Source organism: Elaeis guineensis, chromosome 2 (genome assembly GCF_000442705.2).
Source record: "Elaeis guineensis isolate ETL-2024a chromosome 2, EG11, whole genome shotgun sequence".
NCBI classification, from domain to species: domain Eukaryota; kingdom Viridiplantae; phylum Streptophyta; class Magnoliopsida; order Arecales; family Arecaceae; genus Elaeis; species Elaeis guineensis.
Genome location: NC_025994.2, coordinates 98,412,828 through 98,471,659, shown reverse-complemented (window position 1 = coordinate 98,471,659; position 58,832 = coordinate 98,412,828). Strand labels below are relative to the sequence as shown.

The 58,832-nt window shown below is 40.5% G+C and overlaps 4 protein-coding genes across 9 annotated transcripts; 2 read left to right on the top strand and 2 right to left on the bottom strand.

Moving 5' to 3' along the window:
• Positions 1-3,714: 3,714 nt before the first annotated feature.
• LOC105050244 (dolichol-phosphate mannose synthase subunit 2) lies at positions 3,715-4,537 on the top strand. Of its 3 annotated transcripts, none has more exons than XM_010930197.3 (3): positions 3,715-3,869; positions 4,013-4,136; positions 4,254-4,537. In XM_010930197.3, the coding sequence occupies exons 2-3, from the start codon at positions 4,047-4,049 to the stop codon at positions 4,404-4,406; spliced, it is 243 nt and encodes an 80-aa protein (XP_010928499.1). In that variant the 5' UTR covers positions 3,715-3,869; positions 4,013-4,046; the 3' UTR covers positions 4,407-4,537. The 3 variants fall into 3 exon arrangements, with proteins under 3 accessions (XP_010928499.1, XP_010928505.1, XP_019705943.1); XM_010930203.4 differs by having other exon boundaries at positions 3,731-3,869; positions 4,020-4,136; XM_019850384.2 differs by lacking the exon at positions 3,715-3,869 and having other exon boundaries at positions 3,876-4,136.
• Positions 4,538-12,535: 7,998 nt separating this feature from the next.
• On the bottom strand, positions 12,536-18,773 carry LOC105050238 (pentatricopeptide repeat-containing protein At4g18975, chloroplastic). 2 transcript variants are annotated; one of them, XM_019848271.3, is made up of 6 exons: positions 18,211-18,773; positions 17,988-18,031; positions 17,424-17,517; positions 16,324-16,467; positions 13,654-13,866; positions 12,536-13,345 (listed from the first exon to the last, which is right to left on the bottom strand). In XM_019848271.3, the coding sequence occupies exons 1-6, from the start codon at positions 18,385-18,387 to the stop codon at positions 13,151-13,153; spliced, it is 867 nt and encodes a 288-aa protein (XP_019703830.1). In that variant the 5' UTR covers positions 18,388-18,773; the 3' UTR covers positions 12,536-13,150. The 2 variants fall into 2 exon arrangements, with proteins under 2 accessions (XP_019703830.1, XP_010928486.1); XM_010930184.4 differs by having other exon boundaries at positions 18,283-18,749.
• Positions 18,774-27,317: 8,544 nt separating this feature from the next.
• Positions 27,318-29,503, top strand: LOC105050231 (uncharacterized). The gene has a single exon (XM_010930172.4). The coding sequence runs from the start codon at positions 28,141-28,143 to the stop codon at positions 29,152-29,154; it is 1,014 nt and encodes a 337-aa protein (XP_010928474.1). The 5' UTR covers positions 27,318-28,140; the 3' UTR covers positions 29,155-29,503.
• A 9,680-nt stretch (positions 29,504-39,183) lies between these two features.
• On the bottom strand, positions 39,184-44,092 carry LOC105050223 (chitin-inducible gibberellin-responsive protein 1). Of its 3 annotated transcripts, none has more exons than XM_073252339.1 (3): positions 43,943-44,028; positions 43,651-43,705; positions 39,184-41,136 (listed from the first exon to the last, which is right to left on the bottom strand). In XM_073252339.1, the coding sequence occupies exon 3, from the start codon at positions 41,097-41,099 to the stop codon at positions 39,387-39,389; it is 1,713 nt and encodes a 570-aa protein (XP_073108440.1). In that variant the 5' UTR covers positions 41,100-41,136; positions 43,651-43,705; positions 43,943-44,028; the 3' UTR covers positions 39,184-39,386. The 3 variants fall into 3 exon arrangements, with proteins under 3 accessions (XP_073108440.1, XP_073108439.1, XP_010928462.1); XM_073252338.1 differs by having other exon boundaries at positions 43,651-43,724; positions 43,943-44,022; XM_010930160.4 differs by lacking the exon at positions 43,651-43,705 and having other exon boundaries at positions 39,184-41,134; positions 43,943-44,092.
• Positions 44,093-58,832: the final 14,740 nt, after the last annotated feature.

Sequence of the window (58,832 nt, the reverse complement as noted above, 5' to 3'; positions counted from 1 at the left end):
AGAAGCCGAGGTTGAGGAGTGTCTGGCATAGGAACGACATGCTCATCCGATCATAGGCATGCTCCATATCTAACTTGATCACCATCAAGCTCCGATAGGTTGATGCACACTGTAAATCATACATGAACTCTTGAGCGAGCAAGATGTTGTCGATAATGCAACGCCCTCCAATAAAAGCACCATGCTCCGAATTGATCAGACGAGGAATCACTGGCTTTAGACGTCCGACGAGGACCTTTGCACATATTTTGTAGAGTATTATACACAAGCTGATCGGCCTAAAATGACTCGGAGTAAACACATCAGGTCTCTTCGAAATGAGAGTAATCATCATCTTCTTCCAGTCCTTAGAGATGTCTCTAAAATCAAACACCATCTACACAGCCTCTGAGAGATCAGAGGGCCCTTTGCACTTCCTCAATAGACACTAGACGAGCCAAGGCCTCATTCTCTTGATTGGAGATCTGCTCCATTGGCTGAGACCCCAGGGGGATCCTCACTGCCCAGGAAAGCAGTCCAGTGAGAGCTGAAGAACTGAAATATCCATTTCCTGATCTCCTTACTCTCCTCCACAACTCTGCCATCTTCCTCCCTCAACTATCTGATGTGGTTGGCCGCCCTCCGGATCATCATCGACTGATAGAAAAATCTAATATTCTGATCACCCTCCTTGATCCACTGAATCTTGGACCTCTACCTACACATTGTCTCCTATTGCCTCAATAAAGAGTGGTGGGTAGACAGTTTGTGCTGGAGCAACCTCAAATCATGCTTTTGGAGATCCTTCGCCTGGTCCTCTCTCATCTACAGCTCCGAGATGTCCACCTCCATCTCCTTAATCCACTTGAATATATCACCAACCTCCAAATGACTCCTTCGGATGAGCCTGCACCGTGCCAACTATAATCTCCTAGTCACCCTTACTTAATAAGGTCCTTGAGTAGTTGTAGATCAAACTTTTCAAACCTAACAGTTATTAGACTTATTTAATGGCAACCTTTAGAAATGGAAATGAGTTAAGCTACTTGTGAGCTACTCGAGCTTGATTCGACTCATTTATTATCGACCTCGAGTAGCATGATACTTGACTCGAAAGCTCACGAACCTATTCGAGTTTATATATATTTTGCATAATATTATTTTTATTTTTAATATATATGTTAATATATTTTATTAGTAGGCTAAAGCTTGATTTCAAGTTCAAACTCGATCTTGAAAATGGCTTGGTTGATATTCGAGTTAAATTTAGTCAATCTCGAGTTTTGTCTATTTTTTATCAAGCTGAACTCAAGTTTAGGATATTAAGGCTCAATCAATCTCGAGCTGAGTTTCGAATCTGAATATTTCAAATCAAGTTCAAACTTCCAACTATTCGATTCGGCTCTGCTATATATCCCTAGCTATCCCAACATCTTGGAGTATTGAAAGTTAATTTTGATGGTTCTATGTGAGATAATGTGATAGGTGCAAGCTTCATTATCACCAATTATTATGATCATTTTCTTGTTGCGAGTGGCAAGCAATTGCTCCCTTGCCCTATCTTTTTTGTGAGTGCATCGTAAGGCATGCAAGCAACAATACATGTATTGGATGCTCAGCGGATTTGGCGATAAGGATATTCTACTATTATTATTCAGTGGATTTATGATACTTCTACATCCAAATACAAGTTCATTCCATGGTGAAAGAGATTTACTAGCACATTTAGAGCAACACACATGCTATGTGTATAATTAAAAGCGATTTTTCTATTTCTGTTGCCGACCACCTACAACCTAATCTAGGAGAAATCCTTGATGTGGATTAGGCCAACTTATCCGGTGGGCTGGGCCGTGTTCAGTCCAAAGGACAACAGGGTTTTTTCAATCCCAAGCCCTACCCAGTCCGGCTTTTGGGCCTCCTTCTCACGCCCGAGCCCGCTCTATTCCAGGCTCCAGGCTTTTCAAACTGTGCCTTAGGCTTCCCTAGAATGGAAGAATGTGGGAAGGTGGCAAGAAGATGGCCATGACTCAGGAGGTAGGGATGACACAAGGAGGAAATGTGGAGGCCAGAATTTGAGGACTAAGGAGGAGACAAGAAGGCCAGTATGACATGAGGAGGAGATGGGGCAGCTGGAACAACACTAGAAGGATAAAACGATGCAAGGAGGAGATAGGGTGTCGGGAAGAAGACGAGCATATCTAGTAGATGATGCCGGGACAGAGGTGAGCATGCCGATCATGCTGAAGACTTGATGAGGAAATTAGAGATCCAGAATTCTGGATTAGGAGTTGAGATGCGGGTTTGGGCTGTCTGGATCAGGTCGATGTGAACTTGCACGCGGCCCATTTTAAAACTCAGGCTTTGGTTTTAAGGCCCATCCGACCTGTTACCTGAAAATTATGGTCAAAGCCCATTTTAAATTGAGTTAGCCTTGGGTAGGCCGGATGGGCCCGGGCCACCATCGATAGGTATGTCCGGACGCCCTCAATATGAGCAGGTTTACTGTGGATGCTAATGAAGATTTGTGTACGCAGGCGTAGGCAGGCTAGGCTCAACTTTCTTTCTCGGTGCATGGCTGTATGCCGAGTTTCTATTCCTTTCTTGTATTAATAAAAATAAAAATAAAAATATATAAAATTTTCTTTACTCGTTGAATAATGAGCAGAAGACTTAAAGTATTTGAGAAATTCTTTGTGCACTGCCCGTAGTGTAGAAAATTTGACGTGAAGCGCATCGTTTCGTCTTATTGGACTATATAGCCATCGTTTTTCAACATGTATTTAATATTTATAATTTTATTTTTTTATTTAAAATTTTAAATAATAAAAATATATTTTTTTCAAAAAATTATGATATTTCATATTAATATTATGGCATCCTGCATTGAAATTATAATTTTTTGTATTTGATGTCATAATTTTTTCATAGAATGTAATAAAAAAGGAGGGGCATTTTCATAATAAAAAAATATCATGCACAAGAAGTCATAATATCAACATAGAATACCATAATTTTTTTGAAAGAAAAGGACATTTTCGTTATTCAAATTTTCAAACGAAAAAGTAAAACTATGGGCATTTAATGGATATTAAATGTGCATTGAAAAGTAATAGTTACGTGGTCTAATAAAATAAAATGGTGCGCAAGGGTGGCAATCAGATCAGATCAGATCATAAACGGATTGAATCAATACGGATCGGATCAGAAAATCATCAATCCAAATTCGATCTGTTTATTAAATAGATCGAAAATTCAAATCTGAATCAGACCTATTTATTAAACAAGTAATCCAATCTGACTCATTTAATTTATTTATTAAATAAATTAAATTAAATTAAATAGATTAAACAGGTTAAATAGATTAAATAGATTAAATAAGTCGGATTAAATGGATCAGAAACATATTAAATGAGTTCTAAATAGATTAAATAGATTTAAATAAATTTAACAGATAAAATTAAATGGATCTGAAATAGATTAAATATATTAAATAAATTATCTGTCTGGATTTGATTTGAATATTAAATAGATTAAATAGATTAAATATTTAAAATTTAAATTTAATTTAATTATTAAATAAATTAAATAGATAAATTTATTTATAATTTAAATTTATTTAATATAAATTTAAAATTATTTATAATAAATTAAATATAAATTATATTAATAGCTCAGATCATATTTTACCGATCGCAGATGCGATCCACATCAGATTTTCTGCACCACGGATAGTGTACAGAGAATTTCGCAAAGTATTTTAAAAGCTGAGGCCGGCCCAGCCCTACGGGTCGTGTTCAACCGACGTCCGGTCCCTTTTTCCCCTGCACCCTTCAAAGCAAAGTTTTCTTGCGCCCCTTCTCCTTGGGAGAGATCGCGAGCCTGACCTGGTTCTTTTCTCCCTCTCCTTGGCTCTCTTCCTCCTCCTTCATAACATAAACCTTCCGGATAAATGATTTTATATCTTCTCATCTAGATATTTTCTTTCCTTTATCTTTTCTTTCTTTGTTGGCCGCGATTTTTTTTTTTGAAGTCGTTAGGGGTCAAATCCGACACGGATAAAGGCGATGGAGTTGGCGGACAAGGCGGTAGGGTTCTTGCTATCGGCCATCAGCCTGTCGATATTCACCTATTATACGTTGTGGATCATCATTCTGGTTCGTATTATTCGTTGCCTTTTTCTTTGTGTTTCGATTCGTTTTGGGGGTCTCTTGATCTCTCGGAAGACCCAGTCGTTTGATTTGGGGGTTTGGGCGTGCGGTTTTTTCTTGCAGCCATTTGTGGAGAGCGATCACTTTATACACAGATACTTCTTGCCCCAAGAATATGCCATCCTGATACCCGTCTTTGCCGGGGTTGCGCTTCTCAGCTTCTTGAGCATGTTTGTTGGGTATGTCATGCTCAAATCGAAGAAGAAATCTGCTTGATGTATGCTTCTTGTTTTCTGCTTTCATCGTTTCATGGAGTTGAATGCTAATCTTAGTCGGAAGTTCGGTTGGTGAGGTTAAGGATCTTGTTTTTTTTATAAATTTTTTAATATGATGTTACTTTTTGAAAATTGCATCGTTCTATTGCACAACTCTTATTTACTTGATGTTGAATTGACATCATAGGCATGATTTAACTCATCTTCTCGTAATTTCTTAGGACCAAACAGCAACTCGTAATTAAGATTGAAGCATGTTCTTGTTTTTTTGTTAGTTTAATAGACGGAGGAGACCATAGGTATTTCTTTACCGTCTGAATGAGAAAGGACGATATTGTGGAATGAGTTAGAAGTGTCGTACACTGAAAAATAAGGAAAAAGAAAAAAAGAAAAAAAAAAAAAAGGTATATTTGTGTGTTTATGTGTTGGAACTCTGGGTTGGGGGGACGGGTTGGTTTATACCCTGATTATTTGCCAAATCTAAGTCACATCCAAATGTGTTTGTTTTCTGATTAACACCTTATAGGCCACCTTTCTGATCTTCTCAACCTGATTAACTTGTATCCCATATGTTTCTTTCCCTTTCTTTTTTTTTTTAATGATAAGGGAGGCAAACAGCCTCCCGGCAGGGAAATGTTACAAATATTACAGCAGGGAAATGGCTGTTCCATACATCAGGACAGAGATACAAGAGTGAGGAAATGGTTGTATCCAACATGTTTCGAACTAATCTATTTGTGTATCATGTTATAACACTTTTTCTCTTCTAAATTTCTGTTCTTTTGCTATCTGTGTTATCATAGCCTTTACCACTGAATGGATGTGAAGTCTTATTCTTACAACAACATGAAGAAAACATATGATAAACTAATAAACTGTGCTGAGAGGTAATTTGATGGCTCCAAGAAATTAAGAATGAAAGGCGTAGATGAGCAATTTGTTGAAGTTGTAGATGAGAATAAAGGATACATTGAAAATTGTCATGGACACTTGTGCTGGACAAATGGTAAATATCAGGATTATTTGCTGCGGAGCAGTTGAATTTCCCATCATGTTGGACCTAATTCAAGGTTTGGCAGTATACTCAAATTTGTTTACACTAGGCAATAAATTAATTGCAGTCAATATTCCAAGAAGTTTACCATACTTTGTGCTATTTGCACATGATTTAATGTTAAATATGAAGTAAGGTTAACTGCTTAATCAAAACTCTGCAAAAGCCTTAAAAGGATGAAGACCTAAAAACCTAGAATGAAAACCTAATACTAGCTGCAAATTAGGGGAGATGGAGAAGAAGACGAGGCTCAATCATTAATGGACAAGAGGTACAATAGTTTTGTCACTTTTATCTTCGAGGATCTAGGTGTGTAAATATAAGTGCGATTATTCATGATGTGAATCAAACTTAACAGATGAAGTAGAAGAGTGCTCATGGTGTTATGAGAAACTTACAAAATGATGATCAAACTCAGAATGTTGTGAGAACGTTCAGATGATGTCTCCTAAAATTAGCAATCAAGGCAATAAAAAAATTGGGTCAGGTGGGAGAGATGAAACATGTTGAATGTAGCAGAAATAAGAATGTTAAGTTGGTTATGTGTTATAGCTAGAAAGGATAAAATAAGAAATAAATATATCAGAGGTGTTATATGGGTTTCCCAAGTGAATGATAAAGTGTTGGAAAATCAATTAAGATGGTATGGACATACATAATGAAGATTGTGAGGAGGCTCCAATAAGGAGAGGTATTTTGGTTTGTATTGAAAGTGGTAAGAAAAAGAGGAAAACCTAAAGTAACATAGATAGAGGTTATGAGGAAGGATATGGAAAAACTTGAAATAATATCAGAGGTGGTCCTAAATAGGAATACTTGGTGATGGAGGATCCACAAAGCCGACCCTAAATAGTTGGGAAAAAGGCTCGATGATTATGATTATGGGATAGGTGGGAGAGTTGCACATTGAGGATGAATTGATGAACCTATTTAGATGGTACGAGTGTGGACAACGAAGATCGAGAAGGCCTTGGTAAGAAGAGATGATTGAGTTTGTATTGGAGGGTCAAGGAAGAAAGAAGGGGAAGACTTGGTGTTGCATTATGGGTAATTGTGAGATTAAAAAGTTTTTGGTAACACCAAATGGTGCTCTTAGTAGACATAATTGGCAAACTAAATAAATCGATCTGTCCCCAAAGAGTTGGGACAAGGGTCAATGGTTGTGATTAAACTTTCCATCTTGTCTAATATTATACCTAAATTACACTTTGTTTGATGTTGATTGACTCAATCGCATGATCAGCACGATGCTCTTGTTATTTTTTGACATCATTAAACAGGATGATGATACGACACGAGAACAATTTTTATAACTTGACTTGAGCTGCAGCACTATGAGTACAAGGCAAACTATTTTTTTCTTATTATGTTTTCGGTTGCTTTTTTTTCTTAGAGTGACATATGTATCTTTGCATTCATACTGGGAAAGCAGCTATCTGGAGCTGCAAATTGAATGCAGAATAGGAAATAATTGTGCAGGTCTATGTGATTCAGAATGGTAGTACAATGAATTGATGACAACCATTCATGATCTTGCATTTTCAAGTCTACAAGAAATTCATGTCCATCAACTTTGGAAGTATTATTCTGAAAGTCAAGATAGATTCATATGGGACATGAGTTAGTTACTTCATCTTTAAACTTCTATACTTAGGATCAAATGGATAAGGTTTCGCTCCAAGGAAGAATTCGCATGAGGAAGCTTGCAAAGCAAATACATGAGAAAATCTGGGAAACTTTGTAGTAAGAGATACTGTTTTTTCCACATAGCTTAGAAGGTAAGATAACGTCTTCAAACTTATTGGGTGTCACATAAGGGGACAACAGAGAAAGTATACCTTCTTCACTTGTTATGTGCTTAGTTAATGCTCGCTGGTATACTCTCCACAGGATCTAGGAGCCACCATCTGAAAATAGGTTACTTAGATTCCCATTTAACAGACTACTGTTGGTATGCATGTCTCTGTAGGTGAAGATGTAAAGGAAATCACTAATGTTTACACAAGTACAAACATGCGCATGCATACACCCTGAAAACTTGTATCAATCTCATAAGGCCATCTTCCATAACTGCCCTTGTGATTATCTATGGTCATAAAGCAATATAAAAGGACACAACAGTAACAAATAAATTCAATTAAGGTACATCTGAAACAAATTTGCACTCTTGTGGAGTAGTTTAAGGGTCTGTTTGGGTCAATCCTGCCGGATCTGGCTAGATTCAGTAGGATAGGCCAGAGAGTGAGAAGGAGAGCGTGAGAGGGGGAGGGAGAGTGCGGGGAGGCCACGGTTCTCGATCTCTGCAGCCCCTGCACACCCTTCCTCTCCACTCCATTAGCAGCACCCCCACTTCCCTTGAAGGAAAAAAAAACAATCTAACTCTTCCTCCATCCATCCGCTGGTTCCGGTGGAATGTTTCCAAACAGGCTCTAAAAATGTGCGTCTTTTCATGGGTGAGCAATGCCAGGAGAAACATAAGGCTTTAACTGGTGTTTGGAATTTTTAATAGAGAAGAGGTCTTATGCCTTTTGCATATAACCTCTTAATAGGGCATCTTTCTTTAACATACTTTTCTGTAATTATGGAACCATAGCCACAACTATTTAATTGGTTGAATTTAGTGTCACTCCTATCAATTGAGGTTACCATGCTATCAATGTCAAGCTTCTTCAAAACTTCTCTAATATCTCCATGATAACTATAAAATATTTTATATTTGACCTTGTTTTCTTTTTTTTTTTTGTTGTGAATCTCCTTCAACGTGACCTCTACTTTACCCTATTGTAATTTGGCTTTAATCAGCATCAAGGTGCTTTAGCATCAACTCCCTCAGTTGTAAGAACAAGAAACACGAGTAAAATCCACTTGTCTTAAAACAGAAACGCAGGATGAAATCATTGCTAGCATTATAGCACTTAATTAGCGAGACAAAAGCTTAGTTCTCCTAGGGACATCTGTGTTGACAGCTGCTCTAGCATTTTGGAAGTCATACCAATTCTACCATCTTCTATCTATTATATGCTATATACTATATATGATGGGAAAGGCTTTGAGGCACGCCTTATGCACCAGCCCCCAAGCCTAAAGATGTGGTGATGGAAAAAAATGAAAAGACACGGCAAGAGTAAAGCTGTGTGATGGGAAGGGGATCTTCCCCCTAATTTTGGAATCTTCCCGGTAGTTTTATGGGAGAGACTATTATCCGTGAGCGACTTTGTTCAGAAGCAGGATTGCAGTTGACCCATGAGCGGTACAATATCCTGACGTCCTGCATCATTTGCTTCTCTTTAACCCAGTAACAAACTCGTTTCAAAGTTTAAAATCCTTCATGTGGATTCTTGACAAGGAAATTGACTAAATAAAATATGGGATTTGCTTTTCGTAGATGCTGGTTCCATTTTCCTTGAAAAAGGAAAAAGAAAAGGAAAACGTCTTCTGCATTGCAGTCAATGTAAATGCTCAAGGAAAAGTAAGAGGAAGGAAAACATCTTCTTTGTTGCCGCCGAAAATTTAAATATGCTTGGTTAAGTCTCGTGAAAATTCTCAGGTTATGGTTTCTATCCCAGAACTTTTATATCGGGTAGTTCTCTCATGATTTTTATTTCGCGGTGCACAATCGCGTGCAGTGTCCGCGATGATTGGCTTCCGTGCAGGGTTGGTGTATTTTTTTTTTCACTTGCCGTATTTCGATTTTGTGCATAAACCAATCATTATGGGCAGTGCACACGGGCGGTGCACGCATTCTACACCGCTCGTGGTGCACAAAAAATTTCTCATATTGAATTACAATGTTGAAAATGACCCAAGGGAGGTCATCAGGATCCTGATGCCCTTTATAGCCGGGCTGTCGATGTTGACAATTCCATACACTGGACCGAGGATAGCCTGCCCATGGCACTCAAGGACAACTTGTATGTGCTGATCTCGGAGGATGCATATTCTCTAGAATGATGTAAATACATTGATATTTACCCTCAGAAAGCATCCTATCCGTTTGTTGATACATTACCAGATTTTTATTTTTATAAATCTTTTGAAATGGGCATCTATTTCAAACAGGTATTTTCTTATACTTTGTGCCTCTAAAATTGAATCTAGTTACTGTAGACATAGCTCTCTTGCCAATTTGCAAGACAATTAGAGCAGAAAGATGAAGAGAATCCTGCAAAGCAGGCTTGTGCAGGTGGATATCATGTTATAGATTTCATCATATCTAATTTCCATCTCCGTTAGTAATCCAATGATTGACAATCTAAATAATCTTTGTCAATTTCTTCGAGTTGGTCACTTTCTGCTGATGCATCAGGTCCCGTAGTTCCACCCATGGAACTGTTCTTGCTATATTATTTAAGTGATTTCTGTCCTTGAACCTTGTATCTTGTACATAGATACGAATATCTTTAGATTTCATCCTTCCTCGGTTGATTATTATTATGTTCGATTGTGACGATATTCATCTTTAGAAAATCTTTAATAATCATGGATATGATGCCTTTTGTATCCTCTCTAGAGGGCTTCTCTCTGCATTAGCTAGTTGATAATTTGAAGCATGAGTTTCTTTTGTTTCCTAAGTCCCCTTCCCGTTGATTTACGAGATTAATTTTCCATTTGCATGATAAAAGCATGTTTAAGACATCTATAGGTATTTTAAAATTCGTTCACTATTTGTGGTTACAAGGTCTTTTTATGTTCTATTTTATCAAAACTAACAAAATTTTGCTAGGGTACTTCTTTATAATATTTTATTATAAAAAATATTTTAAATATCATATATTATTATTTTATATATATAATTTTTAAAATAATATCTTATTTTATTTTATTTTATTTTATTTTCTCTATGCGTGGCATTTCTACACCCTCCATCTCTCGGATGCCATCCACGGCTCCTCTGCACCCACCTCAACCCTCCATCCACAACTCCTCCCACCCTCATCTCCATCCCCCCTCCCCTCCCCCCCACTCCCCTCCCCCCAACCCCAACTGCTTGGTGACGGATGAACCGAAGGTGTCCACAAACCTGGTATCACTGACATGTCATATGCTGCTTCTCTAGGCTGTCTATTGGATTTGCTTTCATCATCGAGGCTATCACTACCGTCACAGCTGCACTGATCTCAATTGAATTTCTGTGGGAGCCATTGTATTTTCGTTTAGAGGAAAACTTCCCCAAAGCCTTTGATTCGGTTGTTCGAAGATCGGGTACCCTGGGGCGATCACGCAAGTCTATAGTATCCCATCGCTGGATTACTCGCAGAGAGTTAAAAAATTGAAGGTCCATATTCGGAGAAGAATCTAAGATTGGCATAAGCCGACATATTTCTATCTTCCGAGGGCATTACTAATGCTCTCAACCCTTTATGCTTGGGAATCTCCTAAACTTGAGAACAGCGACTCTATTGGTCTTTTGGATGGAAGATGGATGTGACAATAATTTGCCATACCATTCTGGATCGGACGATGTAGAACATAGCATACCATATTGGTATCAATACTTAGTATTCTATTTTATATTATACTGAACGTGTCTCGATATTATAATAGAATGATATCAATATAACATCTGATATCGGGATGGCGAATGTTGGCTGGTACATTATATTCCACGTAAATCCAGTACCTTTAGCCTTTTCATAGCTTGTATTGAACTAGATAAGAAAGAGTGGGATGAGAATCACGGCATGGGGCTTATGTTTCTTTTGTAGCCAATTTTCATGTTGGAAACGTGAGAAAGGCGCCTTATCTTTAGGTTATTCCAAAACACTTCAAACGAAGTTTAGTATGCATTTTTACTTGCAAGATATTTTTCTCCTCACTAGCCTTCTTTTACTTTTAGACTAAAACTTTTTGCAGAATAACTTTTTTTTTTTATTGCTTTGATAGTGAAGACTGTGAACAGATCACTCTTTCTTTCTTCTTCTTCACTCCTTCTGGCTGTGTGTGTGTGTGTTGGGATTGCAGTGAGCGAGTTACCCTCGGAAGGATACATCAACCTCATTGGTGTAAGCCAAATCTACCATGCCAGAAAGAAAACTGGGTACACTTATTTTTTGCCGATATAGCAACCTAGTACATTCGGCACCTTTTTTTTTTTTTCCCTCTTCTTTGGGTGAAAGACTATGGTTCACCTCTACCATCTAGTCAGCTACCTGATTTGCCTACATCCATTCCAAGCTCATCTTTCTTCGTATTGGCATACTCATCATCTGGACACAAAACTTTATGCGGTCAATGTAGGTTTGGTTGCATCTCTCGCAGAAGAATGATTGTTCCTCTTTTACAATATTAACTGTGAATCATATCCATGCGAATTTCAAAGCACTCTAAACTCTTTGGTTCATCCACCTACATATATCTTGAAATGATCATTGCGCAATCCAGCAGTGATTCATGCAACGGAAGGTGAATCCTTCTTTCTCAGGAAAGATACAACCCATCCCTAGCACCCCATGAACCCTTAGGCCAACCAAGTAATCATTAAATTTTCTGCATATATGCTTGTATTATCTTCTTTTTCTTCAATTACAGGCGCACACCATTCAATTCATCCACCATGCTTGGAATGTTTTTGGTGTTGCTCTTATTTCTTAAAAAGTTCTTCAGGCAAAAGGACAAGCCAGAAACTAGATTTTCAATCTCCCTCTAAAACCATTTTTTTAATCTTTTTTCTGCCTGTATAAGCACTCCCGAACCAATATCAAACACGTTTTTATAGAAAGCACCTTTTGCTTTAAAAGTTGTAAAAGCATGTTTCAGATTCAACCTCACATTAAATCAAAGACATCCGTTGGCGTTCTCTTTATAAACTAATGCATGTGCCAAATTACTGGGTCATTGCACCGCCCCTTTCCAGCAAACCGGAAGATTATATTGCTCAAGAGTAGATCAGTGGTCCACAATGCACTGCCCATCCAGGTACTCAGTGGTCCACAATGCACTGCCCATCTATTGTCAATTATTAATGTAAGATTTTACCAGCCTGCTGTCCACATGTCATCCCTGCACAGCAAAAGGTCATTGGTCACCTGTATCATTTTGGCCCCCTCACCATAACCTCACCAAGAGAGGAAAAGGGAGGAAGACAAACTCAAAAGAATATCATAGTTCACTGTGCTAATACATTACCTCACAGGGGCAGTTCAATTATCAGACATAAACAAGCTCATTTATCAGCTAGGAAAAACTAAAAGGAACACCACCACACGACAGATCTGATTTTAGACTAACAGGTAGAACTTACATATTTGGAGAAAGGTTAGGCATTTCAGCCACTGTACAACCTATCCATGCATGAGACCAACAGATACCATCAAGAGGTCAATCTTGATAATCCTGAGAACTTCCTAACTGAGTCGGACTTGAGACTGAGCCAATAAGCTAACTGCTTTTGGGGCGTGTTGTAACGCTTTCAACAGAAGACGCAAGCAGCGGATATGTCTATCACTTTTATTTTTCCCTGATACATGGATTCCAGACTATTTTATCTCACAAATAGAAGGCTTATGATGGCCATTGCATAATTGATCAATGACCCCAGTATACTAGCAAAAGCTCAATCTAGCACTTTAATTTTCCAATTTGCAAGCAACTGATGTTTAAAGAGCATGCCCGAGTGTCTGAAACTAGGCATGGACCAAGCATAACGATCAGGCTATTCTCTAACCTGACCTGCAATTTCTTTGCAGAAGTGATTATTCAACCAAATAATCAGCTGTCCTTACTCTAGCACGCTCCCCATTAAAATGAATGTATTTCCATTTCTTCTGATACTTCTCTAAAACCAGCTTCTGTTTGTCTGGTTGGCCTGACTCGTGAAATGCTCTTCCAATCCTCCTGACAGTATCTTCATCGGGTTTCACTCCCAGCTCCTCCATATCTGCAAATACCTGATTTTTTCCCAAATGAAGAAAATATTAGAATCCACAAGTCAGTTCCCTGGTTCAACTTAAAAGACACAAAATTTTTGGCGAACTTTTGTGGTCATCGTCAAAATGAAAATTCATGACAAACTGTAGCTGAGGTTGCTTGATTAAAAGAACATGGAATGCTTGCAAGATCCTAATCTGAAAACCTTGTAACCGTCATTTTTTACCTACTGAATATTTGCCAAAAATGGCATGAAAAATAGTTGCTTGTACTATATAGAGTAGCCAGAGGAAGAAGATAAATTGACTGGTCAAAACTAATTGTTTACCTCCAAAATCTTATCTGGAAGGTGGTGATGGTCGTACAAGGAGATCATCCTAGAAAACAACCTTTTCGAGACTGACCGTGTGTGAGTTTGAATGATCATATTCCAGACAGTCTCAGCCTCATCAATCCTTCCATCCATATCATATGCCAGTAGCAATGTGTCATATGTTCCCATTGTGAGTACTTGACCTTTGCTTAACAACCACTTGGTAACCTGGAAAGTTTTAGGAACAGTACTTGAGAAAAAACCTGCCAAAACATTAGAAGCTTCAAATATGCTATTTCATCCTCAGGCCACATACATCATTTGATTATGCTATTTTTGCCATATAAACTGCTCCATGTTAATATCAAACTTAAAGTCAAGAACAAGATATCAAAATCATGAAGATTCCACTGGTCAACAGCTGTAATCAAGGCTCGCTGTACTAGCATACCACCCCATACCGAGCATACTGTACTATGCTGATACAGAACTGATACTCAATACAAGGGGCATATGGAGTGTTGACACACCAAACCAACCCATACCGACATGGTACAAACATGGCATTGATATGGATACTGAACCTAGTGTAGTGAACCTTGGTTGTAATAGAACCAATGTCAACATGAAAACCTGGTTTCACATTTCTCAGTTGAAATGCCACCATTGGCAAGATGAACTATAAAGTGAGTCAAGTTATCTGGGAAAAAGAAAAAAAAATGGTTTTCCCATTTATTTTTGAAAAAAGTTCCCCATTTGTGTTGTATGGATCATTTTGGCTTTAAAAGGACACATTGATACAAAATACACAGATAAGAGCATTAAGATACATGTGGTACATCATGAAAAATAGGGTTTGAAATGAGGAAGCTTAAGTGTGGGAATTGCATTACTGAGGATCAAGAGGTAAAGTGATGGTACAAGCATGTGCAATGAAAAACTACACAGGAGCTTGAAATTGTTATAAGGACTAAAGACGGACAAGAAGACTAAGTTAAATCAGAATGAATATTACAAGAAAGAAATTGAAGAGAAGTTGGCATTATTAGGAACAAAGGCAAAGAAGAATTCAGTAGTCAAAACTAACTAGTTGAGGCAGTGCTTGTTATTTCTAGTTATCCATACACCGATCCTGATTTAATCTAGCTAAATCACTGCTGATTAGGTTCTAGTGTTCATGATTGACATATTTCCTAAAAACCTAACCAATGAACACCATCTACCAACAAGCATCTGTATTAGTGATGCATGTCTCAAAAGGGTCAATAACTATGCCAAAGAATAAAGCTATTTTGCAGAATCAGAAAAGGTGGGCATTTCTTCATGTTGGAGTTATGCCACAAATAATTATCTAAATGGAATTCCTAATTAAACTCATTTTCTATCTTGTAGCTTGTGTCTGTTTCTATAAGTTTTATGAATGTTTGAAATAATGAAGGAAATTATAGGTTTCTATCAAATGTCATATCAGAACAGAAAGGTTTAGATTGAATCAGGACAGAGAGATGAGTTGACCAAAAGGTGGATTGCCAATCCATTATTCAAGTCATTCATACAGAAGAACTTGGTCCCCCCATCCCACTCCACTTTAATTAATATCTTGATGACTCCAAATTCAAAGGAATTCCCTTCCCTGGTTTTACAATAGGTGTATCAATGGAATAGATGAATATAAGAAAAAAATAAAACAAGTAACCAAAGCTCTTAAAATATATATATATATATATATATATATATATCTTATTTTAATATCTAGCATCTGCGACTACAGCACAGATCATTAGATAGGAAATTGGATATGAAGATAGAAACAAAGAATATAACTATTATTTAAGCAAAGAGATTGCTCTAGGCATTACTCCATCTCCAAGATCAGTGTTTTTTTTTCCCGTGTGTGTATAAAAGGTAGACCGATTTTTACCGCATATATTACTCTGATATGACACTAAGTTGGAAAAAGAAAAGCATGATTCTTGAAAAGAAAGCTATTTCTTAAATTTCATTGAAATAATAGTTACTTAGAACAGCTCTCAAAATCTTGACCAGTGTTTTGGATAGGAAATCTAGAAGGTTTAGGCTCAAGGACCAAGATATTATCTGCACCATGCCTTTTAAGAATTGGTCCTGGTAGGTTCAATTACTCCGGATGCAAACATCTCGATAAAGCATGGATGGAGGGTGACTATCTGGTAATCTTGAAGCTATATGTAATAATAAGCACCACTCATATCTAATGATTACTTAGACAATTGTCTGGAACAAAGGTCAAACAACAGAAACAAAAAGCATGACAATCTGACTTGCAACATTGGCAGGGGAAAATCCACTTTTGTGGACCTCATTGAAAAATGTATAAGTAGACACCCATTGGGAGGATATTTTTGTGCATGATAAATTGCAACAGCGTGATGGTTGGTTTAATCTGTTTTAGAATCTATAAATATCATTTCTGCCCAAAATGCCCAAGCTGAAAGCCTAGTGGATGGGTTTCGCATTTTCCAGCACCCTTGTGCAGATTGACAGGTCACTGACCAGTTATTTTGATGTTAGAATGACACCACATTCATCATGAAAATAATCAAAATCAAACCTTTTTATGACACAACTCATAAAGTTTTAGATAGACCATACAACATCATCAATATTCAATAAATATAAACTAATCTGCATTTTTAAAAGCCATACTTGAATGATTCGTAACCATTGTCTTCGTTTTCGCAAAATTTCTAAAGCTTTTGCTGTCGCAATAACAGGGAATTCTGTCTCCCAGGCAGTCCACTTATCCAATTCTCCATAGATAATTTCTTTTTCATTTGGAAGCTTTGAAACCTGTCAAAATATGATTTAGCAAATTAGGTTGAAAATGGTGCAATATGTGGAACTTTGTTAATCATGACATATTCACGTTTTAATTGTTAGTTATTTTGGTGAAGGAAGAAAAGTAATATGACAAAGTACCGAACATAAAAAATGAACAAGTAGTTTCTCTCTATAAGCTTTCAGAATGTTATTACATATGTAAATGAAAACATAAGGAGAACAAAGAAATGTTTGGATACAAGGGTTTTTTTTTTTTTTTTTCGATCCACTATTGTCTATTGCATCAATCAATATTAACAATGTCTAAAACACATGCTCGAGAAGAACTGGAATGTAAAACCTTAGATGAGAGAATTGCATTTATTGTGTTCAATTATTGACAACATACCATCAAATCATCTAGATTACGAAAGGATGGCTGGAAGGCATCTGTAGACTAGGATATTTTATCATAACAGTTAACACTTCCAGTGCTCAAATGACAGGACAACCATTTAGTAGAAAATCAATATTTCTGTACATTCTGAACCATAGTTCAAAGATGGGCCACCAATCAGAATTGTATATTGACCTGATGGCTCTTAAATTATACCATCTGTAGTTCAGGCAACACTACCATATATTCAAAAAGACATACAAGTTAGAAACAAATGAAAACAATATATAACCCACCTAAACAATTTTGACAAATGAAAACAATATATAACCCACCTAAACAATTTTGACAAGCTCGTGTTGTTAACTGAAGCACAAAAACAAATGCTTATGAGTATAATCTTAATACCAAACAACTTAAGCCACCAAAAAGCGGCTCAAAAAATTACAAATGGAAAAAAAAATCTTTTCTTAAAATATCAGAGAGCGAGAGAGAGAGAGAGAGAGAGAGAGAGATTGTTTCTAAATTCGTAGTTATAGTTCGGTGAAAAAAGCATACATGGATTGCACCATAAGAAACAACATCTTACAATGCGAACAAGATTGAGAGCTTTTTGCCCAGACCCAGCTGACTCTCTCTTCATCCATAAATGGTGTTCTTTTTTCCCACTCTTCTTCAACTTTCTGCAATCCACATGAAGGTAAACGAATTTATTATCAAAATGGAAACGAAATATTTACTAATGGAAAAGAAGTGGCAGACTCCAAACTATCACATTTTTATTGAAATATGGGAAAATCATCCAAAAACTTCATAGGTGTGGTTAGAGGTCCAATCCTTCATCTAGATTTAAATGAAAAGTAAAAAGGATTATGTTGAAACTATGTTCTAATCACGAAATTTTTATGATACTCAGCTAACTCTTTTCTATCCTTCTTGCTGATCATAACTTTCTTTCCAAGCCCAAAATTCACACAGATAAGTTTGCAGAATTTAGATGATAATAAATTCTTGGGTACAAAATTTCGTCATGAAACTTTGGATAGGTCAAAACTTAGTTTTAGTTCAGTCTCAGTAAAGAATCAGATGACATAATATCAAAAAGGAAGAGCAATGTATGGAAGCATAAATGGGAGGCAGAAGAATTCCTTACATTGATCGGTCCGTTGAAGAATGGATGTATGGCCGGCACCTGATCTGCATTCAACGAAGAAGTTTAAATACGAAGAAACTCTCAAAGTTCATGACCACAAAAAGGACGAACTTGCAACAGATTACAATAACAGATTCATAGGAATAAGAAAAAAGATAGCTCTTTTCCTAAATTTAAGAGTCCAACAAGATAAAAAATTAAATAAAAGGTTCTCCAATACGACCTCAAATCCAAAAGAATTCCTCGACAAAGAAAGCAGAGGAAAATAGATAAGGAACAAAAGGCAAATCTTTACTGATGCCGGCGGGAAATAATCTGCGTTCCACAAGGGGTCGCTCCCGAAGCCCGATGAATGGACGAAACCGATTCGAAACCCTAGACGTAAACCTAATTCCGCCATTCTTCTCGATCAGGAATCGGTGGCTGGGGACAAAAGACCCCTTTTGATTGCACGACTGCACGAGCTCAAGAAACCCTAAACCCTAGCACAGTGGCTCTTCTTCAGGTTTGGGATTGGCAACTGGCGTCCGGCGTACGACGGGCCTTGTTTTAATCCGTCCGCCGCAATCCAAGATGAGCGAACGAGGAAGAATAGGCGTGAAATTATTGTATGGACCAGGTTCGGCGGACCAGTCCAAATGCCGGGACGCACATACGGTGGATAACAGGCACCTCATTTGATCTTGAATTGTTTAAAATAAAGGGATTAATGTGGCAAGTAACTATTGGAATGGTCCACTGCACCTGGTCCATCTAATTCTTGGACAGAATAGACTGGGTCGCGTCGAAGGAAGGAGATCAGGGGTTGTTTTATCGGGTTGGATCTCAAGGGCTGATACGGATCCTGCGGCTGCCCATGAGGCATTAAAATCTGTGAGTGGCAAAGAGGGCGAAAGGTGGAGATATCAGCATTAAATCCGTGTCGGACACTTGGCTGCAATTTAGGAAGGAGTCGTGATAGCAATTAGATGATACCTCAATCCTTTTCCAAAACAGAGATAATAAAATAGAATATAAATATGTTGCAGAAAGTATCTTTATGGATTTGAAATTTTCAAAATAGTTGAGTGAAAAAGCGAGGCTTGTGTTAGAATTAATGTAAACATGTAATTTTGCCAATATCGTCTCTTTGTTTTTGGTACAGTGCCAATATCGTCTCTTTGTTTTTGGTACAGTGCCAATATCGTCTCTTTAGTCGATGATGCCATGCCTATCAACAGGTGTGGAGAATGGTTCTTTACCAAAGTTTTGAAAACTAATGGTGATTTTTTTTAGAAAATATCATGTGATAAAATTAGGTATTTGAAGGCGAGTCTTAGCACAACCTCAAGTTTGCTCTATTATGGGTTAGATATTATGAGTTTAAAACACAAACAATCTCTCCATACATGAAGATATATCTGGCTGTTCTTAAATATGGCAATGACAAAGTCTCGTACCATAGATCCTGCTTCTATATCATTGATAGAATTAGATATCATGCTAAAGATGAAATAACTTTATCTATTTCACATAAGAAGTTAAAAATCATACATATTAAATATCTAAAATTGTGTGAACTAGGCAATCTTTTCCCTCTATTGTCTTTCTTTCTTTCTTTTTTTATTTTTTTTGTTAGAGTTAGGGAGAGAAATATCCAATCAGATTTCATTGAGATAATAAAAGATCTAATAGGTAAAGGAGACTAAGAAGAAATTTTTGGGAGCTTACTATAATGTCTAATTTTGCAGCATTGTTACAAACAGAATTTAGGGCAACAATCTGTAGCCCAATTAGAAGAGAACAGAAAAGACAGCGTTTGCTTACTTTGCCTCTAGTCCATTAGTATACCATTCTAGTCTAATAAGTTGAGATCTCTATTTGGGATACGAAGATACATCCAATATTTTTAGATGTTGTTAACTTAAATGGACCTAATTAATTTCCTCTATATCTATCATATAGATACGTATAAAGAAAAAATCAAAGTTTCATAAAACAGTGTTGTGGACAAAAACTCGATCCGTTATATGAGGTATTGTTTGCTCTGGCCCATAGACCTCACGGTTTACCCTTTAAAAGATGCCTCACATGGAAAAAATTTTTTTTCCTTATAAGCACAAGTCCTCCTTGACTCATAACCGATATGAGACTATTGGTGCCCTTCACATTATTAAAATTACAACAGAGCCTCCCAGTCAAGAAAGACTCCGATGTGTACAGTCTAAGGAGCCCCACAGTCAGCCGAGGAGGATTTCGATCCCAAGGAATCGAGGCGGACCTCGACCCCTATCTGGCGTGCCATTGTTGTGGACAAGAACTCGGTCCGTCATGTGAGGTATTGTATACTCTGGTCCATGGACCTCACGGTTTTGTCCTTTAAAAGTTGCCTCACGTGAGAAAGATTTTTTTTCTCATTAAAAAAAATAAATATCAAATTATTTGTGACGTAAATATTTTATAAATTAAAAAAAATAATTTTAGTATTTTATGATCATTTTTTGATAGTAAATTTTTTTATTATTTTATAATCAAAAAATCGATCATAAATATATTTTGCAATCGAATATAATTTTTTCTTATTTTTTTCTGAATATAATATAATTTTGAAATTTAAAATCATCTTCATTGTTCATTATCTAAATAATTATCATTAGAGTATCATCACAAAAGACTACTTCGATCCGATAGCCCTAGCTATGTCGATCAATAAAATTCGATTTCGACGATCACGAACGATTGTGTAATGATCAGATAGATAGAGACCATCGATGGATTCAAAAACTTACAACGATGATCCTGATAATATTTGTAGCACACTATCAAAATTTTACTTCAATCAGATATCATTATCATGATCAATTTAGCACGAGATTGTTTTAATCGTTAAATAAAAAATAAGTGATCAAAAGGTCAAACGGTGTCTAATTATAAAGTAATTTTTTAGATAAATGATCTTTACTACTATTTTAATCATTTATACGGTGGTGGTCATAAAATACAAATCATGCGTATATGAACTATCCATGTTAAATAGATCTCACAAAAGCACAAGTATAATTACTTAAAGATTTTAAAAATGAGTATCAAGAGACATATAGTTTTGGATGGTTCATATATGTGTGGTTTGAATTTTACGTTCACTACCATATAAATGATCAAAGTAGTAGCAAAGATCATTTATCTAAAAAAATCACCTTATAATCGGATGCCGTTTGGCCTTTTAATCACTCATTTTTTATTTAACAGCTCAAATTATTCCATGCTAAATTGACTACGATAATGATATCTGATTAAAGTGAAATTTTGATAGTATGCTACAAATATTATCAAGATCATCATTGTAAATTTTTGGATCCATCGATGGTCTCTATCTATCAAATCATCATGCGGTCGTTTATAACGTCGAAATCAAATTTTATTGGTCAACATAGATAGGGCTATCGGATCGAGGTGATCTTTTGTGACGATATTCTAACGATAATTATTTAGATAATAAATGATAAAAATAGATTTTAAATTTTAAAATTATATTATATTTAGAAAAAATAAAAAAAAATTATACTACAAGAAAATAAGGTGGGGGGCACAAGGGGGTGGGGTGGGGTGGAGAGCAGGCCAGGGGGTGGGGGTGACGCTGGGTGAGGTGGAGGATGGGGGGGTGGGGGCTGTGGGGGGTGGGGGGCGCAGGCAGAGCGGACCAGGGGGTGGGGCCGAGGTGATGCAGGGTAGGACGGAGGACCGAGGGGTGGGGGTGTGGGGGGCATGGGCGGAGTGGGCTAAGGGGTGGGGGTGACATGGAGTGGGGCGGAGGACTAGGGGGTGGAGGCCGCAAGCGGTGGACATTAAGAAGCAGCTACTATTTCATCATAATCTCGATGTAATACATATTGAGAAGGATATTTGTAATAATATCGTCGGTACAGTGTTGAACATCGTAGAAAAAATAAAAGATAATTCAAAAGCTTGCCTTAATTTGTAAAAAATAGAAATCGGATCGGAGTTGCATTTAATTTATTGAGGTAATAAATTTTTATGTCATCTGTATGTTATTCACTATTTGGTCAGGAAAAAAATTTTTATGGATGGTTCAAAATCGTAAAATTTTTTTATGCTTATGCTTCAAATATTCGCAGTATGTTGGCAACAACGATGATAAGATCTTTAGCATGAAAAGTCATGACTCCCATATAATGATACAGTGCTTGCTTCCTATGGTCATGCATGGCTATCTGAATGGTGATGTTCTAGCTGCATTGATTGAGTTGGAAGTATTCTTCTAAAAACTGTGTTACTAAAAATTGAATATTAACTTACTTGAGAAGTTTGAGAAGAATATTGTGTTTATTCTTTATAAATTAGAAAAAAAAAATTTATCATTATTTTTTGATGTTATAGTGCACCTGGCTGTTTATCTCTCAAAAGAAACTCTTTTGGTCAGACCGATAAATTATCGATAGATATATTCTATTGAAAGGTAAAAAAATTATAATCTCTTTATCATATCAATTATAAGATATAAATATATTAGTTAAATTTAAATTTATTTTTATTTAAAAATTTTTGTATATCCTAAAAAAGTATGTGCATAATAAGGTACGATCTGAAGGATCTATAGCGAAAGCATATATAGCTACGACATATGTCACGTTCTGCTCGATGTATTTTGATGATATCGAAATAAGATTCAATCATGCAAATCGTAACACAGACCGTGAATGGGGTAATTATGAGCCGACACTGTTCATATTCAAACAAATAGTTCGATCTATAGGTGGAAGGAGATATGTTTATGAACGTAAATGAGCTATCTAAGGTATATTTTTATGTTCTAAATAATTATAAAAAAATTAAAGATTTCGTTGAATAAGTACTATCTTAGCATACTTTTTAGTATTTTAATTAATTTTTTCATGTCGATGTAAAAATCATGACTTGTTGTAATAAGCACAAGAGGTACTATTTGGGAAGAATAATACAGATGTTGATGATCGACATAGAAAAAAATTTACAAATTACTTTGAAGACCATGTAAGTTTCACTAGTATTACGTTATATTTTAATAATTATAAAATTGATTATTTGAACCAACATAATTTTTTATGTTATGTTATAGATGAAATCTAAGTATTTCACTAAAGAAGAGGATGTGATCGATGAATTGTATGATTTAATATGTGATCTCGATCGAAGGGTTAATCACTATGCATCTTGCATCATTGGAGGAATGAAATTTCATATAAGAGAGCTTAAGATGTAAAGATAGATCCAAAATAGTGAAATTGCTACGATAGGATATGAAGGAGAAGAGGAGATTGACTATCTTAGTGTATTGATAAATATCATAGAACTGAAGTATGGATTCAATAATTTAGTATTCTTATTTTAATGTGAATGATGGGATATTAGCAATAAAAAGATCGGTATTCATATCAATCCATTCTTTATCAGTATAAATTTTGCACGAACATGGTACTAGAATGAGCCGTATATATTAGCAACTCAAGCGAAACAAGTAATATATTTGAAAGATCTAAAATATCGAGGTAATTGACACGTCGTACAAGAATAATACTTAGAGGTATATATGATAGACCAATTCGATTAAAGATGGATGAAAATTTAGATCTACATGAAGAAAAAAATTTTCAAAAGAAAGAACAAATATTAATCGAGCTCCTTATTGATGAAGAACTTGTGACAACTCTTTTGAATAGGACTGATCTGTAGTCCAACGAAGTTAAAACTGATTTTGTATTTAATCTTGATGATTCAGAAGGCGACGATCAGTTCATAAATGATGATGAGATAGAAGATGATATATTAGTCGATTATTGTGATTCGAAGGAGGACCTACAAATCAAGGAGAATACGGATATTGATGAGTAGATCTATATTCTTTGTTGAAATTTCTCTTGCAATAATGATATACAATACAATTCTATTCATTAACATTTATATATTTTTTTATTGTTCATTATTACATTCATTTATATGTCAAGTTAGTTATATGCATGATTTAAGAATTGCAGGTATGGCACCAGAAGGAAGACGACCACATTCGAGTTCCCAGCCTCCCCTTGAGGATGAGCCTTCTTCCATTTCTATTGTCGCACCATCAAAGCCGTCAGAGGGTGCTGCAGAGATGGATCCGAGTGATATTTTAATATTTTTTACATAATAAAATTTAATTTTAATTATATCTGTTAAGTTTATAGATAGCTGTCATACTAATGATTTATTCATTGTTGTTTCAGATCATTCGGTGCAGGTGGTGAGGCGAGGATGAGATCTATCGAAGAATCTCGTCTTGGAGTATTGGAGACACAAGCATGAGAGACAGCATCTCCATATCGAGATTCTATCCAACTACACCACTCCCATTAGGAGATGGTGCGAGCCATGGCAGACTGAGCTGGGCATCATATGCCGCAGCAATGCCCTTGTGATGCTCTTCGATTGGCATCATATTATACCGACTCAAAGGAAGATATTCTATAGCTACTTACAGATAAAATAATATTTAATAAGATATTTAATTAGTACTGTATTCTTATAATATTTGTTATTGGTAGGCTATATTTGATATTGCTAATTTTAAGCATGATTACATGCGACGAGCTGTGGATGATCATTTATGCTCGTATTTTAAAGATTATCGATATCGTATTCATCACCACTGGTATGCTATAGTATGGGACTAGGGGTGGAGGCAACGCGACAGTGGCCATATGACAGCATCAGTATCGTGGACTGGACTGTCATATGTCGCAGATATGAGGATCCGACATATCAAGTTAAGCATCTAATTTTTTTTAGAATTTAATAATTGAATCATTTATTCTTAAATTTAGTTAGTTACTAATTTAACTGTTAACTATACAGGATTGATGTGCTTGAAATACTGCCAATCAGACGAGACAGAACGTCATGCACTGTAAGGGTTCGAGACCGTTCGCTTGTCATATAGAGCAGATGGTAAGTAATTTTTATTTAGCATATTTTAACTCTTTAACTATTTAAAATTTTTTTTATTAATTATTCTCAAATTGCAGAGAAATGTAGAGAGTGGCGAGCTTCCTGATAGGATCGAAATCTACCAGCAGACCTACCAGCAACGGTCAGAAGAGTGGATGGCTGAGAGTCAAGAGCTTTATGTAAGTTTTTTCAACTATTTTTTTTATTAACATTTTGATTCCTAGTACAAACTTAGAATAGCTATAACTTTAATTTTCAAGATCGTATAATAGGAATTAAATCCCAACCTATCCCTGAGGGCTCGATCGCACCCACAGATGATGAGATCTGTGATCAGCTACTTGGTACGAGATCCTATTATGTTGGAAGCTAGGGTATGGGATCAGTGCTCCCCCATCTTTATGCTCATCTAGGGCTGACGTCCATACTGCCTATAATGTCCGACTGACAGAGATACAAAGACAAGCTACAAAGGATCAACAGTGGGCTGATGAGGATCGATAGCTGATGAGGCAGATGATGGAACGGATGGCACAGATGGAACAGATGATAGAACTGATGAGGCAGCAGCAAGCCACTCCAAGCTCCTCCACCTATTCTTCTTCTCCAGATGCTGATGCTTGACGGCTAGCGACTTATTTTTATATTTTTATTTTGGATCTCTTATAATTATTAAATTTATTTTTTTATAATTATATTTTAATATAATAAAATTATCAAATTTATTTATGAATTTATTATATAAATTTTTTATTTTTATTTTATAGATTATAAATATAAAATATTAAAAATATAAATTAAAAATATATATTTATAAAATATTTTTAAAAAATATTTTATTTTAATTAATGATAAAATTATTTGTGACAAAATATGCATCGCAAATAAAATTATTTGCGATGGAACTATTATGTTGCAAATAATTTATTTTTTAAAATTTAATTTTTTTAAATTATTTATGATGAAATATTATCGTCGTAAATAATTTTTTAGCGACACAGTATTAGCGATGAATTTTTTTTTAAAATTATTTATGATAAAACTATTTACGATGAAATTTTTTACTACAAAAAAGTAATTTATTTTATTTTAAAAAAATATTAAATTTATTTATTATTGTTGACGGTGAAAAATTTTCATCATAAATAATCTTATTTATGATGAAAATATAAATTATTTATGATAAAAATTATTTTATCATAAATATTTAAAAAATAAAAAAATTTACGATGTAAATAGTTTATCGTAAAAAAATAATTATTAGCGATAAAAATTTTATTTCCATCGTAAAATATTATCTACGATCGTATTTTTAGCGACACAGTATTAGCGATCAAATTTTCATCACAAATAAATATTTATGATAGAAATTTAGTATTTGCGATGCTCTTTTTGCATCTCAAACACTCCTTCCTATTGTAATGGTAGCATATAGGACACAAAATTTCAATGATTAGAAATAAAATTATATCAGTACTCTAATAAAATAATAAGAGAAACACAATATTAAAAATGATAAATATTGTCAATATAAAACTAAGAAATCTTAAAATTATATTTAAGATATATTTAATCTATTTAAAATCAGCTCGAAATGACTCTTCTACTTAATACCATTTAATCCATTTCAGATATGTTTAATCAATTTAAAATATGCTTACCTATTTTTACTTTATCTAATCCAACATGTTTAACTTATTTATCTTATTTAAATCCATTTAATATATTAAAAATTAGTTTAACTTATTTAACCTACCTTGATTTGTTTAATAATTTGGATATATAGATCAAGTCAAGTTATCTGTTTGATAATCCAATTTAGTTTAAACATAAATTTAAATTTATGTTATAAATATATCAAATTTGGATTGATCTGACTTGTATATGGTTTGAACCTTATCCGATTCAATCTAATTAGATTGTCACCCTCAACCTTATAATGCTTCATTTAGCAATCAATCTTCTGAAGAATCATATAGTAATTTTCAAAAGAACAAAAAAATTATAAATCTTATAATTATTATTTTTGGGGACCCCAATTTTCCAGCACATGATTCTTCTATTATATAGCAAGGATAATAAGATCTGGGGAATAAAAAATAATCATAAAATGATCTATTAAGAATTTTCTCATGCCCTTCGCCCTTCTCTAATACTCAAAGCAAAAAAATGTTTCAGCTTTTTAACGGACCAATCAAATTCTTCTTCCTGTAACCGTTTTACCGCACTCAGAGCACACAGTATCCTGCGAAATACATCCATGATCATTCGGTAAATTGCGAAAAGACCCCCTCCACCTTGAATTTCCCCCCCCCCCGCTGCCTGCATTCGCTATACTTCTTCCTAGGTCAACTTACATTTAGGGTACTTTGGTTATTTCTCTGGATTTCCCGTCCAATTTGCGAAACATTAATGTCCCAACCCTCCACGAGAGACAAAGAACACGTCGGACGTAAAGGACAAAAATTCCACACGTGCGGGCACCGGTACTCCCGTGGGTCCATCGATCGACGAAAGAGCGCATGACTTTCCATCAGTAACCTTATTACTACAAACGGCGCTTCCACGCAAAAAGGGTCTTTAATGGCACTCTCGTTATTTCACAAAATGAAGGGTCCATTTCTTTACATCCGGGCCTACGTTGTTGCCGCCTTCAGTGAACGTCCCTCCCCAAGTAGCTTTCAGCTCCCGGCACGTGCCTAGCGTATGCCCGATAGCTCCATCTGCCTTATCAGCCGTCTGACAAATCGAATACTCTGATTCGACCAAATCAGACGGCTGATATCACCTCCAGTAATGGACCCATTATTTCCGTCCAGGGAAATCGCAACGGAAAGCGGAAGAGGGAGAGGCCAAGGGTTTTTTTTTTCTGCGCAGCTAGGCGAAGAGGCGGACCGTGGGGAGTGCGACAGGCAGGTGCCGGTCATCCGTACGTTGCAATCATCCTGAGGTCGTGCGGCCGCCTCCCCGGCTGGGCGTGCGGACCGGCACAACGGCCGCGCGCTCCGGAGCGAGAAATTAGCCCAACAGAAAAGCTCCACGTGTCCACTTGCCTCCAGAGCCCCGCTCCCATTTATAAGGGCGCCGCCTCGCTCCCATCCATTTCCCCCTCTGAGCTCCATCTCTTCCTCTTCATCATGTTCGCTCTCGGATTAAGGTTTTCAGACTGAGGGTTAGACTTTAGAGAGAGAGAGAAATGGAGAGAGAGATCCCGACGGGAGTTCTCGTTTCCTCCGCCAACGCGGCTGCTATCGCCGCCGAGGAAAGGCGGAGGACCGTTCCCATGCTCCCCACCGCTGCAAGCTTCCCGGCCGGAGCCCTGCCATTCTACGCCATTGAATCTGGCGTTTCCTCTTCCCAGATCGGGTGCTCGCCTGCTCCATATCCGGACCAGCTCGATTTCGGCTTCTTCGCGGAGGACCTTGCCGCCCTTCCTCAGTGCCACCTCGTCGAGTGCATCGCCTGCATGGATCCCCGCCTCAAGCTGAAAAGCCCCAAGGTCGAGCCACCGGCGAACGGGAAACAGGCCTGGATCTCGCCGGAGATCGGGTCCTACGGATTCCACCGCCTCCCGGGCCTCCAGTCTCTGGAGCCGCTTCCGGAAGCAGCGAAGAAATCCCCCATTTCACCGCGCCTGTCCGGCGATCTGATCTCCATCATCGAGTTGTCTCATAAGCGGTTCCACCCATCTTCTCCGCCCACAACTCATGCCCCTTCACCACCACCGCCGCCGCCGTTAAGGTCTCCTTCCACTTGCTATGCCTTCCAACGACGAGGGGCAGCAGCGCGAAACCTGAGGCCGGCGGTGCCATCGAGTGAGATCGCGCGACAGAGGCGGAAGAGGATCAGCGACCGGACGCGGATTCTGGAGACGCTGATGCCGTGGGAGCGGCGGATGGACACGGGGACGATGCTCCAGGAGGCGCACAAGTACGTGCAGTTCTTGGAGGCCCAGGTGACGGCGCTCCAGACGATGCCGTGCTCGTCCGGGTTCGCGCCGGTCCATCTCCCGGCGGGCAGGTTCCGTGGGCTGGAGCTGCTGAACCGGCAGCAGTTGTTGCAGGTGATGATGAACTCGCCAGTGGTGCAGGACATGCTGTACCAGAAGGGTTTGTGCGTGTTCTCGGCGGAGCAGGTGGCGGCGCTCCGGCAGGCGGAGGAGCAACGCCCGCAGGTGATCCGGCTCCTCAGCTCCAGCGTCACTAAATGAGTACCGTCTTTCGTACCACGCACGATACGGACGCCACCAGGTTGCTTACAGCTAGCTGTCTTTTTTTCTAAAAATGGAAAATCGCGTCGATGGTTGAGACTTGGGACGATGTCGTGTTCTATTTTGGGTGGTCTTTTCAGTGGTCCCGATATCATGGTGTACTGGTTAAGTAGAATTAACGAGCTTCTTTCTTCGTTTTACCCCTTTTTTTTGAAAGTTGCAGATGATAGATAATGAAGGGTTAAAGATAGTTAATGGCTATGATGTAACCGTTTTATGATAGTTTACGAGTACCTAAGATCTGAAAAATTAAAGAGTCCGCTTTTTTGGAGGAGTTCGTTTTGTTTGATTTTCTTTTAATTTTGCAACGTTTCAGTTCTGTGTAGCAATTGGTGGCACTGATAGACAGCTAGAACGAGATAATAGGGCAGAGAAGCCTTTTGCTTTCCTTTTTTTTAAACCAAGCTTCCATAAAAGAATTGAAAACATTTCGAATTTTGAAATTGTTGGAGAATGTCGGTGCCAGGGAAAAAATACCTCGTAGAAGCTTGCAGAAGTTACAATAATGGAAACAAAAAGTGAAAAACAAAGAAGAAAAGGGGGAGGGCTATGTTTGGTTCATTTGTGGAAGGGTGTCTCCTCTGCTTTTGTTTTGCGTCGGGTGTTAAATGGAAATTGGAATTACAGTGTGACTGGTACGTGAGGCGCCGCGCAGACAATCGCCGTGACATTTGAGCCGTGTTGATCTGTTGTGGCCGCCCTCTCTCTCTCTCGCGACTGCTTTGGTTTTCGTTCTCAAATCTAACGTATACCCTCTCTCGCGACTGCTTTGGTTTTCGTTCTCAAATCTAACGTATACCCTCTTACCCCCGCGGCCACCCCCACCTCCCCCCCCCCACACAAAAAAAAACTAACATATATCCATCCCAGAGCGAGAAAAATGGAGATAAGCAGGTGGCTGCCACTTCTCTGAGCCTCCTGTTCTGAGTGCGGAGTTTCATATCGTCTAAATAAGTATTATTTTACTAGACTGCAACTTCACAAAAAAATGATCTATCTTGAGAATGACTCTGCTACTGTCATTGTTTGGATCCAGAGAGATGAAAAGTAGCTCGAGATTCATCTATTAATATGAAATATCTGAATCTTCCTTCGTCAAGTTGATGCTGTCATATTTATCGGAAGGCAAACACTGCTGTAGATTAGATGACGGTATATATTATAGAGTATTTCGATGATTGAAATTTAAAAATAGGATGAGAATTATTCGTTGGTCCTACAAAATTTTGTATATTTTGATTTTTTTAATTGCTCTCGCATCAAATTAATGTGAAAAAAAAAAATGATACGTGCCGCCTGAATATGTGGCCATATGTAGATGACGATCCCATGTATGGCGATGTTCACGTGACCAATAGGCTGCTGGCAGGGAGGCTACGGTCGAAGAAGCATGTAAACGTACGATCCCAGTTGGAAGGTGGTGGTGGTGCTGCTGTTGCCGCCTTTTCTTTTCTTTTTGGTAAGGGTTGCCGCCTCCTTCGATGCTAGCTACCTTCTTTCAGAAGCAGCAAGAGTCTAGGTATTAAAAAAAAAAAAAAAAGAAAAAACAAACCTTAGAAGAAAGTTGCGTAGACCATGAAGGTCTTGCTGATCCATATGATTAATTAAGAAAGATTGTGGACTTGGTGGGGTCATTAAAAATTAAAAAAAATTATTAGATGGATCAGATCCACCGTACATCTAATGAAAATATAGAGGACTCTTTTAAGATTTGAAAAGGAAAAAGTGTGATTCCTATGAAGTAGAAAAAAATACATCTTGTTTGATTGAAGTATCAAAAAAGAGAGATTGTAAAAAAGTCTCACATGAAAATATAATTTTCGTGATTTATAGGAAAGAAAAATCTATAAGAGAGATAGATTTTTGGAATTCCTATAGGATAAAAATTGAAGGTCTTTTTCTTTCAAAATCATCTTTTAATGTTATTCTTTAATATTATATTAATATTAATATTATATCAAAATAAATATAAAATAATAAATTATTATTAATGGTTGTATTTATAAAACTATAAATATTATAATATTTATAAATATATTAATATTATTTTAAATGTTTATGTTAATATAATATTTATATTAATATTAATTGATATCTATACTAATAAATATTATATTAAGATATTAATATTATATTAATATTTAAATAAAATTTGAGAACAAAAAAATATGATCTTATATGTATTAAGAGTATAATAAATATTTTATATAAATTTTTTATGAAAATGAATACTAAATCAAACATAAGCTACTCTGACATATCATATGGTCAATCATGCCAAAATTAATATTTTAGATATCATAAAGTATTATCAGGAATCAACTTTATAAGAATAGTATTTTAGAGAAGAAAAATTATTCTCACGGATGAAATGACTCAAGAAAAAAAGATTAAAAATTCGTCCGTGGTGAATATGATCTATCTAATAATTTTCGATCAGATAGAGGTGCGATGGCCATGTTTTATTTAATTTTATTTTATTTTAACTAAGAGGCCTCGCAACCGATAAACAAAATTGGAGTACTGTTGTAGGGGCGGACTGGGGGACATCTAATCCCTATTATGGGGAAGATGGGTGTTGTGTGCCCTAGTAAATTAAATTTGAAAAATCGAATAAAAAATTGACAGTTTAGTACCAACGGTATCTTAATCATTTTTTCATTTTTCCTCCTTTTTGCATCGGAGGGTGACGTCCGTGGGCAATTTGGATAGAAACTGTCTCGTAAAGCTGTCAAAATGGGCCAGTCCGACTCTAGCCCACATGGACTGTGATTATGGGGGTCGGACCGGGCTCTGCCCACTTGTTAAAATGAGCTATAAAAATCCAACCTGGTTCTAGTCCACGTGGGCTGTGGCTTAGGGCCGAGCCAGTCCCCTTCTTTTTTTTTTCTTTTTTTTTAAAATTTTTTTCTTCGTTTCTCCCTTCTCTTCCTCCCACCCCACCACTCCGACCGATCCTCTACTTTTCTCTGTCGACGGCCGACCTGCACCCACCCCCCTCCGATGCGCCACTCGCGGCCCTGCCCCACCGCCATCCTCCACACCATCTGTCGTGGGCCCCACGCCAGTTCCACCCTGCTGCTGCGGCCGTCCAGAGGAGGCAAGACCGGCTTAGGGGAGGCACGAACGAGGCAAGACCACCGAGGAGGGAGGGGAGGGCACGGAGGAGGTCGGGCGTAAAGAAGACCGGCTTTGCATTGCTGCGTTGTGTCGCGGCCAAAGCAGAAGAAGAGGGAGAGGGAGATAGGAGGAGAGAAGGATTTAAGAGAAAAATCCAAAAAAAAAAAAGATCGAGCCATCAAGTGGGAAAATCCAAAAAAAAAATGATCGAGCCATCAAGTGGGCCGACCCATGGGCTGACCAGGCCCTAACCCAGTTCAACCCATGAGCTACAAGGGATGGGCCAAAAAGCCCATTTTCATAAATAGACTAGAATTTCTTAGGCCGGTCTGGCCCATTTTTAAGGCTAAATGGGCTGGCCCATGGGCTTTGGCTCATTTTGACAGCTCTACTGCCCCATCACTGCATCACCCACTCCATAGCCTCCCTTTCGCCCCAAACCGCACAAAAAACATCAACCAAATGGGTTTCCATCACTTGACCATATTTTTTTGGATTGATATTGACACGCCCCAAATATGGTACCCCGGATCGGATATGTGATGGCCACACTCTAGAGCAAACCCTAAAGAATATGTAAGATCGATAAAATTCATACAATCTCAATATCCATAATGATCTAATTTTTGTAACAATTGATAAAACTTGCATACTTACAAATTCAATTCCCTCAATCAATCGATCAAATATCAATGATGCTCTATCTAATCATCCGTTCACCCATAACCCTAAATTGTAGCCAACTATAAACATCCTGCAAGTCTAAAAAGAAAAAGAGAAATAGAAGGATGGTGAGCTTTATAGCCTAGTAAAAATCCTAGCACACTTGCATTAATTCAATAGTATGATTGGAAATAACATATGAGCAGCATCACAAGAAAACATAAGCCACGAAATCCCATATCAAGTATCCAATATAACTCTCTCTCTCTCTCTCTCTCTCTCTCTCTCTCTCTCTATATATATATATATATATATATATATATATATATATATATATATATAATCATATATCATACACCATTGAATTTTTTAAAAGTGATATACCACTCATGCATCATTAAGTAAAACTCATTTTTTTACTTAATTATGATTTTATTTTTTATCATTAATATGATTCAGATCAATCAACAGTTGTCTTTAGTATTTTGGACTAACCATGATGATGCTGCAGTCTATGACTGGCAAGCCATAAACCACACTTTAGCCTATGGTAGCGAACCAAAATAACCGTGCTTTAGCCCGTGATGGCAAATTAGAATAACCACACTTCAGCCTGTGGTGACAAATTAGAATATCCATGTTTTAATCTACGGTGGCAAACTCAAACACCATGTATCTACCCGTGGCAGAGCTATTCTCAGTACCATGTATCTGTCCATAGCAGGCTATTCTCAATACTATGTATCTATCCGTGGCAGACTATTCTCGATGTCATGTTCCTACCCGTGATTGGGCTATTCTCAATTTTACGTGGCCAGTCCTAACATCTCTTTCTTGATCATCAAATTATTAAATCTTAATCATATCATAAAATAAAATACCATTTCATATTATTTTTTTTAAATTCTTAATAGTCGGTATCATAACTCAAACTATTCGAAGACCATTATTATTTTGTGCAAACATATGATATAAAACATATTGATAATTATGCCATCAATCGTAAAGAAATATCAATCATGAAAAATCAAATCATGCAGTACAAATATATATATTGGTATTTATGTCCAAGAACCCTTATCTCTATCGATGATTGGCTCAACATAATAATCGATAAACTCTTCGATATATGAATTCATAATCAAGATATTCATGTACAATCAATTATATCTTTAGATAAACATAAACAAATCTAAAAAATTATGCACAATTTAGGACAGAAAAATTATAAAACTATTCCTAAACGATACAATTTCAGAACCTCTCCTACAATTAATCAAGATCTGGATTTATTTAATATCTAGATTTTTTACTGGTTCATAAGATTTTAGAAAGAAAAAATTATAAAGAGAAAAAAAAATTTAGAGAGAAAAAATTTTTGAGAAAGAAAATTAGTAGAGGGATGAGAGAGAAAAGAGAGAGAGTTTTTCTTTTTCTTTTTCTTTTCTTTTCTTTTCTTTTCTTTTTTCCCCTCCTTCGTGGAAACAGGGGATTTCTCTCTTGTTTCCCAAACGTGGCCGCACGCTTAATGACCGGCGGCCAACCCCACATCATCCGACGGTGGGGACTCCACGACGCAACCCCGAACACCGTCCAACATCACCCATTCCGGCAGTGGTCGGCGGACCAAAGAAGAAAGCCGAACAGAGGCCTCGATTTCAAGGGAAAAATCCGGCGACTTGCCGGCCATAATTTGATTTCCGATGAAAGCTAAGAGGTGAGAAGAGGAGGGAGATGAAGCTGAGACCTCTTATCTTGTCTCTGGCGATGCAAATGATGGTGAATCAATGGTGGTTCCTCCGAGTCTACTCCACGAAAAAAAAAATCAGAAGAAACTAGGGGTTTTGCCGGCGGAAAATCGAGGATGTGAAGGGGATGCTTGAGGGAAGGGCTTGGGTACCCCTTATAGGCTAAGGGTCTTCGTCGGAGGCCGGTGAACCTTGCACTCCTTCTCCTGGTGGAAAACGGAGAAGGAAGCAGATGGAGGTCTGCCTCTTTGCCTCACATGTCCAGCACGTGAGTTTTTTTTTTTTTTGGGGTGGGGTGGGGGGTGGGACGGGTTATTACAGATATCAGATTGTGCGCACGTGTGAGAAAGATGCTTGCTTGTTAATGTCGAAAAATCTTCTATAATCCTGTAACATGGAATTATAAAATATTTAATAGACTTTTTATGTCAGAAGCATTGCGATAACATCATTAAGTGTGAAGATTAGGTGTTAAATGTCTCAAACAGGAGGGAAAAAGGCAAGGAGATCTGGATGAGTATTCTTTCTCCTTTATACTTTTCAGCATCTTCATGGAGGAGGGAGGATGATTTTTAATTTGAGGGGACAGGAGGAAGGATGATTAGAATTCATCTGTCTAGATTTGGAAGATAACTGTCCAGAAGATGATGATGGAAAAGGAAAGCTGCGACTTCCATCCCTGAGACAGCAGCCTCACAGCCAGGAATCCAAGTAAGCTCAATTTTGATGCAGTATTCTGCGCCTACTTCCATACATGGCTAACGTAGTAATGTAGAAACAATTATGCAAACAATATCCTGGCCCCTATCTGAAACGATAAGTCACAAAAACTTGACACAACTTCTACATTTGATCCACCAAATCTTTCTGACAAGTTGAGAAATTATATTCTTGAGACAGGAGTGCATCAACTAGGATATCCTCGAACTGCCTGAAGAGAATCATGGGAGATGATATATATCAGTTCCACAATATTTTGAGACCGAGAAAATGCCAAGTTAATGAAAGCAACCTTCGTTTCTCTCTGAAAAAAAAAAGCCTTCGGTGCTCGAAGCCAATCGACCAATTTGATTTTTGCAACACAATCTACAAATTGGTGACAGACGTCCAGCCTGCATGGCAAGCAAAGTGTGGAATAATTGACCTCAGGGGAACAATTAGCTATTGGCAAAGATATATGCATTTCGGACGATAAGATTTTGGCTCAAGAAGCTGTACATTCCTTTCATTGCTTGTCGGTAACAGGTCCTCTAACCACGATCAAATTAGATATGGAGAGTGAACGTCTGATAGGTTTGATTGGTCGTACTTGGAGGCTGTTTTGAGACACTTTGGCTTTCTTGAGAACCAGATGACTTAACTGATGGATGCATTGGGGACCCCTCCTTTGCTTTTCCTGTCACTATTGATGCACCAACTGATTTTTTTCCCCCTTTTTCTCAAAGGGACTATGGCAATGTTGTCGACCATGATTGTATTTATACATATTATGTGCTTGACATAATGTTAAGGACCATCACAGTTAAGGTGGAGAGTGGAGGAATTTAAGGCTATAAATCAAATAGATGATTATATTATTCTTTCAGGAGTTTGGAGACGGGATTGCATGAAGTATTTGGTATGGATTGATCCATCCAGGATCAAAGATAATATGGATAAAAATGATGAAATCACTATATTTGATTGCACCATGATGATCCTACGTATCCACTCTTCAAATTATTATCCAATGCGATCCACTCTTCAAATTATTATCCAATGCGATGATAGAAAATTCATTCTTGAATTTTTATAGCATATCAAATAAATTATTTATACATATTAAAAAATTTTTTATCACTAGTAAATTACGGCAAACCAAATATAGTAATTTTAGATCATTAGAAATTAAATTATCCTAGAATTTAGATCACTAGTAATTTTAGATTACTGTAGTGATCCAAATTAGATCACCAAATGCTTCCTTAAAAAGCTATACTGTGATGGATCTCAATGAAACCAAAGAAGGACAAAGTGAATGGAGAAAAAAGCGAATAGAGAGAGAAAATACGGCACAAATAGATTTTTGTGGATGAAGAAGATATTTCACTCTCGTAAAAAAGACCGGAGTGCAAGAAACTACCGCTTAATAAAACCCTAATTTCAGTACACCCGGTCCCAAACTTTCTTGATGAGACAAAAAAACAAATGCACATGGAAAACTGGCTCGGGCCCCAAGACTCATGCATATGGGATTAGTGACCCGCGCGCCCCAGTCTTGCATCCTATGTAGCCGGTACGCAAGACCAGCAAGAGCTATGGCCGGTGCAATGCCTCGCATGGCTGTGACCGGTGCCTTTTCAAATTTTTTGAATGGAATTGTAGAGCAGCAAGGACCAAGGAATTGAAGGCCCATTTTACAGGGTGGTTGTTGATTATTGTTCGGACAGAGGGTTATCTTAGATAATTCTGTAGTCACTTACTCTTCCAGTACAGCTGGGGCATTGGCGAGTGAACGGAGCTGTTAAGTTAAGAGTTAAGAAGGTGCATTGCATTGACAAATACCTGGGGATACCTTCCAGGGGTGTCTCTGAATTTAGGAGAACTTCAAATAATCAAGGTCCAAAGGCTGGATTCTTCGAAATGGAGAACGTTGAGCTTTGCTGGTCACGTCTCACTAATCCAGTGGGCTTATGCTCCGCTCGCATCCGTACATTTGGCTGTCAAATGTTGCTGAACTGAAGAGCTTGTTCGTTTGGCTGAAGAGTTGAGAGAGGTTTTCTTTGGGACCATGATGTCACCTAGGAAGCTGCACACTGTTTCTCGGTGCAATTTGTCGACCACAACGGTGGTTTGGGAATTCTGGCATGTAAGATGGCCGATGGGATGACCTTAGCACCACCTGATTGTCTGTTGCTCCCGCTACTTGATGCTAAGTATCGCTTTCCTGGTGACTGGTTTCCTAAAAACATCCGACTAACAACTCTAACATCAGTAACACGAATACAAAACTTATAAATAGGACCACACGGCAAGTTAGCAGTATTTCCCCGTATGTACTTGGTGCTACAGAATAAGCCTAGGAATCGAGGACATTTCCAATAGATACAACTCGTTGATCTTGCACCTTCTGACATCTCGAGATGAGAATTTGCTTGCATCTTCTAAGGAATGGGGTTTGGAATGAGGAACTTATTAATTACTGTTTTCCTCCTGTAATTGCAGACAGATTCTTCAAATCCCAAAAACTAGTCATCATGGAGGGGGCATTCTCTGTTTTGGGGAAGACCTATAGGAGCACTAGAAAAGTGCGAGAGATCTACAGATCTATGATTGCTCGATAGATCCCCCTGAGTTTAGCTGGGTGTGGAAAGCTATAATGCATTGAAGAGTGAGATGTTTTCCATGGAAGACAGTGTCGGCTTCCTACAGCACTATTTCTTGCCTCAAAAAGGTTTGTCTGAAGCATGCTGTCCTCGTTGTCATGAACCCAGTGAATCGATTGACCATGCATAATGTGCTAAGTTCATGGTGTTTGGAATTTGGTGAGCATGCCTACCATCTCCCAGCTCCAGTTCTTGGGAGTTGACATCAAGCTGAGTAGCGGGCTTGACCACTGGATTCTCAACATATGTCAATTGCCCATTCATATTTGATTTATATCCTTTGGAAGGTCTGGAAAGGAGGAAAACATGAAGTGTTCCAGCAAAAAAACTGGATCCCCTAACATCTTCTGGCTATTGCAATCACCCTTGCCAATGAATACTTAGAAAGAGTCTTGAGTGAAGGTTATGACCACTGAATCTGTCCACTGGGTCTCCTTTTTGACCCCTGCTTTGCATGGATCTCTCTTCAACACAACTCGTCTCTTGGCAGTCCCCTCAACCGGATTGCATCAAAGTATATCTCAATGGCCCTGTTCATCCAACATCAGCAAGAGATGGTTCATTATTTGGGATCGAGCAGACAGAACATCAATGGTGGGCACTGTTCCCAGTGCTACATTTTCAGTTCTTGTTGCTCAGTTAAAATGCAACATAGCTCAGACTCAAAGCTGCAATCTTGGATTTGCAAGCAACCAAGGTGATCTTAAAAGGAGATTCTCATGGGAGGAGTAGTGCTCAACATCCTCTTCCCAGAAATATTGAGCAGGCAGCAGCTTCAATTCATGCAAATACCCATGGCAGGGAAGCTGCCTGTCTTAATCAAGCCAGAGCTGATAACCAAGTGCACCATTTGCAGCCAGGTGCCCCAACTGTTGGAACCACCTCTTCCTCTCACGTCAAATCAGTGGCAAACCATGAAAGAAACATCAATGACTCGAGTCAATAACCTCATGAACAGAGCAAAGGATGCCAACTGGCTGGTCTGAGTTGGTAGAGTCTCTTATGCTTGTAGAAGAGACTTGGATTCAAGCCACTTAGTCATAACCAGCCTGGATTCTACCTATTCGAGAACATTGGACAGAAAAATCAACCTCCTCGAACTACCATAAAGATTGTATCCCAGCCTATGTATGGATTACATCAGATGCAGCATTCACATATGCATACATACAAAGAAAGAAATGAACCTGCAACATGAGGATCATACAAAACTTATTGAGGGCATTCACAACTCGCTAACCTTTTTCCCTGAAGTGCTCTGCATACAATTCTACAATCAGTACCATGCAGAGGCTGAGATCAGGTTTCTATTCTTCCAACCCAGTAACATTGCACCATCTTTCTCCACCAATGTATACTTATCACTGTAATATCCCAGCAACGTCTTTATCACTGAATTCACATAAGAGATAAGTGGGTAAGGCTTGAATCCTGCCATGGTCAGCCTGGATCTCCACTTCCCAAGCAGCTCATGTCTCTCCACCCTCTCCTTCCCTTCACAAGCAATGATATTCACTATGTCCTTTGCCAGGCAGTGCTGCTCCACATGTATCCTCTCTTTGTTATCCCTTGGCAGAGTTACATCAATTGATTCAAACATTGCAGAGTAGTAATCCAATGTCTCCAAGAATCTCATCAAGAATGGGGTTGTGTTGGTGTTGGACTCTTGCTCCACCAAAGTAGTCACTTTTGGTGACAATCCCTTCACCATCCTAAGCAATCCATCCCTGGGGTTATTCACATCAACGCTTTCATCAGGGGTTTGGTGGAGCTGAAGAGTAAAATTTACAGCAAGTGCTTCACCTGGTCGAATGTCTAGCATTTCTCTTGTGACCTGCGGCCCATAGACGGTGAGGGCATTGAACTCCAAAGGGATGTTGAACTTCTTGGACATATCAGATAGCATCTTCCCAACAAGCTGCAAACCATCTCCTCGGGCATACTCTGACACTGGATCATCGATCCCTGTGATCCGAACATGTGGAGGACCAGCAGGCCGAGCAGCTAGTGCCTGTATTAGAGTGACCCACTGAGTCCCTTGAGCAATTTGGAAGTCTATAATGTGGATCCTGTCCTCATGCCTCAGTGCTTCAGCAATTGCTCCGTTGGCTGCCATGTAACCAAATTTGAAGTAGGGGCAGATATCATACAAGATCCGCATGTAGGAAAGAAGTTCTTTGCTTTCAGGCTGTTGGCACCTCAGGGCATGGTAGATGTTGGTGCCAGAAGACTCATGTCTTGCCACCAAGCCTTCTAGCATGTAAGCACCCAGACGCTGGATTGGTTCTCCAAAAATGGAGACATAACTACGAGCTTCCTGGACCAGCATTTCAAACTCATTTATCTTGTTCTCAGTCAAAGCTTCAGCACACCTGATCAACATCTGTTTCACATCATTCTGTGGAAATTCCCTCATCTCTCTAAGACGTTTCTCAGGACGGGCTTCATGGCTTGGCTTTGAATATCTGCCAGAAATATACTGGGGCTGGACAACAGCAGGAGGTTCCATGCAAGACTCATGGCTCCAAGTCGTTGATGGCTGCTTTCTGAGCTGAGGTTGTTTGTTTTCATCAGACTCCAGATTGGTACTAGTTGTTGTCTCATCAGTATCAGGAGCCATAAGAACAGTTTCAATCTCTTGTAAAGCATGCCTCATGCTTTGACTAGAAACTGCATAAGATGAATTAGATGGTACCTGGACACACTCTGAACGATGAATATGGGTTTGCTTGAATGAGCTGTTGGTTTCTAGTGGTGAATACTGGGAAAGGCTGACCCCTGAGATGCTCTCTGTGGAGCTATGCTGCTCCTGACTGTTGCTCAGTACAGATTCGAACTTGCTAGAAAGAGGAGAATTGGGCGAGTTCCCTGTACCAAATTTAATAGGACCCAACGCCCATTCAGTATATGCTAGAGTTCTTGGAGAAGGGAATTCACAAGATACATCTGCACCAGTCAATCCATATTTGAAAAGCTGATGTGAGTCCATGCTAGAAGGATGGGCATCAGTTATTCAAGAGATTTCTGCATGAAGGGATGAGAACACAGTTGTTAGACAATCAAGTGATACAAGAGCATGGAAAATCATGTTTATTCGAGCAAACTTAATTGTTTGAGTGTAACAAACTTGCAGTGTACATCTAGCTTCTTAAACTAAATTCCTTAGACTTGTTTGAGGGTAACAAGCTTTTCAATATAGCGTAAAACCACAAACTGTGTATATGTCAAGGACTGCTCAATTCAAATTCATTTTATGCTGAGATCGTCCATATAGATAGAAGAGTTAAGCAAGGTAGAAACTTCCAAGACTTGCAAAATCATCTTTTTTCTGCAAATATTCTATTTAGCATGAATATTTAGCTTCCTAGCTGGGACAGTTAAACAAGTTTCTAGGAAACCAGGTCACGGAGGCCATAGCGAGTATCCTACTAGCTGCAGTAGGATATTAACAGCAGATTGTCTATTCTATGATAGATCAGGTGCATGGAATTACATCAAGGTGTGTCTTTGAAGACTTGATAGAAAATATCTCACTTATAAAAGTCACTGTCAATCAAGCTGTTATGTGATATTTCTGACAGAGCCTCTAAGAAAATTTACCTTATCAGCAAGCCAAAGAAAAACATACAATACTCTCATTCAATTGCAGAAAGCATTCGCCCATGAAAATAGACACAAGCCTTGAGCACCAAATGCATTGATTGTAAACAGAAAATCAAGATGTTATGAAGTAAATTAAACATCTAATCTACGACAACAAACTCCAAAAATCAAGTACAAAAAACAAGCATACTAGCGTAACATTTGCTGGCATTATTTCATTTGAATATTTCGTAGCTGTAAATACAATTGACCATTCAAATTATGACTCAGAAGTCAATATAAAATGTTACACATAATTCATCATTGATTTCATAATTAAGACTGTTTCTATTATACCTAGCACTATTATATTGCTGAACCTTTCCTTGGTTCGGATGGAACAACTCTGGCCACTTGTGACAAGGGCCAGTGGTTTGCTTCTGAAGGGCATCGGCCCTCGCTGTGACCCCCGCATACATAAATTCTGGTTCCCCAAGCAGTGGCTCAATTTGCCCAAGGGCCTGGGCTACAGCCAAGGTGGAAGGCAGGTGGGTATAAGGTAGAACATGTTGAGACTAGCCCCTTCTAACCTCAATAAAATAAAATAGAATGATGTAAGGATTTCATTCTTTTCAATTTAAGTTAGATTACTTTCAAGTATTCATAACTTAGTAATATGATGCATGTAAGTACATCATAGTATTCCAATATAAGAAAAAAAGGACCCTCTCCCTATAAACACCCAATCTAGTCTCTATACTCAAGCAACTTATTCAGTATCATCAATGTGAAAAGGTCTGCCTCCTCCTGCGAGCTGTCTGATTGAAACGTATGCAGCTCTTCCTTCTGTCAATTTCCCTTTACATCTTTTCTCTTCCTGTTGTCTCAGCATTTTTCTCCAGTAAGTCCCATATTTTTTGACCATTGCAACCAAAACTCTGCTGGTTCACCCTTTTATCTTCCATCATCTTCTTCTGATTTTCCATAGTTGGTCATCATTATTTACTTTCTTCATAGTAGGCCATCATTACTTTCTTTCTTCCTATGCCTCAAATTGAGGATAGTATTATGTCTATCTTGTTAAAAGGAGATTCCAAACTAATCAAGTCTAAGTAGCTTATTTCTAGGAATCTACTAAGGGGCTGTTTGAATGAGTGGCTCAAAGAGGTCACAGCCACCAGCAACAACCAATCTCTATTTTTCGGGGCTAATTGATTCCTCCTGAAAGATGATTTATCTCATCCCTAGAAAGGAGGTATTGGTTATCACATTGCTTCCCCAATCTCTTCAAACCACACAATATCCTCCATGTTTTCAGAGCAAGTGCATCCCACAGGAAGATCTTATCAGACAGAGAAGATGTTTCAGCATCCAAACAGCCCCTTAAACATATGCATAATGTGGTACCTCTTAGCCCTTATAAAGTATGGCCTTGATTGGAATTTGAATTTCTGCTATGATCGCATTCTGGTTATCAACAACCAAGACTTTTTAACATTAAAAATCTATATACAACCGATAGACAACATAGGAGCTGACTTCCTTTTTTGCACAAGAAGAACAATCCGGATTAAAAAAAAAAAAAAAAGGATGCAGGAAAAAACGATGAATTTAAGTACAAGCACCTAAACAATCAACACTAAATAAGGAGTTCAAATTTTCATTTTCTAATCGCCAATTTTTTTCCTGGCAAAAACTCAAATTTGTTCCCAATCACAGAAGAAATCGTAGGATTTAAAATTGGAACTCAAAAAAAAAAAAGGTGAAAATATATCAAACCATAGCAGCTAAAGCACATCTGTTCTCTTTTCCCCTTCATCTGTAACCTCAAGAATCAAAAGATTTATAAATTCCATAATTTTGAACCCAGAAGCCAAAAAACTGAACAAATAAATACAATGATCATCTTAAATAACTGGGACAATTTCTAAACACAAAAAAGTAGAGATGTTTCCCCTTTTTCTCCAGCTAAACTTCGGGAACGTTTCCAAACCATCACTATTCTGGAACGAACTACCATCAACAAGCAACTCTAGTCAAAAACATAAATCGATTTCATAAACAGAACTCTTTCCTTAAGTAGCAAGTAAATTCCACGGTAGATAGCAGAATTCCACATATCACCTCAAATTACAGCAAACTCCCCAGCAAAAGATTAGGATTTAGGATAAAAAATGAAAAAGCAAGAAAATACCAATTGTAGAACAAAAATTGCTGAAAAATTCCATCAAAAAATGCGCGAAATTTCACCTTCAAGGCCCCCTGAATTGATCCAAACCCTGACAACGCGCTTCTTTATCCTCTCTCGCTCTCTCTCCTTTTTTTCTTTTTTCTTTTCCTTCTCCGAGAATGAGAACTAAAAAATTTTCCTGGCTGGGGTTTATAAGGACCCCGTGGAGCGACCGGACGCCTGACGGCGTCACTCACGGGTGCCGCACGGGCCAGCGTTTCCGCGTCCTTGACGGGCCCCGACCTAACGGCCACCGTGACGGCCCCCAGCCGAACGTCCACCCCGTGCTCGCGCGCCACGCGGCGAGCGATCGTTCGATCGTCCCTCCCCCGCGCACCTCGTATCCACGTGCGAAATGTAGCGGGGCCCATCCCCGATGGACTACCACGCTCCCACACGTGACTGCCGTGCCTGCTCACGACACGCGTGACGCCCGGTGGATGTTGCCGTGACACGCGGGATGGCGACGCCCCCACCACGACTCTGACTTCGACCTGACGTGGCACTCACGCCTCGTATCCACCACCATCTGATCCAGATCAGACGGATTATAACCCTGCATGTCCGCTTGGTTTTTCTGACCGGGTAGATCCGATCTGGGCCGTCCATTCGGTGGATCTAGATAGATAAGGTCGTGTCGTGGTTCGGTGGGCCCCTCTCACAAGAAAACGACAACGGAGGGAGAATCGGGGAACGGAAAGTATCTATCGGCTTCTAGAAGCTCGAACAGACGCCGGCGCTTTTTTTATTTTATTTTTACCTTTATAATTTTCTATACAACATGTTCTTTTTTCTCCTGCCTTTTCTTAGTAGTGGGTTGCAAGTTGCAACCGGAAATGATGTTTTACAGATCTTAATTAAGCAAGTATGATCTAAACTTGGATTGATGTAGTTTTATATTTAATGCTAATAAGCTGGTAAATATGCTTAAGCAAAAGGTATGAGGGAGTAAATATTTCTACTAAAAAATTTTAAAATCCAAAGAAAACGGCATCTGATGTGATACTAAAAAAGTGAACGAGCATTCATGCATATATCCTCAATATTATATGAACTTGGTTGGATTTGAATACCAAGATTAGGTGTATGATCATTATCAACTTCAGATTTGCAAGATAATTGGAAAACCTCTGATGCCGCCAATCTTAGATTAAGATAATCTTTTTGAATACATGAAATCTTGATAGATGAAATTTATTTTTGTAAATCAATTTGTAATTTTTTTCTTTTAATGTTTTACAATACTTAATTAATTATTTGAAAATTTAATATGTCCATCTACAATGGCATCTTTCTGCAAGCGCATATATGATACATTTATCAACATCTTCTTTCGCTATATGAAATTTCTCTGCATATGTATTTTAGAATGATAGAAGGTAGAAATGCATTAGCATGCAGTATTTGGAGTTCATGTCAATATTTTTAGAGTCTTTATTATTGTATTTAGATTTTATCTCAAAGTAAAAATAATTAAGTAGTAAATACTACTTTTCCTTCCATAAAAGGAGATTTTGTAGAATTGTTAAAGATGAATTGAAAAACTTTATCTTGGATAACTACGAAATTGTTAAGGATTGTGGTGTATTAATATGAATATTTATATAATTTCCACAAACTTGTGAAGATCTTTAGTGCTTATTATGTTGCCTAATTAGCCCATCATATTTGAAATTTCTATCAAAATTAAGTTCAAAGAGACCAATTTGGAAGTTGAAGATTCGCTAAATATCAAGAGTAAAGTTGATAAATATAGTTTAGGAAAAAAGTATAAGGGAGTAAACATTTCAAATAAAAAAAATTTAAAATCCATGAGAAATGGTACTTGATGTGAGACTAGAAAAGTGAACTAGCATTCGCAGATAAATCATCAATATTATATGAAATTTGTTGGATTTGGATAGTAAGATTTGGTGTATAATCACTATCAACTTCAATTTTGCAAGGAGATTGGAAAAACTTTGATGCCACTAATCTTAGGTTAAGATGATCTTTTTGAATGTATGAAATCTCAATAGATGAAATTCATTTTTGTACATCAATTTATAATATATTTTTTAAATATTTTACAATACTTAATTAATTCTTTGAAAATTCAATACGTGCATCTATAATGGTATGCTATTGCAAATGTATATATGATATACTTATTAACATCTTCTTTCGCTGTGAGAATTTTTTTCTGCATATGTATTTTAGAACAGTAGAAGATGAAAATGCATTAGCATGCAGTATTTGGAGTCCGTGTCAATATTTTTAGAGTCCTTCTCATTGCATTTAGATTTTGCCCCAAAGAAAAGATAATCAAGTAGTCGATACTACTTTCCCTTCCATAAAAAGAGATTTTATAGAATTGTTAAAGATTGATTGAAAAACTTTATCTTGAATAACTATGAAATTGTTAAGGCTTGCAGTGTATTAATATGAATAATGATATAATTTCCACCTGCTTTTGGAGATCTTTAGTGTTTATTATGTTGCCTAATTAACCCATCATATTTGAAATTTTTATCAAAATTAAGTTGAAAGAGAATGACTCCCGCCGTATGAAAGCAATACTCTAACCACTGAGATTTGGAAGTTGAAGCTTCGCCAAATATCAAGAGTAAAGCATGGTTGGCAGCCAGTTTTGACTGGGAGAATATCTAGATACGAAGAGGATAAAGATTTAAGTGTATTTATTAGCAAGGAGGATATCAATGACTTATTGGTACGATGTCTATATCCCCAGCTTAGTTAGCCTTGCACCTCTTTTGTAGGGAAATGATACATTTTCACTTAATATTTTTTGTGGTGGTTGAAAATTTCATTGATGGTCATAGTCTTAATGGAGACAGTAGGAATAGGAACGTCAAAAAATTCGTCTAAACATTTTGGAGTTCCAAATATGGATGGATGTTACTTTAACAATGGAATTCTAGAATATCACTTAATTTTGGCTTATTTCTGATAGCTAGGAATAGTTTGGAGAACCAAGGCAAGTCATGGAACCCTTAATGTGGTATAGAACCTCAATGGCATGTCCAAATGGCCTAATTTCTCATCCATAAATAATGTGTGATGATTTCTCTAAAAATCAAAACAATAATAAATGTATGATGCATGGGGTGGATTTGCCCACCTTACAATAACGAAGGAAAAGAGGAGCTGACATGTGTGACAAAGCCTGCAGATCATCACGTTTGACCTTTGTTTAGTTTCTTTTTTTTTGGTGTACACAAAAATCTCCATTTTTTTTTAGCGGTTTATTCTATTACAACAAAAATATCACGATGAGAGGAGGTCAACAAGGCTCCTTGTTGTTTGGCTTCTCTTTTATTTTATCCATGCAAGACAACAACGTTCACCAATCACAAGACTAGGGACCCTTGGGGACAAAAGGAGCTATTTATTTGGTAATTTCCTGCATGAGGAAATTGCCAATAAGCTATTTGCCGAAGGTTGTTGAAAATCATGTTTTTTATTAAATAATATATTTTTTTTGTTGAAAATTTTTCTATTAAAATATTATAAATCTTTTAATCTAATATTATTATTATTTTATATTAATTATTAAATTAATAATTTCCTGTATGCACTAATAAAATGATACGAGTTATGGGCGTTATCCGGTCTAAGGCATACTATAAAAGCTTAGATGATATATTTTTTAAGATACAACATGAGAAATAATTAGCGGAATAAATATAAAATTAACTTTTATCAATTCAAAGTTTCTAGTATTTTTTTGGGTATTTAAAACAACGTTTGTATTCAAGTAGGCTTTTGTTCAGTTTAATATCCAATGTGAAGCTATTTTTAATATCTCAAAATTTTGAATCAAATACATTGTTAATAAATCAACAATTCTTCTCTACTTTTTTTTTTACCGTTATTTTAATAATTTAAACCTAGATGCCCCAATCTTGGTATCATCTGACACTATAAATACCATATGATTTTATCGTGTATATTGCATCTATAGATAATGTTAATATTCTCTTAGTGACTTACACATCATCCACGATTTAATTAGAGAATAGGGTGTCCAATCTAAGAGTTCAACTTTCGGCCATAAAACATGGCAATGGCATCTTGGCTTGCACGCCTTGTATCTTATTATTCCAACATCACTTTTAAAGACCCAGAAGAAGATTCTACCAAAAAAAAAAAAAAAAATCAAAAGAAGACAAGACCCAGGTCACGTGACATGTGGTCCGAAACCGTGGGGCGGGGACGGTCGACCGTGCTTCCAGGAGGATGTCGGCATAGAAAAGGGTTCACGTGCGACCATATAACCCACGGCACAGACCACTCTTCTTTATCCTATGTTCCAGTTGATGCATATATCACCTGATCACGTGAAATCGGATTTTATTTATTTATTTATTTTTAAGTGTGTGGGGGTTGGTGATGGTGGGGGGGAGGGGTGGCAAAACTTTTACGTACCTTAATTTTCTTTTTAATAAAAAACACGAGGGAATTATGAGAAGTTTACTAATGATTAGAGGGAACAGCTTAAATGATTATCTTATAATATAATCACTTAACATTGATTAACCTATAAGTTGCCGAAGCTCAAAATACCCAAAGATTGATCTTGTCATTCTCTAAAACATTTTACCAGTCTGTAGTAGAAATCTAGTATGCAAGTTCTACATGACCAAATTTCAGCTAATTATTGATTGATGCTTCTAGAGTAAATTCAACGTGTGATATATAATTTTAGACTGTTATTTGTCAGCTCGGATAATTTTTTAAAGAGAAGGAGGGCTTTATGTTTGGACTGTCTGATGTTCTTCAAAGTTGTGCGCAAACTGGGACAGGTATCAACACTTCATCACTAAGCGCTAGAAAAGCATCTATATTGACATGATTTATGGATATACAAAACAGAACTGCTATGCTATTCCCTTGCACCTACACTGGGTCCTGGTTCCAAAATTAGAAAAAAAAAAAAGATTAGAGATACTTTGAGGGCAAAGAAAGACCCTCCAATCATCCAAATATTGACAGGTTCACATCGACAATACATGACACCAAAAAGTATTGTCAATACCTAATCTGTTCTGAATGCTTTATAGTTTACAGTTCAAATGTGTGCTATATATTCTTGTCTCATACACTTCGGGTCAATTTTGTCTCTTGAGATGTCCAAGAGTATTTTTGACAAATAATTTCACCGAAAACCTTTCCCTTCACCAGAATGCTCGTGGGTCATTGCACGATGTAACAAATTTTTTTTTTTCTTCCTTTGCTCCATTTTGTCCCATCGGCGACTAGAATTTTTGCGCCCATAGACTCGCTGTAGGGTCCCCTGTTTCCCGAGTTGTACGCACACTTTTCTGTTCATAGACTCGCCGTCATTCTACCATTCTCTCAGTAAATCATTATCAGGTGAGGTTAAGAAACTGGGAGTGCTCGTAGCCAAAAAGAAGAGTGAGCTGTGCCTGAAGCCCACTAGGGTCAAGGTTTTGCCATTCCAGTCGACCATATTCTTTGGATTCCCGCGTGGTTTCTTTGACTACACTGAACTCTTTCAATCAACTGTCAGAATCTCGCCACATTGAGCGGCCCTGAGAAATATCCCGAACGTTTCGTAGACGTCTTGCTCTCAATTTGATAAGTCTAGCCGTACCGTGCCAGCTATGTTGAAATTATAGGAGTTATGAATCAAATGTTGTATCTTTGCATGAAGTATCGGATTCTTTGTTCCAAAAGAAAACTTCGTTTTCATGCTAGTGACATGAATAAGATTCGACGTAAATAATGCATGGCTCTACTAAGTCCATGTACATATAATTATTGTATTTTGTGATAGTTTTACAATTTTATGCAACCAGTACTTGCTGAGTTGGTACCACTTCTTTCCACCTGAACAAAGAGATAGAGGTATTCTAGTTATAGTCAGCATTCAAGGACGAGATGGACATAGGATAGAAAAAGTGGGAATTAGTCTTTCCAAGCCTTAAAAAATAAAATAGACATAGAACTTTAGAAATAAATCATAGCCAAGGGTTTTAATTGGTTGGTATCCTTTATTGCCATAAATCATGCATGTAACAATTTGGACTAATTAAGGACGTTATTCAACAATGATGTTTGAGATAGTTTTTCCTACCCAATAACTGGCTTCAAAGGTCATTCGCAGGGAAACTTCTACCTTGATTGAAAGTGTACCTATCTAGAAATTCAACACGGATCCATCATGAATACATGTTAAGAGATAATCAGTGTTGTGGCCAATCGCCTCGTCGTCTGATCACCGGGGAACGAGCGCCTGCAAAAAGAGAAGTCCACACTGACCGGAGGCGGCTCCGGCGGGGACCCTCCGACGGTCAAGTCAGAGAGGTGACTGGGCAACAGTGAAATGAAGACAGAGAGCTCAATCGAGAGAGAGAGGGGGGGAGAGGAGCGAGCCTCTGGTTTCGAAGTCGAGAAGTGGAGGTCCCCTGCACTGTTGCCTTCCCCGATATATATAGTGGAGCGTGGTATGGCGCAGACAATTGAGGAATTGTCAACTCACTGTAGACTGTCAGAGTCGCCGTAAAAGTGTCATATCGCCGTGGGGCTATCAAATCACTAGGGTTGACAATGCCCTAGGCAGGACAATGCCCCTAGGTGGCAGTGCCGCATGTTGCTGTCAGAACTGACAAGCTCTGGCGGCTGTACGGCGATCGGAGGAGTCGACCGATCCTAGGTCGGTGGCCAGCTGAGTGGCGTCGGGTGGAGATTCGGGCCCCTCTGTTGGTCAACGAGTCTTACATGAGTCGGCCATCAGACTTCCAGGTTCAGTCGGTCGGGAAAAGTATGTCCGACCGACACATCCTCAGTCGGTTATGGGCCGTTAATTGGCCGGTGAGGGCGCCCGTTGGTCGGTCGCTCCGGCTGTCGGTCGGTCGGTCGGTCCCTCCGACCGTCGGTCGGTCGGTCGGTCCCCCGGCCGTCGGTCGGTCGGTCGGTGGGTATTCCCCAACAGTTGCCCCCCTCCACTCCTGAGTCGGACGGTGAGCTGGCCGATGCCTTTATTTGGGCAGCAACCCCGGGCGAAAAGGAGTGGATTCGTCGTATGCCAGATTCCGACCGTACCGCGGGTTGATACGATGTCAGGCGTCTCATGAATGCCGAGCGATTCGCTGGCGTCAGACGTCTAGTCGGTGTCAGATGTCACGTCGGCGTCAGGTGTCAGACGTTCCGTCTTGTCGTCGTCAGACGGTCGGGTGCCGGACGATTCGGTGTCAGGCGACCGGATATCCGGCGCCTTCTGGAGAATGCAGACCGTCACCCAGCGCCGATTCTGGGAGCGCGGGGCGCTGTCAGGCGTCCCATCGGGAACGCGAATCGCCGCGGGCGCCTTAATTCGGAACCGTGGCTTCTTTTGCCATGTGTCGGAGGTGGTTGGGCCGGCGCCCCTCGCATTAAATGAGGGTGGTGCGGCCGTCCCGGGATGGGCGCGCCGAACCATCAGACCGAAAGGAGGGTCCGGAAGCCGCCACGTGTCGCGCATCCGTGAGACCTCGGTCGGCGTGGGGGCATCTCGGCCGTCGGACAGCCCTATATATATAGGACCATCCGGACCCAGGACCTCATTGTTGACGTTTTTGCTGCAGAGACTCTGTCCGGGCGATTTCTCCGTCGTCGCCGGCAGTCGTCTTTCCCCCTGCTCCCAAAAGGGTTCACTTCCGGTTCGTGGCCTTCCCTCTTTTCTTCCTCTTCTTCTTCTTCCCCTCCTTCTTCTTCTTTGCTTCTTGTTCGGTTCTGGTGTGATGGCCGAAAATCCATCTCGGGGAGCTCGGTCGGGAAATCTGACCGACGACTCCTGGTCGACTCCGAAAGTTGAGGTTTCCTCGCTTTCGGGGCCGAACGTTGATCGGCTTCGGGAGCAGTATTGCATCCCGGAGCAGTTTCAACTCTCCGCCCCAGGGGCCGGCGGTCGGGTTAACAACCCTCCGCCGGGCCAACTGGCGCTGTATGTCGAAGATTTTCGCGCGGATCTTCGGCTCCCGATTTCGGAGTTCATCCGGAGTCTGCTAGATTACTATGGACTCTGTCCGACGCAACTGGCGCCGAACTCCGTCCGACTGATAATCAGCTTCGCACTGTTGTGTCAGCTTTTGCCGACCAACCCTCGTATTTCGCTCTTCCGGGCATTCTTTGTGCTCCGACCCCACCCTAAGGCCCGAGGGTGGTGGCTCTTCAACCCCCGGAAGGATCTTTCCTTCATCACTGGTCTTCTATCGTCCATCCATGGGTGGAAGAACCAGTTTTTCTTCGTCTCATCTCCATCTCCTTGGGGCTTCTCTTCCCACTGGGGCGTGCCCCGAACCGAAGCAAACGACAACAGCCGGGTGGAGGCGGATGACCGGGAGGACTTCCACCGACTTAAAGACATGTCGGTTCCGAAGCAGAGGGAGCTTGTTACCGAACAAGCTCTCTATGACGCCGGCCTGAGCTTGGTCCCCCGACTAGGTATCGCCCGATCCCCCGGTCCTCTTTTCATTCGGCCTTTATCCCGGTTCTTAGATTAACACTTCTGTCGGTATCGCAGGGACACCTCCAAGGATGCGGCCAACCAACGCCGAGATTCGGTAGTATGCAGCAAGGAAGAGGCCGGCATCGGGGGCAGGACCTTCGCGTCCACCGAAGAAGCCCACTCCCGTGGCGCCGACCGTCGAGGCATCGGCGACCGATCAATCGGAGCCGGTGATAGCGCTCGCGGCTCCGGCAGCGCATCCGGAGGAGAGGCCGGTGGAAGAATCGACCGAAGGAACATCGGCGGCCTCACCGGCGGGAGTGGTGCCAGATGACGTTCGGGAAACCGAACATCATCCGGCGGCGTCTGTGGCCGCAACGGGGGGTGTCGGTTCAACCTCGAGCATCCCCTCCCTGCCGGTTTCGTCGGTCGGGGCGGCCGATCGAGGGAAGGCCCCGATGGACCATGCGGACGACACAAGGTCGGGGAGTCGCACTGTGCCGCCCAGCGCACAGTTCCCCGAAGGGGCGTCGGCGTTAGCCGACCACAACCTGGCCAGGAGGCTGTGCCAGGGAATCCTCCTCCCGATCGACGTGGAGGCATTAAGGTCTCGGCAAGTGACCGAGATGTTGTCTTCGTTCTACTCGACCATGGTCGAGGTAAGTCCTATTTCGCCTCCTCTTCCTTAGTATTTTCGTCACTTCATTTTTTTGACGAAACGCTTGCGTCGGCAGCTGATCTACACCATGTCGGAGCTTGAAGCCGGATACCGGAGGTTCGGGAATGTCCGGGCGGCTTGGAAGGAAAGGTCGGCGGCGGCCAAAGCCGACCGGGCAATGTTGGTCGACTACCTAAAGCAGTCGGCCGATCGGGAGGCCAAGTTGGTGGACGAAGTCTCCCGGCTCGGGTCCGAGCTAAGGTCGGCCAAAAAAGAAGCCAAACGCAAGGGTCGGACCGTGCATCGTCTGCGGCGCGAGCGGGATGGCGTTGCCGCCGAACTGGAAGGCGAGCGCGAGCAGCTTCGGGTCAGCCTGGAGAAGCTTGCTAAAGCCGAGGAGGACCTGTCAATCGCCCAGGCCGACGCCGACATAGCGAAGGCAGAAGCAGAGTCGGCAAAGGACTCGCTCGGCCGAGCGGAAGAAGAAGCAAGGTCGGCGAAGGAGTCGGCAAGCCGGGCGGTGGACGACTTCCGTGCCACCGACCAGTACCGGGAGGAAATGTTGGAATCGGGCTTCGCATCGTATCGGGTGGGGTACGAGGACGGTCGGGATGCGGTCCAGACCCTATACCCGGAGCTGGACCTCAGCAGTATCGTCCCGCCGGGGGCCGAGGAGCAAGCCACTGAAGAGATGGCCGACCCTCCATCGGGAGGAATCGTCGTGGCGGAGGAAGCCGTCCCGGAGCATGTGGCGCCGACTGCCAGCCCCCCGTCGACCGACGGTCCTGCTTCGGCCGTCGACCCAGCGCCGATCATGGTCGATACACCGGTTATCCCCGATCTTCCGTCGGTCGAGGAGATCGACTCGGAAGGATGATCGCGGCCTTGCCGACTTTTGGTTTCTTTTGTCTTTTCCTTTTTTAGAACACTTGTAATCGGGCTTCGGCCTGACTTTGTAAACTTCTTTTGACTTTGAATGAAATCAGTTTTTAAACTTAACTTTTCCCTCCATCTGTTTTCCTTTCTTTCATGAGTTGTGGAATGCATCCGAACACGTGAGTTGCCAATTTATATAGGTCGGTTAGGACGTTCGGCAGCCCACGCCGTCACGAAGGTAGGCCAAGTCCCGACTTTCAATCGGCCTTTGATGGTCAAGGTTGTCAGTCGGGCGCGTCCGTTGAGTCGGGAGCCGACCGACCGTGGTAAAGGTTCAGTAGTCGGGTCCCCTCTGACGCGTTCAGTCGAATGTCGTCCGGCGCATTCAACCGAGGGAGCACCGATAAGTCGGGCCCCGATACCCTTGTGTCGGGTATCCGTGCTGCGCCTCACGATATACGGTGGTAAGCCGAATATCTTCCGACCTGCCGTAGCCCGATCGATGAATCATGAATGCGACTGAGGTCGCATTGTGCGATAGACGGTGGTAAGCCGAATATCCTTCGACCGGCCGTAGCTCGGTCGAGAGTCGCGACGTCGGTCGCGCAGGCATTTCGCCTTTCTTTGGTCGGGGCTCGACCGGCATGTCAGCCGATGGTCTGGCCCGAAAGTTCGACCGTAGAAGGAGTGTCAACTCCCGTCAATATAGATGCATCGGTCTCGTAAGAGTCCGATGTGTCGTCGAAGGTCGAAAGAGTGTAGCTCCCATCGATATAAGTGTATCGATCCTCGTATGAGTCCGATGCGTTACCGACGATAGGGTCGTCGGTTTCAGACGGATACCAAGTCCAAGTCGGCATGTCGGGGCTTGACCTTGGTGAGCGCCGATCATTAGTCGAAGAGTTAAAACTCCGAGATTTCAAACCGGATTTGTATTCCGACTGGACAAGTACAAAGTTCATTGGTAATACAACTTCAGGTTGTCGGCGTTCCACGTTCGGGGAATGGGTTTTCCTTCAAGGGTCTCCAGTCGGTAGGCTCTCGGACCATAGGTGTCTGCTACCTTGTAGGGCCCTTCCCAGTTCGGAGCCAGCTTCCCTTGGTCCAGGGGCTTCGAGACCTCTTCCTTTCTCAGGACCAAGTCGTCAGGCCTGAAGAGCTTTGGTCTGACTTTGGCGTTGTAATACCGAGCAACCTTCTGTCGGTATGAAGCCATGCGAATTTGAGCCTCGTTTCGCAGTTCGGGAAGGAGGTCTAGGTTGGCCCTCCGACAATCGGAGTTGTCCGGCTCTTGATACCGCTCGACCCTCGAAGACGGCAGTCCAACCTCGAGTGGGATCATCGCCTCCGTCCCGTAGGCCAAGCTGAAAGGCGACTCTCTGGTCGGAACGCGGGGGGTCGTTCGGTAAGCCCACAGGACGGAGCCTAGCTCGTCGACCCAGAGGCCTTTGGCTTCATTCAGTCGGGTTTTGAGTCCGTGGAGTAAGGTCCGGTTGGTCACCTCAACTTTGCCGTTGGACTGTGGGTGCCCGACTGAAGTCAGTCGGTGCGTGATGTGGAACCTGGCGCAGAAGTCTCTGAAGTCTTGGTTATCGAATTGTCGCCCATTGTCGGTGATGATGGTATGCGGCAATCCGAACCTGAAGATGATGGATTTTTGGATAAAGTCCTCCATCTTTCGCTCGGTAATCTGCGCCAAGGGCTCGGCTTCCACCCATTTGGTGAAGTAGTCGATGGCGACAACTATGAACTTTCTTTGACCCGATGCTGGAGGAAAGGGACCAAGAATGTCGACCCCCCACTGAGCGAAGGGCCATGGAGCAACAATAGGAGCAATTTGGCTGGCCGGTTGGTGTTGAACGTTGGCGTACTTCTGACAAGGTTCGCACCTCCGGACCAACTCGGCCGCATCCTTCTTCATGGTAGGCCAGTAGTAACCCTGTCGCAGGACCTTGTAGGCCAGGGACTTGCCCCCCAAGTGATTCCCGCAAATCCCTTCGTGCACTTCTCGGAGAGCATAGTCGGCGTCGGTCGGTCCCAAGCACCTAAGCAAGGGGAGGGAGAACGACCTTTTGTAGAGTCGACCGTCCATGATCACATATTGGGAGGCCGACCATCGGAGCCGCTTGGCCTCCGCGGGATCCTCGGGGCCGATCCCGTCGGTCAAATACCGAACGATCGGGTCCATCCAGCTTAGTTCGATCGTTAGTTGTAGCACCTCGTCGACCCGGTCGACACTCGGCTGCTCGAGGTTCTCCACGAACGTCCGACCTAAAGAGTCGAAAGCCGAAGTCGCCAGTCTGGAGAGTGCGTCGGCACGGGCATTCTCCGACCTAGGGATGTGGGAAATTTCAAAATACCTGAGGCGTGCTACGAGGTCCTTCACTTTCTGAAGGTATTTGATTATGGTCGGATCTCGTGCCTCGAATTCGCCCTTGACCTGTCCCACGATTAGCTGAGAATCGGAGAATGCCCGGAGGCTGTTGATGCCCAGTTCCCTCGCCATCCTCAAGCCAGCGAGGAGTGCTTCGTACTCGGCTTGATTGTTGGAGGCCTTGAAGTCGAATCGGAGGGCGTACTCGGTGACCGCCCCATCTAAATTTGTGAGCAGGAGCCCTGCCCCACTCCCCTGAGCATTTGAAGCTCCGTCGATGTGCAATACCCAGGTGGAGACCGAATCTGGCTCGGAGACCGCGTCTCGTCCCGGGTCCTCAGCTCCCGACCCTTGGTCGGTTGTCGTGCACTCGGCGATGAAGTCGGCCAAGACCTGAGCCTTCACGGCAGGCCACGGTCGGTACTGAATGTCGAACTCGCTGAGCTTCATCGCCCACTTTGCCAGTCGTCCAGATGTATCCGGTCGGCGCAATATCGCCCTCAGGGGCTGGTTGGTGAGAACCACTATGGCATGAGCCTGGAAGTATGGACGGAGTCGTTGTGCGGAGACGGTCAGGGTGAAAATCATCTTTTCCATCTCCGAATATCTGGCTTCGGCGCCGTGGAGCACCTTGCTGGTATAGTAGATAGGCTGATGGGTTCGGTTCTCGTTTTCTCGGACGAGGATCGAACTGACCGCCTCAGAGGATGTGGCCAAGTAGAGATACAAGGTCTCCCCGACCTGCGGCTTTATGAGTAGCGGCGGGGAAGCCAAGTACTTCTTCAGATCTTCGAAGGCCCGTTGGCACTCATCCGACCAAGAAAAACCATTTGCCTGTCGCAAAGTTTTGAAAAATGGGAGGCACCTTTCAGCTGATCGAGAAATGAACCGGCTGAGAGCGATGATTTTTTCGTTCAGCTGTTGGACCTCCTTCTTGGTGTTCGGATGACGCATGTCGAGGATCGTCTTTATTTTCTCAGGGTTGGCCTCAATCCCTCTCTGAGAAACAAGGAATCCGAGGAACTTCCCTGAGGTCACCCCAAAAGCGCACTTGATCGGATTAAGCTTCATTCGATGTCGTCGTAGAGTGCGGAAGGTCTCCTCGAGATCCCAAACATGATCCGGGATCTGCGTACTTTTCACCAGCATATCATCTACGTATACCTCCATGTTGCGCCCGATCTGGTCTTTAAAGACCTTATTGACAAGTCGCTGGTAGGTGGCGCCGACGTTCTTCAGTCCGAAGGGCATCACCCGATAACAGTAGAGGCCCTTGGGAGTCACGAAGGTGGTATGCTCCTCGTCTTCAGGCGCCATTCGGATCTGGTTGTATCCGACGAAGGCGTCTATGAAGCTGAGCAGTCGAAATCCGGACGTCGCGTCCACCAGCTGGTCGATCTTTGAAAGTGGAAAGCTATCTTTTGGGCAGGCTCGGTTTAGGTCGGTATAGTCGATGCAAATCCTCCACTTCCCGTTGGCTTTTTTGACCATGACAACATTGGCGAGCCAATCGGGATACGTGGATTCTCGGATGAAGCCCGCTTCGAGTAGCTTGTCCACTTCTTCGTCGATGGCCCTTTGTCTCTCTGGAGCGAAGGACCTTTTCTTCTGCCTCACCGGCCTCATCGTCGGGTCGATGTTGAGTCGGTGGGTTATAGTCTCTGGGAGGATGCCCGACATATCCGCTGCCGACCAAGCAAATATGTCGGCATTGACCGTCAGCAGCTCCGTCAATCGTCGTCGTTCGGGGTCGGGCAATTGAGACCCGATCCAAACCTTCCGGTCAAGATTTTTCGCTATCAGGATCGACACGAGCTGCTCGACCGGCGAACCTCGTTCTTCCTCCTCCCGTTGGTCCAGTTTGTCGATCGTCAGGGAGCCCCTCAACTCGTCGTTTTGAGCGGAGATCTGGAAGCATCGTCGGACGAGTTGTTGATCCCCGCGCATCTCCCCGACCCCATTTTTGGTCGGGAACCGAACGAGAAGATGGTACGTCGAGACGATTGCCTTGAGGGCGTTTAGTCCGGGTCGTCCAAGTATGGCGTTGTAGGCCGAAGGCACTTGGACGACCGTAAAAGTTAAGTGGACCGTGCTTTGCCGTGGTTCGGTGCCGGCCGTCACAGGCATGGTAATTTCTCCTTCCGTTGCGACAGCGCCCCCGGCAAAGCCGATCAAGGGCATTGAGACCCTCTTAAGTCGGTCGGTTGACTGTTGCATCCGGGAGAAGGTCGAATAAAACAAAATATTTGTCGAACTTCCAATATCAACAAAAATTCTTTTTACATCATAGTTTGCTATTGTTGCCGAAACAACAACAGCATCGTCGTGGGGAGTTTGAATGCTCCGAACGTCTTCCTCCGTAAAAGTGATTACGTCGTCCGGGTGCGGCTTTTTCGTCGGCTCCCCTCCCGCAGACGTCCCCGGGCCCAGCCGGTTGGAGATCATATTGATGACCCCGGCCGTCGACCAATTAGTCGTCGCTTCTTCGGTCGGCTGGGGTCGCCGATCGGCAACTGGTTGGGTCGGCGGGTTCTTCCAAAATTTATCGAG

Bases quoted from the DNA above. Each gene is read 5' to 3' on its own strand.
- LOC105050244 (XM_010930197.3), top strand. From the start codon at position 4,047: ATGGAGTTGGCGGACAAGGCGGTAGGGTTCTTGCTATCGGCCATCAGC. The intron at 4,137-4,253 runs GTTCGTATTATT...TTTTTCTTGCAG, and splicing joins CGTTGTGGATCATCATTCTG to CCATTTGTGGAGAGCGATCA.
- LOC105050238 (XM_019848271.3), bottom strand. From the start codon at position 18,387: ATGGCGGAATTAGGTTTACGTCTAGGGTTTCGAATCGGTTTCGTCCAT. The intron at 18,032-18,210 runs GTCGTATTGGAG...CGTTGAATGCAG, and splicing joins GGAATTCTTTTGGATTTGAG to ATCAGGTGCCGGCCATACAT. The intron at 17,518-17,987 runs GTAAGGAATTCT...TGTGGATTGCAG, and splicing joins TCTTCAACGGACCGATCAAT to AAAGTTGAAGAAGAGTGGGA.
- LOC105050231 (XM_010930172.4), top strand. From the start codon at position 28,141: ATGGAGAGAGAGATCCCGACGGGAGTTCTCGTTTCCTCCGCCAACGCG.
- LOC105050223 (XM_010930160.4), bottom strand. From the start codon at position 41,099: ATGGACTCACATCAGCTTTTCAAATATGGATTGACTGGTGCAGATGTA.